Genomic DNA, 72089 nt, shown 5'->3' with positions numbered 1-72089 from the left:
ATAGGAAATGAAAGTGAAGGAAGGTGAATAGGGAAGGATAGTGAGGGTAAGGTAAAGGAAGAGAGGGAGGGGATACAGGGAAGGGAAAGGAATTACCATGTAGAAATAAGAAAGGTAGAGTGAAAAGAAGTGAGAGGGGGAAGGGAAAGTGGGAAAGAATAAAGATGGGAAAGGAAAGGAGGAAAAATGAAGGGTAACTGAAGTAGAGGAAACGACATGAGTGGAGAAAGGAGAATCATGTCAGCCTCATCAACCGAAGGACATGTATTTATGTTTTTTTATTTCTCTTTTCTTGCCTACAGACATGTTCATTGATTTTTTGAGATTTTTTTTTTGAATTGGGGGGGTGTTCGTTGATTTTTGGAGAGATTTTTTGAGGGTGTGTGCATTGATTTTTTTTAGATTTTTTTTTTTTTATTAACTCGAGGGTGTTCACTGATTTTTTTGGATATTTTATGAACTGGTGATGTTCATTGATTTTTTGAGATTCTTTGAACTGGTGATATTCATTGATTTTTTTTAGATATTTTTTTGAACTGGGGTGTTCACTGATTTTTTGAGATTTTTAGAACTGGAGTGTTCATTGATTTTTGAGATTTTTTGAACTGGGGTGTTCACTGATTTTTTTGAGATTTTTTGAACGAGGGGTGTCCATTCATTTTTTGAGATTTTTTGAGCTAGGGGGTGTTCATTGATTTTTGGAGAGATTTTTTGAACTGGTGGGGGGGGGGGCAACATAGCCTTCAGTTGACCTCCTCACTACTGTATATCCTTTACATTCGTCAGAAGGTAGCTAGAATAAACCGGAAAATACTTGGGTGTTATTGAGCTGAAGCGGTTAAAGGAAGAAGGAAGAGGGAAGGGTGAAAGAGAGAGGATGAAGAGGGAAAAAAATATACAGGATGAAGAGGGAAGGGTGAAATGAAGAAGGAGAGAGAGAGAGAGAGAGAGAGAGAGAGAGAGAGAGAGAGAGAGAGAGAGAGAGAGAGAGAGACGGTGATGATGATGAATAGGGTGAGACGGAATGGAGAGGAGAGATAAGAGGGAGGAGGGGAGGGAGGGATAGGGAAGGGATGGGGGGAGGAATAGGGGAAAGGGAGGGGATACCATGCTGTAGGGATGAAGGCTCGCTGATTCATCCCAGCCCATTAACAAGACTAAGCTCTGGCAGGGTGAATGGCAGGGCGTGTGTGGCAGGGGTGAGAGACAAGGGACAGAGTAAGGAAGTTGTGTGGCAAGGTGTGGGTACTAGTGTGTGTGTGGCAGGGTGTGAGTACCAGGGTGTGTGTAGCAGGGTATTGGTATGGCAGGGTATGTGGTGCCAGGGTAAGATGTGGTAGAGTGTGTATGTGACAAGGTGTATGAGACAGTGTGTATGTGTGGCAGAATATGTGAGGCAGTGTGTGTCCGGCAGGGTGTGTATGGCAGAGTGTGTGTGACAGGGTGAGTGAGTGTGGTAGGGTGAGGAGGGCAGAGTAAGGATCTCCTTCGGTATAGACCCTGCAGGGAGAAGTTATTTATTACCCTGTGTGAGTGAAACGGGTTATTAGTATGGGAGAGTGTGGGTACAGCAGGGTGTGGATGTGGCAGGGTGTGGGTGTGGCAGGGTGTGGGTGTGGCAGGGTGTGGTCGTGGCAGGGTGCAATGGTAGCAGCGTGTGTGTGTGTGTGTGTGTGTGTGTGTGTGTGTGTGAGAGAGAGAGAGAGAGAGAGAGAGAGAGAGAGAGAGAGAGAGAGAGAGAGAGAGAGAGAGAGAGAGAGAGAGAGAGAGACAGGGCCCGAATGTGGTTGGGTGTAGTGTGGCAAAGTCTGGGTATGGCAGGATATGGGTGTGGGTATGGCAGGGTAGGATGGGGAAGGAGAGGGCCCTGGACGAGTGTAGGTTTGCCAGGGTATGTGTTTGGCAGGGGTGGAGTGTGGCAAAGTGCAAGGGTTTAAGCGTGTGTAGGTTTGGCAGGGAATAGTTGTGACAGGGCGTGGGTGGGTAAGGGTGAGGGCTGTCAGGATAATGCTATATGTGGGGCATTTGACAGATCCCATTAAAAGAGAATAGTATAAAAGCCAAAACCACACATTCTAACTGTGCTCTGTCCTCATTTTACGGGGTCCCTCGCTACTAAAACGCAAGAATTAAATCCATTTGTAGATTTTATGATTAATGAGAACGGTACAGCTGTTTTTACCCTACTTGGACCCTCTTCAGGTGGAAATAATTCTTCCATCTCAAGAAGCCGCAAGGAGACGAATACCTCGACCAAGTTTAGGTGAAAGAACTATAGAAGCCAAAGAACTAATAATTTAATCACTGAACTCTTTCATGCCACGTAGGAAGGGCCAGTGGCGGTGAAGGAGTGAGAGCATATATCCAACTTCATTAAAAAAAAAAAAAATCTAAATGTGAAGAGGCAAAAGAAGAAAATGAAACAAATGAAATGAAAAATAAAGTAATAAGATCAAATAAAATGATGTCATCGTAGCAAATGGGTTGAAAAGCTCAATATAAAAGCTACCCTCACACAGTTCTTCACTAATTTCCTCACAATAAAAATTTTTCCATTAAAATATTGCATCTATTTATGGTTGGGAATATCATCTTTACTCCGAACATTGGCATTAGTTACCTTACACCTTATTTTGGCCTTATTTGTCTGACTGTAGGTATAAACTCCAGTAGTGCCCTATATGTGAAGCGGACCTTCGCATATCACCACATAAACTCTAGTACCCACCGTCTGTGCTGAATTCATAACAGGGCTTTCTCATTCAGGACTGGTGTGGCGGTATTGATTAACGGAGGTGTTCTTACGGTGTGTCGATGGGTCTAGAGGAAGATCAGTAAAGTCTGTGTCATGTAAACTAAAAAGTCAAACTGTTCCCCTGCCACAGACTCAAGATCGAGGTTACGTCTTTTGGGACAACATATTCCTAATCCAGTAACGTATTTGGATGTTTTAACCTAGGATGAAAGAGGAGTTGGTGGTAAGTTGAGGATTGGAAGACCGAGAACGTGGTAGAAACGAGGCAGAGAGATGAAGTGGAGTAACCGAGAGCGAGGCAGAGAGATGAAGTGGAGAAGTGACATGAGGGAGGGGGCTTGGAACGGCGGGAGGGAGAGGTGATGAGCCGTGATAGAGGCGAGAAGGCGTTTTTGTCTTGGCCACCCTGGATGAACTCTGGGATTAGGCGTCTGGCTGAAGCGATGACATTTGCCCCGGTGTGCCCATTCTGTGTATTTATTTATGCATTAGATGAAGGAAAGGGGCGCCTTCACGTGTTGGCATTGATATAACGAGTCGACCCCATTACCGGTTATATAAAGGTCCCTCAACTCCCTCCATGTCCACCAAGAGAAGGATGGTTGATTGCAGGAGGAGGGCAGTTTCAGCCTTCAGTTCACCGGGTTCACAATTCATTTGAACCTGGGGCTACAGCTACTACTGCTACTGCCTACAGACAATTATTTTTATTTTTAGTTTCAAGGAGACGTCTTGTAGTGGTAGGGTTAATAAATATAATAACTCCAGTAGTTTGGAAAGTTTCTAAAAATTTAATACAATCGTCTGGCCTAGTTATATTTGTGCCACCACCTGAAGACATCCCTCAACACCTGTAATTAGCAAGAAGATGGTAAATAAGATGGTCTCCGTAGAAGTGGTCAAAGACATGAATGATATGGGATTGAGATGATTCATTTATACTGTCACTTTGTCTCCCATGTTCGGTTTAACTCTAATATTTTACTCCAGAAAAAGTTATTTTCATGTGAGTGAGTATAGGAGCCTGAGTATTAATGACAGTTTTCCTAGTTGTTTTCCCCCTTTTCCTGGTTCTGAATCCAACCCACACAAGTGATGATAGTTGCAAGAGGAATTATGGTGATGATGATGATGATGATGGTGATGATGATAACGATGAAGCTCTTTATACAGTGCCTCTACTCTTTACTGCGTATTTACCTACTATTCTTGATTTTTCTATTTTTTGTACAGTTTCCACTTTCCAAACGGAGTACCAGTAATTTTTCACAGGGAGAGTCCTTCACTGGGTCTCAAAGTTGTGTGTGTGTGTGTGTGTGTGTGTGTGTGTGTGTGTGTGTGTGTGTGTGTGTGTGTGTGTGTTTAACAATAAAAATAATAATTATAATCATCATCATCATCATCATCATCATCATTATAATAATAATAATAATAATAATAATAATAATAGTAATAATAACAGCAATAAAAATTACTCCTATTCCATGAAACTACATAGATACATAAAGCGGTGTGTGCACATGAGCATCTGTGTGTGTGTGTGTGTGTGTGTGTGTGTGTGTGTGTGTGTGTGTGTGTGTGTGTGTGTGTGTGTGTGTGTGTGTGTGTGTATGTGTGTGCTAATGCCTGCCCATGCCTCCTCTACTACATAAGGCGAGGGTAGGGCTGTGCGGTCAGGCTTCACCTCATTAGACGTGACACAATTCAAAAAGAAATGCCTGAAACTCGTAGCCCAACCTCAGTGCATGAGAACCAGGCTTGAAAAATGAATGACTCGAGTTGCATAAGGTCAAATGTAGAGTAATTACACTAACTTCGATTATGTTTGTGTCCCTTAAACCCTCACACGGTCGGGACAACTCTGGTATTCTGTTCCAGCTAACACCAGACGATTTTATTCAGCTGAGAGTGAATCGTGGGAATAAGTGTTGAGATTGTGACCATTTTGCTCCCTTGTGGACGCGTCTTCCATGCCGTTTTTTAAGCTAACTTGGCCTAAAATTTGTCGTGTCTCGATCTTGAATGGTGAGTTGTAAGATTAGCACTGAAATTTGATGTTATATGATGCCAGATTAAAAGAACACGAAGGACGAGGAAAATTTGTTATTGTTCTGCCGTCGACAAATGGAACACGAAAAGGGGGAAGAAAGATAATTGATTGTTCGAGTAAAAGAACACGATAGATGAGGAAAATAATGAATGCTGTGGAGTAAAAAATAGAGCGTGGAAAAAGAGGAAGAAATTAATTGATCGCTTGAATAATGGAACATGGAAGAGGAGGAAAATTTATGAACGTTCTGCCGTCGAAAAATGGAACGAAGAGTCAGAGAACACAATAACCGATGAGTGAAGTAATGGAACAAAAAATCAGGAGAAAATAAAATATAATTCTTCTGCAGTCGAAAAAAAGAGCACACAAGTGGGGCAAGAGAGAGAGGGATTGTTCTAGGGTCAGTAAATTATTGGTCAAAAGAAAAAGAAAAAAAGGAACACAAATAAGAAAACAGGAAGATATTTTTTTGAATGATCGAGAGAGAGAGAGAGAGAGAGAGAGAGAGAGAGAGAGAGAGAGAGAACAAAGGATTGCCCTTCAAATAGACCAAGAAAGAGGAGAGGGAAAATGAATGCTTGCCCTGCCCCTCGAAAAAGAATATCGATAAAGGCAACGCGCATAAGGAAAAGAGACCGATGGAGTGGCTCGGGGTTCACGTAATGATGCGTAACTAAAGTAATTTGTTGCCTTAATTGCTCTGCCTGTCTACGCAAAATATTACACCACGTAGCATATATATATTTTTCGTTCCTGGAAGCCATTGGGGAAGTTCGTCTCTTCGCTACACTCACATCTAATATCTTTCTCTATTTTGCATTCTACCAGAGGACGATTTTATTCAGCTGAGGAGAGATTTTTCGAACTAGAGGTGGTGCAGACGGCCTTTATTAACCCCCTGAATACGAGATTTTTTTCCCCCCTAAACTCAGTAAAATCGTCTGAAAGTAAGAAAAGTAAAATAACGGGTCAGTGTTGTGAAGTGGTTAAGATGAAGCCTTTTCTTGGTGATTCATTCTTGCTGCCACCAGACGATTTTATTTATTTTTGGAGGCCAGAGGGATAGTAAAAAGGGTGTATTTAATTTCTCCATTTCGTCTAGTGTCTTCTCAGAGCTGAATAAAATCGCCTAGAGATGGCAAGAATAAAAGACAGCCAGAATACCTCGTGATTAATTCGTTTAATGGTGGATTTTTTTTTACATTATCAACACTACAACCAGACGATTTTATTCAGCCTGGGAGATTGCCCCTCTTGCCTTTGCAGAGTATTATTCTCTCTTAGTCCGTCTGTCTGTCTGTCTGTCTGTCTGTCTGTCTCGCTCTCTCTCTCTTTCTCCGTGAGAGAGAGAGAGAGAGAGAGAGAGAGAGAGAGAGAGAGAGAGAGAGAGAGAGAGAGAATCACTGCTAATTGAATCACACAATGGAAACGAAAAGAAAAGCACACACACACACACACACACACACACACACACACACACACACACACACACACACACACACACACACACACACACACACACACACACACACACACACACACACACACACACACTCACGCAATTCAGTAAGGTCTGAATCAAACTAAACGGAGGCTGGAGTGTTTGGCCAGAAGAACAAAGCAATTTAAAACAAACAATTAAAGACTAGTAGCATATATTAGCATGCTAAGCACCTCACCGGCAAGAAGTTAATTGAGAGAGGAGAGAGAGAGAGAGAGAGAGAGAGAGAGAGAGAGAGAGAGAGAGAGACGTACACAAAACACACACACACAGACACACACACACACACACACACACAAACACACGCACGCACGCACACACACACGCACGCACGCACGCACGCACGCACACACACACACACACAAACACTCCACAAACACACGCAACCCAAACCCACAAACTCATACACACAAAAAAACAACAACCCCACACTTGACCGAAACACGAGCCTAATAATTTCCCACCTCAACAATCTCCCAGTAAGAAGGTGTGAGCCTCTCTCAGGTTAGGTCACAAGATCAGTTCTATTAGGTGGAGGATAATTTACGTGGGTCATCAAATCAAATATCCTCTCCTAAAACCCGCAGCTAAAATCCCGGAGCCATAAACAAAAGATCCAAGGGGGCAGGAAAGAGAGAGAGGGAAAACTTAAAGCGAACTCGTAAATGCTAATCTTTGTGAAAATTTTGCCCACCAAGAATGAGGGAGGAAAATTGTCTGGGCTGATAGAGGTTGGGCCGACGCCAGGATGCTGCCCAGCCTCTCTGAATCACTGCTCGTCTGTCTGTCTGTGTGGTTAAGTCTCTGTCTAACTGGGTCTATGTATTTTTTTTTTCTGTTTGTTTGTGTATGTGTGTGTAAATTATGTACTATCGTGCTCAAAGCTCCATCCACCAGCAAACCACAGTGAGAAATCCAAATCGCCTATCCAAGAACAGCAAGTTAACGTTTCTGCAGATGCCTTATACACTGTAATCCATATGTGGCCAGATGTCGACAAATTATACTATACTCATTTCACTCCTACTTGGACTAAAACTGTCATCTCTTTGCTTTGAATGTCGAGGTGTGATAACAGATTAGCACAAGATTATGGTGCTGGTCATGAAGAAGTGCTGTGGAAACGATGTTGAGCCACAATAGTCTTCTTCTGCCACTGACCTACGTGAAATAAACTGCAAAAGGACAAAAAATCTTGGCCAGGTTAAGGTGAAGAGGATATAGTTATTTATTTATTGGTTGGTGGAAGGAACTTTGTCCGGGTTAGTAGTAGTTACGTATCGGTATTTTGTAAGTGAAAAAGAAAGATTCAGAAGCTGAGTCTGTAAAAAACGTCCCTTCCAAAGACAGCCGACAAAAAAATAACAAAATCAAGATCAGTCGTTAATTCCAAGATGCCTGACACATTGTGTTTAAGAGACAGAACAAAACGGTGAGTTGGAATTAAAGACTGAGGAGGACAGTTCCAAAGTTGACCTTTTTTGTACATGAAAGACAATGGACCGGTTGACAGGTGCATTAAAGAGTTCACCAGAAGAGGGATGAGACTGTGTGGGTAGGTGAATGCTGTGTGTCCACCGTAACGGGGAAGGAATGCAGCCAGAGTTCAGAATAGCAGTGATAATCTCAACAAGGACTGAAGAGAGATTGAACACCGAGGCGATGAGAGAGTAGGCTAGGGTGAGGAGAGGACTTTGTTATGATGAAATGTCTGCTTTTGTTTGTCTATACAGCTACATCTATTAGTCTGTCTGACCGCTTGACACGACACACACACACACACACACACACACACACACACACACACACACACACACACTCTCTCTCTCTCTCTCTCTCTCCCTCAGCATTAAGGCATGACAACGCATACCAGTCTTTACAGTTTCACTCTTACCACCCCAAATGATTTCTTTTTCTGCTTTAGTCACCTTTTTTAAGACTGTGAAAAATTTTACTGTTTTCCTCCTGCTACCTACAGACTACTATATTCGCTTTGGGAGTAGCTTGTATTTAAGGGAAAAATTTGGGAAACATACCATCACTGAAAGAAAAAAAACTACTGCTACTACTACTGCTACCACCACCTCCACCACCACCACCACCACCACTACCACCACCACTACCACCACCACCACCACCACTACCACTACCACCACCACCACCACCACCACCACCACCACCACCACTACTGCTACTACTACTGCTACTACTACTAGTATTACTACTACTACTACCTGTTTGTTAAACGTAAAATAACTGAGACAGGGAATTGATAGTGCTTTTCTCCCCAGATCCCAGTTTTCAAGTCTAGGTAACGAAGACACTGGGGTGACTGAGAAACCATCAAAGGAGGAATTTGCAGACTCACAGTTTTGCTTCAATCCCCCCCCCCAAAGAAAAAAAAAATGGGAAAAATATTAACCAGAGACTAACACTAAGATATTCCACTCACTTTAAGTCAACAGCATAAAAGGAAGAAATCATTAACTCACTAAAGATAATAGAAGTTTTAAGTCTTTTATTTCTGTAACTCCCTAGACGGTTTCATTCAGTTCTCCGGTTCGTCTAAGAGATAGAGGATGGTATTCTCTTATGCAGCTCCCTAACACCTCATCCTAAGCGATTTATTTTACATCTTACACCTTACTGTCCTCTTCTGTGCCATATAAATCCTTCTAATATCGCCGTACTCTACATGAATAACGTACAAAACGATACTAACCTGCCAAAACCGAAAATAAATCGCTAGTAAAGAGATGTTAAGGAGTTTCCTTGACCAATGAGAATACTGGCCAAGGAGTGCCGTGCTGTTAAATATTCCTGTTTTAATTTACGTCCTTGTTTTCCTATTACATTTGTTTAAACTTACGTCAAAGTGAAATCTTTTTCCTCCATCCGATCCCCGTCCATCTTTATTTTTTCCGCCCTGCCTCTGTTCACGTACGACCTTTCTCTTTGTCTGTTCAGTCTGATTATTTACAAACTTATCTTCTGGGCTTATCGGCTCTCCTCCCAGTCGGCCCCCATGGAGGCGAAGATGAAAAAGGAGCCGAACTCTCCCACCTTTGTTTGGGTCTGAATCGACGCATTTTCCTGCTTCCAAGAGTCACTAAAATAATCATGCTTCCTTTAGGTCTATTTGAGCGTTTCCTCCTCCTCTGCTTGTTCACTGTCTCACATATCTCGAGTGCGTGCGTGTGTGTGTGTGTGTGTGTGTGTGTGTGTGTGTGTGTGTGTGTGTGTGTGTGTGTGTGTGCGTGCTTAATTTACCCTCACTATTTTCTAAAGATTTTATTCACATTTAAAAGAATCAGTTGGAATATCCCTTTTACTCTAACTTGGTTTAAAACTCCCATATGCCCTTCCTGACTACTGAAATGTAACACTAGATTAACAAAAGAATATTATGCTAGTCATGAAGAAGTGGCATAGGAAGAATATAGAGTTATACAATTGCCTTTTCTGCCACTGAGCCACGTGAAATAAGCTACAAGAGGACGACAATCTGGGCCAAGTTAAGGTGAAAGGAGTGTAGTGAAAGAGTTGATGAAGGTTACATGTAGCCATCTCTAGTTTTAAAAGTTTCTCCTTGAATGAAAATATTTCGAAATAGCATAAATAAACTAAAAAATAAGATCCATCACTTTATTCAATGGGCCAACCTGCTTGAGTCATTAGGGCCTAGACAAGCAAACCCACTCAAGGGCAACTGGTCCTTATCACCGTGGACTGTGCAGGAGAGAGAGAGAGAGAGAGAGAGAGAGAGAGAGAGAGAGAGAGAGAGAGAGAGAGAGAGAGAGAGAGAGAGAGAGAGAGAGAGCATCCCCGCCACACGCCTCGTCACTGAGCATGAAGACAGTATTAGCCACTCAGTCAAAAGGCCCTGTTAAACATTCACTGATTTTTAGATTTCTTGTTAGAGGTAAGCTGGGTAGTGAAGTGTGCATTTTGGCAGAATAAGGACGGCTTCCAGAGTCCATTATATTCATTTTGCTCTAATTTGGCACCGAATTTCGCCATTTTGCAGCCTATTTCATGAAGCTCAGTGATAAATATAACACTACAGCTTAACATCATAGTACTTCTTCGTGACTAGCACCATATCCTAGTTTAAACCAATTGTTGAAACTCAGCACTGAACATGGAGGTGGCAATTTTAGGCCAAGTTAGCGTAAAGATGGCACAGTTTAGAGACAAAAATTGATAAACTTCACTGCTAGGAATAGAGGTCACTAAGGTTTCCATGGCAACCTTTCTAGTAATGTTTATGTTTATGGTTTGTTCTTTCGGCATTATCATCGTCTTATGTGTTTGAGGAAGCGGAAACAGAGGGGTAAAAAGTTTCATTTCTTGGCATCTTAGCAAAAACAGCGAATATGAAGTTGCATTAAATATTCCATTTTTGAGACGACGTTCAAAAAAAGTAGTGTTTTCGTCAGATAAAGCACACACACACACACACACACACACACACACACACACACACACACACACACACACACACACTGCCTCAATAATCTCAACACTCCCTTTTGTCTGCTTCACCTTTTTTACTCCATGTGCTTTATATGAGGGAGGGCGGCAGTGAATGGCATAGTCACACAGAGCCACGAGGATCTCCATGCAGGGCGAAAGGCAATAAGGCGGAACTGTGGGAAAGATAAGATAACGCGGAGATAAGTGGATGTTGGAGAAATGTGAATGTACCAAAATTATAATACAAAAAAATAGAGAGAAAGATGTACATAAAATTTTAAAATCAGAATGTGGCTGACTTCAGAGAAAATGTATGTGTAGGAAAGCGTAAAAAATAAGAAGGAAGGGAAAATTTAAGGTGGAAATAATTGAGAATAAATAAACCAGGAAAATAAAGTTAACAACATGGTAATTGAATAACCCTGGGGCAGTTGTAAAAATAAATAAACCAATAAATAATGAATAAATAAAAATGCGTAAAAACTAAGGACTATAAATGTTGCTACACTACCTTAACTGACACTAATAACTTGCATAAAAAGCTTGAAGAAATTAAATAACCAATCAAGTGCGGAAACTACACAGGTAATGCAGAGCCACACATTGTCTTTCGAAAGGATGGATAGAGGGGCGTTGAGCAGGGTAGGTAAAATTCCAGAGACACTGCAAATGGAATGAAAACAAAAGGAAAATTAATGCTGATAATAATAGCCTACAAAATCATTATTATTATCATCACCACCATCATCATCATCATCATCATCATCATTATAACTCTCTTTTTCCATTTAAAAAAGTGAGTAGAATCCAAAAAGGGAGAGGAAAATACTAATACAGATAAACCAATTAAGATGACACTACATTCACCTAGCGTCCTTCTCCTCTCTCTCTCTCTCTCTCTCTCTCTCGCTCGTCTGCCGAACCGGGAAAAAATTGTGTTAAAAAAATAATCTTACAACTGGGCGGGTGGATCTCAGTCAGGCTTTTATTCATTGAGTTTTTTTTTTCTTTTTCTTTCTTTTTTTTTCTTTTTTTTTTTTTAGATGAGAAAGGTCGTATACAAACAAATGGATGGAGGGAGAGGCGACACCGATTTTGCCAACCCCCGTGATAGGAGAGGCGGGGTTAATAACATTGAGAGAGAGAGAGAGAGAGAGAGAGAGAGAGAGAGAGAGAGAGAGAGAGAGAGTGATAAACAGACACACAGAAAGAGAGAAACAAGTGTATGGACAGAAAATAGTTTAAAAAGACAGTCAGAAGGATAGCTAAATAGATAAATTGATAGATAGGCAGATATATAGATAGAATGACAGATAGTCAAATGATCAAACAGACGGACAGACAGACAAACACATACATACCCTTATACAGTATACATAGGTTTACAGATCAGTATAAATCAGAGAAAGAATGAGAGAAGGACGGAGTTAAAAAAAAATGATAAGTAATGGACAGGTACAGGTAAATAGATAGGATAGATAGATGCATGGCTTGACAGGTGACACAGGGATAGATAAAGACACACACACACACACACACGCATCTCTCACTCGCTCTCCTCACACCCATCACTATTCTCACCCCTTTTCCCGTTTCTCTTTTCCTCCTCCCCTCACTCTTTCTTTTCTCTCCTCCCTCCATTCTCTCCTCTTCGCCTTTCTCCTCTCATTCTTTCATTTATTTCTCTTCCGTTTTTCCCTTGAACCTCTCTCTCTCTCTCTCCCCCTCCTCCTCTTCCCCCACCTTCCCCTCCCCTCTCACCTTCTCTAGGGGGGGAAGAAATGGTGTGAGACAATCGCATCCACTAATTACAGCAGGTGAGGACAAACAAGGCATTAAGCAGAGTGGAGATAGCAGGGGCCGGGCGGAGAGGCTGACTAGCTAGAATAATCAGACTCGGGTAATTCGATATTCGCTCCAAGATTCAGGAGGTGAGGGCGGGGGAGGTAGAGAGAGAGAGAGAGAGAGAGAGAGAGAGAGGGAGGGTGATGGAATGGAAAAGGGAGTGAAAGGAGATATGAACGAGAACAAATTTAAGGTGTTTTAGAGAGAGAGAGAGAGAGAGAGAGAGAGAGAGAGAGAGAGAGAGAGAGAGAGAGAGAGAGAGAGAGAGAGAGAGAGAGAGAGAGAGAGAGAGAGAGAGAGAAATTCATCACTGCAACTCATAGAGGAAATTTAATGCAGTACAGGAATTACCATGCAACACTCAGAACACCATTGCAACTTAACCCTCTCATGGTAGGAATAACTCAAGTATTTGTATTTCACCTAACGCTGGACGATTTTATTCACCTGCTAGTGACTGTTGGAGGGTGAAACTTGCTATGCTGTCATTATTAACCCCTTTACAGTAGGAGCAACTCTTATATTCCTGCTGATTTCAGGTGATTTCAGCATGTTAGGACTGAATGATGGAAGCTTTAGAGACACACAAGGACTGTCACATCAAGCCCTCACTATAAGAACTCAAACACATAGGAATACTACAGTGTGCCGCTTGAACTATACTATTAATCATCTAAGCATCTGAAGCTGTGACTGAAGCTCTACCCGCTCCCCCCTTTCGCCAGTCTCTCTAGTCAAAACTCTCAGAAAAATACGTGAAGAAAAACGTGATTGCTTTCACTGAGATATGGAGTGTGGGTATCTAGAGCACACCTTTCCAATTTCCTCATGGGGACGAGTCGGAAAAAATCTCACTTCCATAATCAGCATGCATTGTACGAGCTCTGAGGCTCTTGTTTATTGTTTTTTTGTTATTATTGTTTTGATGTTTTTGTTTTGTTTTTGTTGTTGTTATCCCACGCTCATCTGGAGGTAAACCTGTCGAATTGTAGGCTGGTACTGCTGTCTGTCATTAGTCCATCTTCATCCTTAGAGTTACGGACGTTTGTATAACCTGACAGCGGAGCCTCCCGGTTATATCAGTGCCACCACATGAAGGCGTCCCTCTTTCGCACCTCTGAGGCTGATATGCCCAGTAAATGGTGGAAAGGCCACGTCGTTTCATCCACAAACTTGTACAAGAATTAATAGTTTCTAGCCCACAGGTCCCACCCTTTCAGTCGCCTTTTATGTCATGCAGGGAAGACGTGGATTGAATTCTTTCTGTTCCATCTCAAGGTATAATGTCAGTGTATGAGCAGATTTCCTAACTGTAAATCATCTCAGAACTGGGCGCTAAGCTGTCTCTTCTCCAGATTCTCTTTCTTAGCATAATAAGTGATTATCTTAACTAGACCACCGTAAACTACATAACCCTAACGATGACACCAACCCAACGAGGCCTAGCGATCACATACTGACCTTACCTGACCCAGTCTAACCTAACCTAAAAGATCATCCAAACTTAGCCCAACCTAACGTACTAACCAGCTTATCAGACTAACTAAAAAAAAGACTAACCTAAACTGACCTAACCTAACCAAAGTCTTCCTAGAAAAGAACTGACATAATCCAAAACAGTTTGTAAATTTGGGTACGTGGCAGGACTCAGCATCGGTACCTTAAATGGCCAGCCTTACACCACATCACACCGGGTATGAAAGACAGAAAGCATTGCACGAGGAATATCATTGCTTTATAAAGGGAGGAAATACCAGGCAACACACACATCAACGCCAGTCAAGGAGGGTTAAAGGGATTAAATGCAAATATCGTATCTTCAGGTGAAAAGAAGGAATTTATCATACCTTCAGGAGAAAAGGAATAATGTATCGTATCTTCAGGTGAAAAGAAGGAATTTATCGTATCTTCAGGTGAAAAATAAAATATCGTATCTCAATGTAAATAATGTATCGCATCTTCAAGTGCAAGAAGTTAATGTATCGTATCTTCAGGTGAAAAGGAAAAAAATGTATCTTCAGGTGTAAAGAAATAGAATATATCTTCAGGTGAAAAAAAAATAAGTATCATATCTTCAGGTAAAGAAATAAAATATCATATCCTCAGGTAAAGTTCAGGAACAAAGGATAGGAAGGATGATAAAAAAAATCCATTTATTATTATAAAAAGCTTGATGTAATGCAAGTGGAGAGAAAATACAAGAAGAAGACAGTACAGACTGAGGCGACACCGAGAGAGATGGAACTTAAGCTACATCAGTCCAGACAAGGCAAAGAACACACACACACACACACACACACACACACACACACACACACACACACACACACACACACACACACACACACACACACACACACACACACACACACACACATCTTAACTGTACCAAGGTTTTGCACGGTGATTGCATCCTTATTAATCTGATTTTACAATTATTTTTTGCATTCTTTATGTGCATGAGATTTCTCCTTCTTCTTCGTCTTTTTCTTCTTGTTGTTATTGTTGCTATTATTATTATTATTATTATTATTATTATTATTATTATTATTAGAGGTATTCGAATTTGCCAGTTTAGAGAAGACCTAACGATGAAATTGAAAAAAATAAATTCCTTAAGCATCAGTAAAACCCACATAAAAATTGATATATTTAAATGACAAAATAGCGGGCCAGCAAACAAACAAATAAATAAATAAATAAATAAATGCATAGATAAACCCCAAGAGCCTTAAATAAACCCAAAGTATATTGCATAAAAATCTAAAAAAAAAATGACCACACTAAAAAAGCCAGAAAGGACGCAGAGCCGTAAAGAAAAAAGCCTCCTCCCTCCAAAAAAAAAAAATAATAATAAAAAAAAAAGAGATAAGGACAAGACTAAACATTATCCAGGAAAAATTCGGAAATCGTCAGTGTGTGTGTGTGTGTGTGTGTGTGTGTGTGTGTGTGTGTGTGTGTGTGTGTTTTGGTACGATAGGCCTATGAAAAATGTTCCTCAAGAAGAAAATGTAAGAAGTCATTGTGGTGAAAGGGTTCACTGTGATGATGATGATGGTGGTGGTGGTGATGATGATGATGATAATAATAATAATAATAATAATAATAATAATAATAATAATAAGCAACGTTGGGTCTGGTTAGTACTTGGATGGGTGACCGCCTGGGAACACCAGATGCTGTTGGCATCCCTACGTGTCAAGTGGGGTTGGTGGAGGATTAGTGCCCCTCCCTGTAAAACAATTAACTCTAAGCCCTTGACCACCCCGTTTGGGATACATGGCGTCTGGCAATGGATGGATGGATGGAATAATAAAATAATATTACCACCACCATCACCACCAACAGTGATAATAATAATAATAATAATAATAATAATAATAATAATAATAATAATAATAATAGTAATAAAACACATATCAACACAAAGAGAAAAACAGAAGACCCATCATCCAACTGAACTAAATGCAAGCGCGGAATCCTCACAGGCGACGCGGAGCTAGAGATCGTTCACCTCGCAGGCTCTTCTTTACCACCAGTCTAAGGTGTCGGGTTAAGATTATGCAAAGTGTGCTGAGACGATGCTGAGCTCAGATCTATAACCCTCATACCCAACACACATACACACACACACACACTCTCTCTCTCTCTCTCTCTCTCTCTCTCTCACACACACACACACACACACACACACACACACACACACACACACACATAATTTCATCCAGCTTAATCCCTCAAATTCTAAAGGGATAAATGCAAACCATATCTAATCCCTCCAAGTTACAAATAATCTCTCCTTGCCTTCTTAAAATCGTCTGCAGATGGCAAGAAAAAGATTAAGAAAAAGGTAACTGTAGGGAAGGACTTAGAGGAACCTGAACTAAATCCCTCTGGCTAAGAAAAAGATAGAAAAAGGATAGAAAAAGGATAGAGCAAAGATGCAGAAAAAATATAGATTGAAATGATAGAAGAAAGAGAGAAAAAGGATAGAAAAAGGGATTGGACAAGATAGTAAAGATAGAGAAAGACAAAAAATGAGTGGAAAAAAGAAAAAAAAACGATGGGAGAGAGAAGAAAGAGAAGAGAGAAAAAAAGTAGAAAAAGAAAAAAGAAAAAAGGATAGAAAAAATTGAGAAATATAGACGAAAGCTAGAAAAAAATAGGAAAAAGATAAAAAAGGCAGAGAAAATAGAAAAGCTAAAGAAGATAGATAGAAACTAAAAAAAAAAAAAAAAAAAAAAAGCATTACATGGAGTTCACCGGGTACAGTTATAGTCAAAAGTTACGTTTCACCGCGTCGAAAACTGTCAAAAAAATTCAAGATCTTGTTAAATTAACCCCAGTATTTCAGAGGGTTTGAAGGTTCGGAGTCTCGCTTCCCTTGTTCGAAGCCTCAGAGGTGTAAAGGTATTATTGACCGCGACTGTACGAGCACAAATTAATTACTTTGCACCAAGGCCATTTTTGTTACCTATTTGTTTTTTTGGTCCGGTTTTTTATCAGGCTAATTATGGCTATTTATAGGGTGGTCCAGAAATAGCGCTTCACTAGAAACTCACTTACTGGTATCATTTGTGCTGCTGGGATGGCTCAGTCTGATGGTATGGGCGTGAGTTGCAGTGGGGGGGTAGGAGATGAATAAATGCTTTAGTATTAGACGCCTATAACGCCGACTGAGCCGTGTCCGCAACACTCGAGGAGCTATATATAAGGACCATCCTAGGCATAACCCCTCCACTTCGAAAAATCCATCGTAAGATGAATAAAATCGTCTGAAAAGAAGAGGACAAACATAAAACACACTGTCGTATTGAAGGGGTTAACCATTAATATTAAATCCAGCTTACAGGCTCATAATCGTCCTTTAATTCGAAGCCCCAAATGTGTAAAGGGATTATTGACGACGACTGTACATCACCCAGCTTTCTCGCCTGGACGGGTCGACTTCGCGCGGTGTCCGGTTTTGAGCACATTTTTATCAGGGTGTCTCGAGGTGAGGCAAGGAAGATACGCCCATCTCGCGGTGTCCAGTTCTGATCCTTGGTTTTTTATTGTAACGATCAGTCATGTGGAACTCCAGGGCACACCTCCACGGGTCACACCAGGCCGTAAGTGTGCATTGACCCTGTTGAGTAATGCATGGCCTGTCAGAGGGGACATTCAAGGGCTAAGTATTCTCTGATGCTTCACCTGTGCTACTTCTCACTTTCCTCTGGTGGCTAATATTGCTAAGTTGAGGGAATCTTGATATGTTTTTCTGATCATGTTTATCTTTATTTTCTTTCTTTGTTTCATTTTCTTTTACTTTTTTAATGAGTCATGGAGGAAAGTGACTGACATAACTCGGAGTGTGAAGCAGACGCAGTGGAGTAGTAGATGATCCTATGTACGTAAATTAACACAGGGAGAAAACCACACCATAGCCCATCATTCAGGTCACTCTAGGTCAGCAAAAATGTATGCTGACCTTGCTTGAGTGACGCATCCCCTGCTAGAATGAACAAAGGGAATGAGAGCCACACCATAGCCCAGGTGGTGGAGTGGTGGAGGGGGACACCATCAAGAGGTGGCACTGAAATGGCTTGGAGGTGGAGCTGTCCGGTTATACAAACAATCAACTCCCTTCCTATCCCCCGAAAGGAGAATGGTGGACTGCAAAGGAGGACAGTTTCAACCTGTAGTCTATCGGGTTCACGCTTAGATGAGCCTGGAATTACTATCATAACACAGGTCGCCCACAGAAGCCTACGTTACCAGAATTGTTAATTATTTTTAGCCAGACTCTGAGAAATTTAGTCTAAGGAAAATAAATGCCCCACGTCGAAAATTCAGCTAAAGGCAAAAAAGGAACGCTGAAAACAAGCAGTGTCGTTTTCAGGTAATGCCAACACCAACTGCCATCCCAAGAGCCATTAATGTCAAGGAAAACAAGGAAAAGACTCAAAGGCAAGGGTTGTCGCTGGTTGAGAGACTCCCTGGCATCTCTTCCTTACTTGGTTTATCTCAACGAGTTAATTTTCTCTTGAGTGTTATTTTTTGTAAAGTATTTTGATATTAAAAGAGTATGGAAAATATTTAAGGGAATATAAAAATGCAACTATACAAAATGAATCACCCAGGATGAGGCGTCAGGAAATACAAAAAGATACTTAAGTGTAATGAGGGAAATAACTAGCTAAGCAAGATGCAGTGGAAAGCAGAAAAGATTTTGAAAGATAATGTGCAAAATGATCAAGTAAGGAAAATGTGTTAAGGAGTACAGATAAGAAGGTTAAAGTGCAATGTACAAAATAAGCAACGAAGAAAGAGGTGTCAGAAGGTGTAAAGTGCAATGTGCAAAATTAATGGTTGAGGAAGAAGTTTGAGAAAATGCAAGAGACTATCAAACTCCAATAATACACAATGAATAGCAAAGAGGGGTTAGCATGATCAAGAAATAGACAAAATAGACTGAAATAGACAAAAATGATAGCCGAGAAAGAGTCCTAGAAATCCTACTAAGCTCACGACAATCCCAGTCAAGGAAAACAAGGACAAGAACCAAGTCAAGTGGGGCCAACAACAAAACACAGGACTCAAGCCGCGCCAGCATCATGTACAAATAAGCTCCATTCATTCGCCATGTGGGTAGTGGTGGTGGGCGAGGCAGCCGCAGGGGGGAGGAGGGGGAGGGGGGTCACGGGAGGCCAGGCGGGGAATGGGCGAGGTCAGGGCTTAAGCACCGGGTCAAGTAGCGGTCATGGAAGGTCACTAATTGGGTGTCGTGAAGGGGTGAGGGTCAGACGTAAGACGGGGGCGATATATAGCTCTGGAAACCTAGTATAAAATGTCATGAGGTTAAGTTGGGCATACCTTTGTTTGTTTATGCCTTCCTCCTAACTCGATAAAACTAACAGACACTTCAAAACGAAAAAAAAAAAAAGATAACAGGGGAAAATATGTCAAAGCCAAATTATTTCTGACGATAAATCACTGATATGGATGAGTGTTTGCCATAAGAACTGGTTAAGATCTTTTTATAGACATGGGCTTTTTTCTTTTCTTTTTCTTTTTCTTTCTTTACTTTCTTTCTTTTCCTTTTTTTTTTTTTTTTTTTTTTGCTACTGTCTGTCGTAGAAGTACAAAGTCATACCTCCTTTATCCATAGGCTTCAGCATGCGCCTAAGTAATTCTGTTTGGTGACATTTTTTATACTATTGTTCTGATTTTACTGAGACAGATCTCTAGCAATGAAAATCAGGGAAAGCTGTGTCTACTCCCACCAGTTCAAAACGTCTCCTTTAAGCTGAATCGAATCGTCTAAAGTTATCGGTTATCTGGGGTTAAATGCAAGTTCTGAGATTTTTAGGAGTAGGAGTAGTAGTAGTAGTAGTAGCAGTAGTAGTAGTAGTAGTAGTAGTAGTAGTAGTAGTAGTAGTAGTAGTAGTAGCAGTAGCAGCAGCAGCAGCAACAGTTGTTATTGTTGTTGTTGTAGCTCCAGGTTGATCTAAAACATGAACCCGGTGGCCTGGAAACTAAAGTTATCCTCCTCCTGCAGTCCATCATCCTTGTTTTGGAGGACAGGGCTGGGAGCTGAGGGACGTTTGTATAACCAGGCAGCGGAGCTGCCCGGTTAAATCGGTGCCACTACAGGGAGGCGTCCCTCTCCACCCTCTCCAAACTTTCTATAGATCACTAACAGACGTAGAGTGGGAGTGAGGGATGCCGCTAAGCCTGGAGTGGTTTTTTCTATGACGTCTAGTCATTCTCTCCTAAAGGCTGCAACGAATGGCAGGCGGCAGATATAAATATTACCTTATCAAATCCTAGGCGCTGAGTCTGCCGGGGTAAGCATTATACAAAAAAATCGACCAGCGCCTTTTACCATTTATTCTTCACCAGTCCATGCGTTGGTGTTTGATCCTGAAGAAGAGACCTGAGTTTTTTCTTACACAAGAGACGATCACATTGCCAACACCATCTTGTGAGAGATTTGAGGAGCAAGTTTCTCTCTCTCTCTTACCCCCTTCACACACACACACACACACACACACACACACACACACACACACACACACACACACACACACACACACACACACACACACACACACACACACACACACACACACACACACACACACACACACACACACACACACACACACACACACACACACACACACACACACACATTCACCTACCCTTCTCGGCACACAGACAATAGGGCAGGTTCCACGGCTGATGTTATTCCTTCCTTCTGCTCTCCACTCACCTTTGGGCTTCTCAGTGGCAGGTATAAGTGTTCCGGTGGCTGGTATTAGTACTGACCCTTGCTAAAACCAGATCTCCTCGCAAGTTTGGCCTCCAGTCGGTCTCCACGCCGCTGTTGTCTATCATGTGACCAGAACAAGCTTGGAGACCTCACAATCCAACCAAATGACGGTGGTTGAATTATTGATCACTTTGGACTGGTTTACTGGAGATTAATGCGGTTTCGTCATGTTTAGGCGTACTGTAAAACAAACTCAGAAATTTCCAAAGCCACCATATCTTTGCTAGTCATTTTAGAATTATTCCCTTCCTCACATATCACCTGTCACTCTTTTAATATAGCATGACGCCTAACAACATTCTATGACACCTGACAGATCATTCTTTTTATCTACTGTAGTATGACAAAAGCCGGCAGATCGTTCTTCTTATCTAGTATGACACCTGGCAGATCATTCTTTTTATCTAGTGTGACACCTGGCAGATCATTCTTTTTATTTAGTATGACACCTGGCAGATCATTCTATTTATCTAGTATGACACCTGACATCATTCTCTTTATCTAGTATGACACCTGACAGATAATTCTTTTTATCTAGTATGACACCTGGCAGATCACTCTTTTATCTAGTATGACAATTGGCAGATCACTCTTTTTATCTAGTATGACACCTAAGAGATCACTTTTTATCTAGTATGACACCTGGCAGATCACTTTTTTTTATCTAGTATGACACCTGGCAGATAACTCTTTTTTTGCCCAGAGTCGGACACGTAAAAAAAAAAAAAATCTAGTATGACACCTGGCAGATCATTCTTTTCATCTAGTATGACACCTGACACCATTCTATTTATCTAGTATGACACCTTGCACAACACTCTTTTTATCCAGTATGACACCTGGCACGTTAGGGAAAGCATTCATAGGCAACTTCAATCCATTTTTTCCGATAAGCAAGTCTCCTTATCAGTTAAATCCCCCTTCCAGCAGAGGATTTTTTTCTTATCATAATCCTATTGCAACCAGACGATTTTAATCTGATTAGGAAAACACCCTGATAGTGAAGAGGGAGAGAATAGATAAATTAAAACTATATCTATCCCTTCCAGCCTCCAAAGCCTATCCCAAGCTGAATAAAATCGTCTGGGGATAGAAAGAAGGAAATGAAAATAATACTTGCAGTGACTGAATTATTTTTTCATGAATATTTTTTTTAACAGTCCTACTTCTCAGTCTGATATTAACTTTGGTTTGGATAATAAGTGTTTGCTGGCTATATGGATTGTTTTTGTGGTTATTATTATTATTATTATTATTATTATTATTATTATTACTTCTGCTACTACTACTACTACTACTACTACGACTACTTCTACTGCTACTACTTTTATTATTATTGTTGTTATTACTTTATTACTACTACTACTACTAGTACTACTACTATTCTTCTTCTTCTTCTTCTTATTATTATTATTATTATTAACAGAAACACTTATAATTTCCCACGTATATCTTAAAAGCAAAAAAATAAAAAATAAAAAAATGAAATAAAAATAAATAAATAAATAAATAAATAAATAAATAAATAAATAAATATATATATATATATATATATATATATATATATATATATATATATATATATATATATATATATATATATATATGAATAAGATACCAGACCAAGAACGAGATCAGTTCCCTTATCCCTCGTATAATTCTTTCGAAAGTTTAATATTCTGCTGGGTTTCTCTGCCGCCTTAGACATCTTAAATGCATTTCCTCAGTAATTTCAGGCACCTTGATATGAACTGGACTCATATATTGTACAAATCTATCCGTTTGACTTGCCTGCTCTGAGTTACCGCCAGGAGCAAAAGTTTCCCTATTGTTCCACTGCGTCTGCTTCACACTTAGGGCATCTCTGTCACTTTCCTCCCTGACGCATCATATCAACATAGTCTACAGTAGGAGGAAAGAAACATAAGCCATTCTCAGCTTAGGAATATTAACCAGGAGAGGAAAATGAGACGTAAGGGAGGTGAGACAGACGAAATTTTGTGTCTGACTGTGAGTATTCGATTCAGAACCCAAGAAATTTTTACCCTCAAGAAAATAGAGAGGCGTATTAAACCTTCCCTTCAATTTATGTCCCAGTAAGATTATGATACAAATTGAGTGAACCGTTTCAATTACAGGTCTGACTGAATTATATTACCCATGAAAATATGATATCAGGTCCACTTATCCCCAAGAATGTGGCAAAAGGAAGAGTACAGTTATATACTCTCTGTCTCTGTTTCTGTCTGTCTCTCTGTTTCTGTCTCTATTTGTCTGTCTGTCTGTCTGTCTGTCTGTCTCTCTCTCTCTCTGTCGACATCCACACATACCAACACCGAAATTTTGTATCACTATCTCATTTCTCGTCCCTGAACACAGCAACACTTGAAAATAATAATAAAAATAAAAACTGAATGGCATAGTAGTAGAAAAATGGAGGCCAGTTTTACCTACACACACTGAGTTAGTAGGAAAAAAAAAAAAACTTTGCGGTAACGATGATGTCTGCTTTAATTATATTTTTGCTTAGACCAGACGACATTATCCAGGTAATCGGAAACACCTTTAACTGGAGGTGTTGGGTATACCTGTAATTAACCCACTCATTATCATACTCCTTTCACCCTAACTTGGCCCAGATTCTTGTCTCTTTGCATCTTAGTTCACGTAACTCAGGGGTTGGAGAAGACAATACTAAAGCTCTACATCTTCCCACAGCACTTCTTCATGACTAGCATCATATTTTAGTGCTAATCTGCTGCTATAACTCAGTATTCAAGTTGAAGAGGTGGCAATTTGAGACAAAGTTAGAGCAAAAAGAGTGTAGACTGACTCTCTTAAGATGGATATAATTTTCTCAGAGTAGTGAAAATGAACTACAGAAGAAGCACCAAGATAATGAACTTCTAATGAAGCGACGGTGATTTTTGTACAACTCTGATCGCATCGTTACTCACTCCTCTTTGTTACTAAATTTGTTGATGACTAAAGCTCGTATTGTCAGTGATTAAGGACGGTCCCTAACACTTCTTCCTTACCGATTTATTTTTGGATACGGCTGGCTAATATGGCTTTGTACTTTACTTATGCAGAGTTGGCGATATTAGTATGGATCATGTAACACAGAAGATGACAGTAAAGTGCAATAAACAAAATAAATCGCTTAGGACGAGGCGTTAGGGAGTTTTCTCAACCGAAGGGAATACAGACCTGAGTATATCGGTGGAAAAATATGTTAAGAAATCCACCGGTTTTTTTTTTTATATTTCTTCAACACTATTAACGTAAAATCAGAGACCAGAATTTGTCTAATATTTCACACGTACTGTTTTTCAATTTCCTCTACTGGCTAATAATCCCAAGGTATGAGGGGCTTGGTATATTTTTGCTTCCTGAAGGAGAGTGACAGATATGCTCTAAGTATGACATAGACGCAGTGGAATACTAGATGAACTTTTAACTGATGGTACAAAAAAAAAATCGGTAGAGAGGCGGCTTGCAGTCCTGATGGACCCAGGTTCGAATCCTGGCTGGGGCAGGGGACAGTTTAAGGATTTGAATTTCCTAAAAGCAGACTTTCCTGATCTACCAGATGACCCGCCGACATGTTGTAAAAATACCCCCGCTAATACCAATACACCAGTCCTGTATGAGACAGCCCTAGCATGTATTCAATATGGACGGTGGGTGTTAGTGCCGAAGTGGTGACATGTGGAGGTGCAGGAGGACTACTGGGCCTTGGGATAGGCTACTGCCCCCAAGATATAGGCCCTGAAGCCTTTGCCCAGAGTCGGACACATAAAAAAAAAAAAAAAAAAAAAATCTCGGAAAAGGAGTCAGATCTTCATTTTATTTACTCTGAGCAAGATAGGAAATGTCACTATACTTCATTCACTTAACCTGACTCAAATTTACATACTTTTTGAAGTCAATTTCACTTAGTTCAATGGCCGAAAAAGACAATACTGTGGCTCTACATATTCTAGTATCAATCCATTGTTACATCTCAGCATTCAAGATGGAGGGATAACAATTTTTAGCCAAGGTGAAGTGACTAGAACATAGCAGGAGGTGTGTGGAATCCAGGAAAGATTAGTTCTACACATGTGTGGAAGGGCCAAGGGGAATTTTGCGACCTCCATCGTTTGTGACATTAAAATTGTTACAAAATATCCACCGATTTTGTTTTGACTGCGTGTATAATATGGAAATTACTACATTCTCGAGGTCTGAACACATCAAGGAGAAATCGAATCATCCACGACACGCATTGGTCCAGCTCAGTCTTTGGTCAGGTGTCACTGGCTTTGAATAGTCTCCGAACAGAATTGGGAAAATAATTGATTCCCTGCTTCTTATGCTCAGCTGCTTACATATTCTCCCAAGCCGGTCGTGATAAATTGACTGTCCTCCCTTACCAATTTCCCCCGCTGTCCTGACTTCTCATATAACCGCGACAGATGAGGACAGCTGATCAAAGTCGAGATAAAAGAGACGGGGTTGAGGTGGGTTGAGGAACACAAGTCTTCATAAGCTTATTTATTTATTTGTTTATTTATTTATGTATGTATGTATTTTTAATGATGCCTTTTTATTCTTGCTATCTCCGTGTTTTGTCTTCAGCTGAGGGGTATTTTCCTATACTGAAGGGATAAATTATGGAGCTTTCAAAAACCCCCTCTTCACCTGGCCTCTTTAGGTTAGATAATATTCTCTGACAGCAGTAAGAATGAACTGAGTGACGTCCTCGGGCAGAAGGTGTTAAAGCAGAAATGGCAAAAGAGATGACAGGCCACATATTTTTCAGGGTGATTGATGGAACGCTTCTGGTAATCAAATCTGACCAGCGTTCATCCCACCTTGCCATCTGAGAGAGACCACAGAGTTTCAACTTTTGTGGTCTGATGATGGCGATAATTTTTAACCCCTTCAGCCCGTGGACGTCATTATTTCCTTCTGCTCTTGCTGCCACCAGACAATTTTTCCAGCTTATAAAAAAAATCAAAGCAGAAGGGTTATCCACAGTCGCCATTAACTTATTCACGACAACACCTTCTTTAGCTTGGAATAAAATCGTCTGGTGAGAGCAAGAGCACGTGAAGAGTTGACATCCTCATGAAGGGGTTAGGAAAGAGATAGCACTATTCCTAAGCATATATCTCACCTGGATCCTGTAAATAACTAAGCATTAACCACCTTTTCCTTTCTTTTCCTCAGGTAAGAACAAGGTGCCAAAGAGGTGTAGAAGAGGTAAGAGACCAGACACACCTCAGTAAAGCAGAACAGACGTGATAAAGGTGAGGTACAGAGAGGCAGGCTGATGAGAGAAAGGAAAAATCTTATCTACATGTCCTCATATTCATTATTATAATCGCTGTGGTTTTGACGGTCATTGTAGTTATTATTATTACTAATATTATTATCATTATTATTATTATTATTATTATTATTATTATTATTATTGTTATTATTAGTATTATTGTTATAATCATTATTATTATCAATATCACCATCACCGTCCTCGTCCTCGTCGAGATCAATATCGGATCAGAGTCGATCCAACATACAGTACACAGTCTCTGAGAACCAAATCTTGCAAAAGAAGTACTGTGGTCTTTTTACGACAGACCTTGAGAAAAAGACACGCCAAGGATATTAAGAAGTGAGGGACGGAACTGCATGTTGTAGGAAAATAAGGTATAATCTTGTATTCTTCCTCTTCTATTCTCTTCCTTTTCTAACATAGCATCACCCTACCCGTGTCCCCCCTCCTTCCCTCGTTCCTGCCGCCTTCATGCTTCTGAGGGGAATCGCTGAGAAACAAGCTGATAATAAGAAGTGTTAATTGTTGGGATGGAGATGTGTAGAATGATAATCTCTGGGGCTGTGTGTGTGTGTGTGTGTGTGTGTGTGTGTGTGTGTGTGTGTGTGTGTGTGTGTGTGTGTGTGTGTGAGTGTAAGCGAGTTTTGGATTAAGAGGAAAGTGTATTTTTGTGTCAGTCTGCGTTTCTTGACATTAAAGATCTAAAGTGCTGGTGTGTGTGTGTGTGTGTGTGTGTGTGTGTGTGTGTGTGTGTGTGTGTTTGGGCGTGAGTGTATTGGCTGGGGGAAGTGTTTGCGTGTAAGTATGAGCCAAAGTGAGAGTCTAATGTGCACTAAAGGAACTGAGTGAGTGTGTGGGTTTTAGTGTGTATGTTGGGTGTGAATATGAGAGTGCAAGTGTGAGAAAAGTATCAGTAGATCTGGGATGTGTATAGGTGTGCATTACTGCTTTGGGATCTGTAAGTGTATGCAGTATGATTGGATAATTAAACTTGGGAAGAGGTCTTGTTAGTATGTGTGTGTGTGTGTGTGTGTGTGTGTGAAGTATGCGTCGGGCAAATGTGAGAGTGTGTTAAGATGTGTATGTAAAAGAGTACAGATAAATATTAGCTGCGTAGGTATGATGCAAGTGTGTGTGTGTGTGTGTGTGTGTGTGTGTGTGTGTGTGGGGCGGGTGAGAGGCGTGGTGTGTGGGCCCGATAAAGATGATGTAGTGAGGGTGCGTTGAGTGCAGGCCCTAGTCAATATATCCTGACCCCTCTGCATCTATGAAACTTAATACTCACGCGCCCAGTTATTGTTGCTTGTTTTAGTGCCCTCGTCCTGTGTCCTCCATTAAAAAAGAGAGGAAAAACAGATGGGAGAAAGAAAAGGAAAACGAAAGAAAAAGAACCGAAGAAAATATAGAGTAGAACGGAGAAAAAAATAATGAAAAAATATATGCATCTTCTGGTTTACCTTCTTCAGACGGGTGGCGCCCAAAAGCAAGAAAAAACAACCCCATTCATTCACGTTCAGTCTGTCACCTGTCGAATGTAATGATCTACTCCATGGCAATTTTAAAGCATCCCAAATCAAGCCTCCCTTATCACTGCGGTTTACCCCTATCGCGTCACTAAGTCTTCCTTCTTGTCATTTCTCATAAGCCACTCCGTTCCAATTTGACTCTATTCTGTACACGTCTATCTCGCTACTGGATACTCGGACCTGCTTTGATTTAAATTCTCTTCCACATCATCCCTCCACCTAATCATTGGCCCCCATCCCACCTATTACTCCTAATTCTGAATCGAATATCGTTGTCATTAATTTCTCATCACCCATCACCCATGTTCTCCATCAGGCCATACAACTTACAACACTCTGGCCTGTCCTTTTCATTAACTAGGTGTGCTTCGCTCTTCTCTCTCTAGCCCTGTTACTTCTCACCAAACTATCCTACCCAACATACACCTATACAGACTTAAAAGGACTTTATCTCCTGCGTTTCCACCTTTTTCCAGTCCCTGGCATTTAGAGTCCACGTCTTGCATCCGTCCAGTCCAATCCGTACCACTTTGCCTTCATATTTACCTGACTTCGCACGGACACTGATTTCACCTCTAACACCTATCTCAATAAGCTTAATACTCTCACCGCTTCACCTGCACTGTGGTTTTCTTCTGGTTCTTGAGTTCCATTTGCTACTGAGTTCCCTTTGCAGTATGTGAGGCGGTCCTTCCATATCTTCCTTATCTTTGCTTAATCTTACATCCCTCATCACCTTGTCTTTCTCACTGCAGCAAAAGGGCTTAGAAGCTAAATCGACTACGCTGTGATAGAGAATTAGCCACTTCAGTTCGATGAGGCTTTCACGTACATTATTCTTGCTTCTGCAAAACGATTTTAGTTAGGTAAGAGGAGTTCCCACCAACGAAAGGGGTAATGACGGCTCTATCTAATACCTAAAGTTCAGTAAATTTCCCTTCAGCTGAATGAAATCGTCTGAATAATACAACAGTGAAGAAATAAACACATCCATAGCTTAAAAAAAAATCCAGTTAAAATATAGAAACGACTGCGGGGAAAAAAAAAAAATCCAGTTATAACCAAGCGATCATCCTCAAGGTTAAACTGCCACTATCGCTTCCCGGGTGCGGGTTAAGGCGCGTCTCTGAGGGTCTCTTTCTCGCTCCCCCACCTCTAATGATACCCCAATCGACGCTCTTAATAAGGTGGTGTGAGGTGGTGGTGGGTGAAGGGGGGAGTGTTGGAGGGGGAGGGGGTGGCAGATACCAGGCCAGCGGTAAGGCACGGCTGAGAGGGAAGTGTGGGCTGCATGGGTTGGGGTGGGGGAGATGAGATAATGTGGTGTGAGGTGGGTGGGGGGTGGAGTAGGGGAGGCTAGATAATATGGAGGTGTGAGGTGGGTGCAGGTGAGGTGAAGGAGACTAGATAATATGGTGGAGGTGTGTTGGGTGAGGAGGAGAAGGAAAGGATGGGAGGAGAAAGAAAAAAAGAAAGCGGAGGCATTTTGGTGGAAGAGTATGGAGTGAAGGTGAGAGAGAGGAGGTGGAAGTGTGGAGAATGGGAGTGGACATTTTGGTGGAGGGGTGTGGGGTGGGGGTACGTTGCAGTGTGGAGGGGGACGCTGACGGTGCTCCTTCATGCTGGGAAAGGTGTGAGGGACGGGAGGGGTGGGCAGGAGGGGATAATGTAGCCTTACCTATAGAGGAGATGTAATGGTGAAAAATGTGGGGTGAGGGAGGCAGGAGGGGGGAAGATAATGAGGACAGGAGGTATTATGGGGGACGGGTGAGGAGGGGAAAGAGGAGTATAGACTGTCAAGGAGGGGAAGAGATAACGTGGAGGGAGTGTGGAGAAGGGGAAGCAGGATTATGGAGAGAAAAGGAAGATAGTTTTGTGGAGGAGCTGTAGAGTGAAGGGAAGAGTGGAAATTTGATTATGGAGAGAAGGAGATATTTTGATGAAAGGGTGTGTGGTGTGAGAATGGGAGAGGAGTGAAGGTGAGATAACTGAGAGACGAGGCATAATAGGGAAAGAAATGTATGAACTGGGGAGGGAGAAGAGAGTGGAAGAGGCGAGGAGGTGATGTGATAAAAAATGAAGGGGAGGAGAAGCAGGAAGGGAGAAAGATTGATGGAGAAAGAAGAGGAGATATTATGATGCAAAGAGGTGATGTAGGAGGGGGAGAGGAGGAAGGATGGTGTTAAGAGAGGAACAGCGTGAATGTTTTGATGGGTGGGTGTGAAGTGGAGAGGGAGGGAGATGGAAGGAAGCAGCGACATTCCTAAAGGTATTTCATCGCTATTACACTCCTCTCACCCTGCACCTCATGCCTCTTGCACACACACACGCACGCGCACACACACACACACACACACACACACACACACACACACACACACACACACACACACACACACACACACACACACACACACACACACACACACACACACACACACACACACACACACAACTAGAAGCCATCATTAGCACAGTGTTCAGTAAAATGTGTGGCATATTCACCAACCAGTCATACCTTGGCTTCATCCCACAGGCTCTGCGACATCCATAATTAAGTCGCTTCCTAAACACCCATGGGACAGCGCCATTGACCATACCTTATCAGCCCTTTGAAATTATTATTAGAGTATCTGTGTTATCGGTGGAAGGAGACCTATTGAAGTAAAAAAAAAATTATTGGAGACATTTTCAGTTCCGTCCATTATGCCCAGTCTCGCCTAACCTGAAAAGTAACGTTTGGAGACAGAAAGAATACAAAAAAAAGGAAGAAAAAAAGGATGAAATCGTAGCTACGTGGCAAAAATGAGGTTACAACTTTCCCGTATACCTCTCCTCGCAATATCAGTATAATTATGGATGCAGAGAGTTAGACAGGCCGGGTTATGAGGGATGTGTACTTAAATATTACAACTTTCTCCATACACTGGTACACTAATTTGGGCGACACTGGCAAAGTATCCTTAAAAGTAGCAATGATACGCTGATGGACAAGTTTTCTGTCATCAGTTTTGTGCTGAAAAGAAAGAAAGAAAAAAAAATGGACAAGGTTCTGAAATGAAATCTGGGCAACAACAAACAAGCAAAAAAATGCAAATTATATCGAGGACATACATATTATTGGATCTTTTACTAGGGAAAAAATAAAGTTTCGAGGATTTTTATATCATTAAATCTTTTACTTTCTTGTTTCCACAGCTCGTTCACTCACACATTCACTCACCAGACCTCACGCCAACTTCCCGACCCACCACACACACGACTCCATAATTTTTCATATTTTTCTACTCACAAGCACCATTTTCACCACCTCCCTCATATCCATATCAGTGTCTCGCATTTATATGATAATGTGGGTCCTCTTGCCGCCTAGGTACTCTTGTTTAATTTTTTTTTTTTTTTTTTTTTTTAGCATTAGGACTCACATACAGACACTCTCTTTTATGCCTCATTTTTTTATTCTTTTCATTCTTGCTACAGCCTGACGATTATACTAGGCTTAGGAGAGTTTTTTTATTTTTTTATTTTTGCAGTGGAGAGGTTTTATGTTATGCCTTTTTCATTTATTCACTTAATACAAGAGGCATTTCCCAAGCAGAATAGAATAATGTAGAGGTAATCAGAATTAAAACAAAGTCGGAGTGAAGGAGTTACTGTAGTTCCTTCAGTACGATGATATATTTTTGCCGCACCAACAAGGGCGGCCACAGTAAGGTCTCTAAGTGTGTCACTCATTCACTCACACACTTTTCACTCACTCGCTCACTTACTCACTAACTCACTCACTTACCCACTCGCACTTACTCAATGAATCACTGTATCGTTTTGAAGGATGGGATTCACTCCTTTTCAAGGGTGCGCTGAGCTGTGGGAGGTATACATATTTACATACCTACACACACACACACACACACACACACACACACACACACACACACACACACACACACACACACACACACACACACACACACACACACACACACACACACACACACACACACACACGCAAATGCACAGTACTCGACAGTGTACCTGCGCCGTGCCGGAACAGTAGTAAATATGATAGAAAGGCACGGCAAAGCAATGGGCAGTTAGCTTTCGTGGGTGTCATTTAAGTGTTTAAGAGTAAATAATAATAATTCCATTCCCATGACAATATTACAGGGGTGAGGACGGCTATTAGTGGTGTCCTTTGTCTTTTTATGTTTAAGTTCTGCTGCCAACAAGCGATTTTATTCCAGGGAATATTTCGTAATGAAGAGATCGAGAGAGTCCCCATTAAATCCAAGGGGGTCTTCTAAGATAAAATCGCTTAATGGTAGCAAGAATAATGTCTAAAATCCATCATCGTACTGTATGGGTTGTCACTCTATCTTCAGCCTTCACCAATACCCTGCCCACTACGATAAAAATAATATTACCCCTTTATCATTTTTGTATCTCTAAAAAAAAATGGGTGGATATGAGGAAAGACTAATACGAGTCGAGAGTAGAACCGAATTTTACTATGCAAATCCCCAATCAGGTTAGATTTTTTACAATCATTAGTCGTTTTAGCGAATAACATCAATTTTAGATCAATTCTCAGCGCAAAGAAAAATCCAGGGTTGGAGTGATTTACAAGACAGCCAAATGATACGCTCTAAATATCCAGAATGTTAGCTGAAGAAATATGAACACCCACACAAGCCGTATAAATATTTTAAGTAGGTGTTCAACTCACCTGGGTCGTAAACCTGGTCGAGAGGTTTATCAAAAGGGAGAAATATGATGGAGGAATTCCCTAGTATGTGACACAAGCGCAGGCACACACACACACACACACACACACACACACACACACACACACACACACACACACACACACACACACACACACTGCACAACCTCCCATCCTTCCTTCTATAATTTTTTTGTATTATAGAGGAGAATGAATTATTGGGTGGACTCTCCTATATATCATTCCTTTCCCATCCTTCCTTATCAACTATCCCAGGTTTGCTCGTATTTTTTTCGTCGTGCTGAGATTAGGAGGTGTGGTGTTGGCCATTTTTGTGTGATTTTCTTTCCTCATCCTCGTAGTTTGGTCTGAAGTGTGTGTGTGTGTGTTTCAATGAAGAAAATCGTGAGAGAAAAGAACATTTCGTGTGTGTGTGTGTGTGTGTGTGTGTGTGTGTGTGTGTGTTTTAATGAAGAAAGTCGAGAAAAAAAGAATACTGAGAAATATGTCCATCACAAAGTGATGTAAGCAAAACAACACAAAACAAAACAAAACAAAACAAAATTCAAGATCTGTTCATTTTTGCGATACCTGGGCACATTACGATTAAAAACTTTTAAATAAAAGTTTGGAGGTCGTTGACAGAGGGAAAGACAGTTGTGAAGATTGTTTTGGAGCTGACAGGCTGTGTACAGGAAGGAGTGAGAGTGCCAGTTAGCGTTTACATGAAGAAAATCGGAGAGAATAGGGGTGAGAATGTGTTGGCAAATGAATACTGTTTGTTTGACGTAATGGAGGAAGAGTGAAGACAGAGTTAAGTGTTTAGTGACATGGGGATGAGAGAGAGAGAGAGAGAGAGAGAGAGAGAGAGAGAGAGAGAGAGAGAGAGAGAGAGAGAGGAGTAAACTAGAGGTAATACCTTTGACCTACCCTACACAGAAGAGCTGCATGTGATGACCCCCCAGTAAATGAGAGCTGCACTTCACAGATGGGGTTTGGGTGCTGTACAATCCTCTCTGAATCATTTATATTAGAGATGTACTCTTGTGTACTAGGTGAATCAGTCAGTGGAGAGGACAGTCAAAGTTGGGGATGGATGATACAAATTTCTTGTTAAAAGTTATATGAGAAAGAAGTAGAAATATCGAGTTCCACACTAGCAGTAGTAAGGGAATTTTGAGTACTAGTAAGAGGCAACCAACACACACACACACACACACACACACACACACACACACACACACACACACACACACACACACACACACACACACACACACACACTATCTGTCTGTCTGTCTGTCTGTCTGTCTGTCTCTCTCTCTCTCTCTCTCTCTCTCCACCAGACACCCACACTTACTTCGCATTAAACTTGTCAAAAATTTTCTCTCGTTTTCAAGTTAGTAAAAATATGCCAGCAAAGAATTTATGGCAGATGATTATGCCTTATGGATTGCATCAGGTGCCGGGACTGTATTGTTAAGAAGTTCAAGCTTTAGTAATGCAATAATGTAATCCTGATAAATAATTCTCTGCTTTCTGGGTGGGGAGCGGCGATGAATTTCTGTGGTGGTGCTTTTCTGTGGTGTTGCTTTTCTGTGGTGGTGCATCTCTGTGGTGATGCATTATGTGATGGTGCATTTCTGGAGAGGTCCAATTCTGTGGTGGTGGTGCATTTCTGTGGTGGTGCATTTCTGTGGTGGTGCATGTCTGTGGTGGTGCATTTCTGGGGAGGTGCATGTCTGTGGTGGTGCATTTCTGTGGTGGTGCATTTCTGTGGTGGTGCATTTCTGTGGTGGTGCATTTCTGTGGTGGTGCATTTCTGTGGTGGTGCATTTCTGTGGTGGTGCATTTCTGTGGTGGTGCATTTCTGTGGTGGTGCGTTTCTGTGGTGGTGCGTTTCTGTGGTGGTGCGTTTCTGTGGTGGTGCATATCTGTGGTGGTGCATTTCTGGGGAGGTGCATGTCTGTGGTGGTGCATTTCTGTGGTGGTGCATTTCTGTTGTGATGCATTTCTGTGGTGGTGCATTTCTGTGGTGGTGCATTTCTGTGGTGGTGCATTTCTGTGGTGGTGCATTTCTGTGGTGGTGCATTTCTGTGGTGGTGCGTTTCTGTGGTGGTGCATATCTGTGGTGGTGCATTTCTGGGGAGGTGCATGTCTGTGGTGGTGCATTTCTTTGGTGGTGCATTTCAGTCGTGGTGCATTTTGTGAAGGTGTATTTCTGTGGAGGTACATCTTTGTGGTGGTGCATTTCTGTGGTGGTGTGTTCTGTGGTAGTGCATTCTGTGGTAGTGCATTCTGTGGTAGTGCATTTCTGTGGTGATGCACTTCTGTGGTGATGCATTTCTGTGGTGGTGCATTTCTGTGGTGGTGCATTTCTGGGGAGGTGCATGTCTGTGGTGGTGCATTTCTGTGGTGGTGCATTTCTGTGGTGGTGCATTTCTGTGGTGGTGCATTTCTGTGGTGGTGCATTTCTGTGGTGGTGCATTTCTGTGGTGGTGCATTTCTGTGGTGGTGCATTTCTGTGGTGGTGCATTTCTGTGGTGGTGCGTTTCTGTGGTGGTGCGTTTCTGTGGTGGTGCGTTTCTGTGGTGGTGCATATCTGTGGTGGTGCATTTCTGGGGAGGTGCATGTCTGTGGTGGTGCATTTCTGTGGTGGTGCATTTCTGTTGTGATGCATTTCTGTGGTGGTGCATTTCTGTGGTGGTGCATTTCTGTGGTGGTGCATTTCTGTGGTGGTGCGTTTCTGTGGTGGTGCATATCTGTGGTGGTGCATTTCTGGGGAGGTGCATGTCTGTGGTGGTGCATTTCTTTGGTGGTGCATTTCAGTCGTGGTGCATTTTGTGGAGGTGTATTTCTGTGGAGGTACATCTCTGTGGTGGTGCATTTCTGTGGTGGTGTGTTCTGTGGTAGTGCATTCTGTGGTAGTGCATTCTGTGGTAGTGCATTTCTGTGGTGATGCACTTCTGTGGTGATGCATTTCTGTGGTGGTGCATTTCTGTGGTGGTGCATTTCTGGGGAGGTGCATCTCTGTGGTAGTGCATTTCTGTGGTGATGCATTTCTGTGGTGATGCATTTCCGTGGTGGTGCATATCTGTGGCGGTGCATTTCTGTTGTGATGCATTTCTGTGGTGGTGCATTTCTGTGGTGGTGCATTTCTGTGGTGGTGCATTTCTGTGGTGGTGCGTTTCTGTGGTGGTGCATCTCTGTGGTGGTGCATATCTGTGGTGGTGCATTTCTGGGGGAAGCCGGTCGTGTATTGGTTAGTACATCCAACATGCAAGTGGAAGAACTGGAGGCCGATTCTTGGACCAGTCATACGGTTGAGGAAAGTATGTATATTTCTCCTTATCCCTGTTCACTCAGCGGTATAATTAGGGACCTGGATGTAATTTTGACTGTTTTCAAGGTTGTATCAAGGGAAAAGTACGGGCAGGAAACAATTTAATATCTTGATGACCCTCGTGCTGTTGACAGGTATTACCCAAACCTTCTGCCTTTTTTATGCGTTGTTCTTTAACCCTTCCAGTACTGTGATGTCTTCATGTATTTTGATTTTGATATTTGCAGGGGATTTCAATTAGCCCAGGAAAGCCAAGTATTAGTAAAGGGGTTAATGAAGACTGTATCTTGTCCCTTCAGCTCGAAAAGCCTCTCCTGTGCTGACTAAAATCGTCTGAAAGTAACAAGAATGAACAAAAAAATCAGTAATAATGTAATAATGAAATTCTAATAAATATTTCTTCTTTGCTTTCTTGACTCATGTTCCTATATTCCCTTGAACCCGAAAAACCTCTCCTGAGATGAAGAATGTCGCCTCAAGATAGGAAGGATAAAAAATTACAAAAATAAATGTGACAGTAAAATAATAATGAAACTTTCAACATTTTCTCTTTCCCTTCTTCACTATTTTCCTTCAGTTCCCTCAGCATGACGTCTTTTTTTTTTTTTTTTTTTTTTTTTGCTCCCTCCAGTCATTCTTATTTCTTCTTCTTACGAAATCATTCTGGCCGATCGAGAAGTGTGCTCTAAGCTGAAGAAAATCGTCTGGAAATAGCAAGAATAAAGCATGAGAGACCATTATACTAGGGAAATTAACTCCTTTAGTCCCAGAAGGTGATTTGTGTTGTATTTAGGTTAACTGAAGGTGATTGGGCTTAGGAGAGAGACTCGTGGTGAAGAGGCTAAAAAGGAGTAGGAGGATTGGTCTTTATTTTTCCATTCCTCCCCCCCCTCTCTCTCTCTCTCTTTCTCTCTCTCTCTCTCTCTCTCTCTCTCTCTCTCTCTCTCTCTCTCTCTCTCCAACTATTCAATCTTGACTTTCCCATGTGTAAAATGTTACCCTATCACTCTTTTACAATTGTCATATATGAGACATTGATTTATTTTTTATTTTCCCTTTTTTTTACACATTAGTTCCGCCCTGCTTTACATCTTTATTTTCTGGTGTCTGGGCCGCCTTTCTTATCAGATTCTTTGGTCGATATTTCCTTAGCTGATCAGAATGTCAGATAAAGTTTGTTGGATAAAGTTTGTTAGATGGAGTTACATTAGGCTTGTTTTTTCTCCTTGTCCCTCTTCACTTAGTAAAAATTGGGGACCTGGTTGGAATGTTGACTGTTGTAGGTCGTATTCTAGGGGAAGGCTGGAACTTAGCAACACATTGTTTGACTCCGTGACCCTCTTGCAATCAGAAGGATATTGACTTAAACCTTTTTTCCTCTTCTGTATTTTATCTCTGCTACTTATCCTTTCCCTGTGCTCCATCTTTATCTTCAAGTTTTTTTCTTTGATTTTATCCTTCTCACTTGTGTTTTATTGCATTTAACTCCCGAACTATCTTCTATCTCTCTGTTTCCCCTCATTCTAACCTTACTATCCTTCTTTCGTTCCGTCTTCATCTCTTGCATCCCTTCCTCGTTTGCTCATCATCCCCCCCGCCTCTCTCTCTCTCTCTCTCTAGATTATCCCCTTCCTTCACTTCCTTCCGGCCTATTTCTTTCTCATGGCTGTCTCCATCACTTCCTGTTTTCTTTTCTGTCCTTCATTTTCCTTCATCTCCTTCACTTTCCTTTCTGTCCCTCTTCTTCAGCTCTCATCCTTTTTCTCCTTCAGTTTCCCTCCCTCCCTCTCCTTTGCCTTCAATCTCTTCACTCCAAGTTCATCTTCTCTCCCTCTCTCACCCCTCATATCTTTCACCCTTCTCTTCCACCTTCCCTCCATCCTTCTCCATCTCTTCCTCCCTCTTTCTCCTTCCCTCCCTCCCTTACTCACACATCTTCCACCCCTCTCTGTAACCATCCTTCTCCACCATTTCTCCCTTTTTCTCCTTCCCATTCCCTCTCTTTCTTCTTCTCATTCCCCCTCTCTTTCCCCTTCCCAGTCCCTCCTTCTTTCTTCCCGTTCCCTCCCTCTCTCTTCTTATTCCCTCCCTCTTTCTTCCTCCCATTTCCTCCCTCTTTCTTCATCCCATTCCCTCCCTCTTTCTTCTTCCTCTCTCTTCCCTCCTTCACCACACTAACAGGGAGCCACCTCTATTCATCACCCTCTCATAGACTCATCACTCAGGTCACATGAGTCTCTCCAAGCATATCTCTCCTCCACATCACTCGCTAAATCATCCCAAACATCATCATCAACGAGATTATTCATATTCACGTCTGGCTCCTGTCCTTTTCCCTCAGGTCTTTATGCCCTCCTATTTATCACCTCTAATAATTTGCCCATTTGAAGTTATATATTTATTTCTGTATATTTTTTCTAATTTGTGGTCGTCTTATTGTCGGGATATTTATGCGTGCAAGCTAGAATTTATGGCGACCTTAAGTTTTCTCCCGCCATTTTCCCCCACCTACTCGCCAGCTCCCCCGCCATTGCACCGGCCTTCAAAATGCTGAGTTATTATTGCCGTGTGTCTTCCGCTTTATGATGCAATTTCTGGGGCGCCTCATGTACTGTCTCAGGTGCTGGTTGGAGGCGCCTGAGCTGGGGCGGGGGTGTGGACTGTTCCCATTGTTGATTGTGATTTGAGGGACGCAAAGGACCTGGACGTGGGAGTTTAGCACGCAGTTCTAAGTCGTCAAGCACTGCGATGTAAAATTAAACGTAAGGACCCGGAACATGAGATTATAATGCTTTGGTGAGCTAAAATGTAAGGTGATAATACGAAAGCCACTGAAACATGGGATAATAATACGAAAGGAAGTGATATATGCGATGATATGTAAGGAACTGAGGCATGACGTGAAAATATTATAACTTTCGCGGTTCTGAGCATAAAATTTTAATTGACATCATTTTTATTTTTTTTATGACAGGTATCTCTCAGGTAAATAAAAGAGTCTGATATTAATAATTAAAAAAAAAAAAGAAGGATTTTGTAAAGCATTTTTCATTTTATCCTTGGCCAGACGATTTTATTCACCTCAGGAGAGACCTTTCGAACAGGAGCGTTTTCAGCCAACTCCCTGTAAACCCCTTCCCTATGAGGAGGGGTTTTCCTAAGCTGCAGAAAGTAGCCAGGAATAACTAGAATAAACGTAAAATTCATCATCGTAATGGAGAAATAAAGAGAAATAAAGAGGAATAAAGAGATAGAACTGAGGCGTAATATGCTTGAAGTGTCTCTCCTCTCACAGCAGTCTTTAATCTTTAACCTCTTACTTAATATATGAAAATAAATGGGCACGTAACTTCACCCTCTACTGGAGCGTAAGTCGTGTTTATGAATGTCTGGAAATGAGTGAATGAGGGAGGGAGTGAGTGAGTAAGGGCTTGAATGACTGGGTGGGGGAGGGAGGAAGTGAGTGAGTTAGTGTGTGTCTGAGAGTGAATGTTTGAATAGGTGAATGAATGAGTTAATGAGTAAATGAGTGGGTGACTGAGTGAAAGAGTGTGAGTCAGTAGTCAGTGATGTTTGAATAAGTGAATGAGTGAGTGAATGAGTGGGTGACTGAGTGAATGAATGAATGAGTGAATGAGTGAGTGAGTAAGTAAGTTAGTGACTGAGTGAGTGAGTGAGTGAGTTAGAGAGTGAGTGAGTAACTGGATGCCTGAGTCAAAAGTAAGGTCTGTCCTGAATTAATAATATATATGATGGGCTCCGTTATGCAGTGAATGGAGGGATGAATAAAATGAAGTGGTTGACATAGAAAAAAAAAAAAACAAGTAAATGAATGAGTAAATATCAGATGAGTTAGAGGTGAAGCTTGTGATGAACGAATGATGAGTATAGAGGACATAGTTATGCAGTGAATGAGTTATGCAATGAATAATGTAGTGAATGAATAAGTATGACTGAAACAGGAGGTAGAAATTGAATGAGTAACCGAGTGCATGACTCAGTGATATAGCCGGTGATGAATGAAGACTCAGTTAAGCAGTGAATGAAGGAATGAGCAGACAAGAACCACTGAGGTAAGAGAAAAGGAGAGAAGGTGAATGAGTGTGCAACCGGTTTGATAAACTGGCCTGCGATGAATGAATGAATGAATGATGAGCATCCCGATGAAGACCCGACACAAGTTATGCAGTGAATGGAGTGAATAAACCAGGGCGCAATGAGAGGTCGGCCCCAACACTTGATTATATGCATGAGGGGTCGGTGTCTTGATGTAGTGGCGGTACTGCATAATGAAGTAGCATAGTCAGCCCTGCCACAAAGAAAATAGGAGCTGGGTGGAGGAAAACGAAAGCATTGTCAAGAGTTACCATTAATTATTATCTCTAAGCACTTTTTCTTTACCATTAACATCCATTACGGAATAAATTTCAACACGCTTCGAGGAAAAATTGGGCTCTGGACACACGCTGGTGCCCGTTTATGCGCTCCATCGGCCCCGCAACTCGCCATGGGAAAAAAGATTCATATTCCCACTCGTCACCTATAGGGCTCCGACACCCACCATCCATACCGTGATATGTTAAGGATATATCATACAGGACTGCTGTGCTATACTTCTTTCACGTTGACATGGCCCAGTTTTTTTGTTCTTTAGAAGTAATTTCACGTAGCTCAGTGGCAGAATAAGACAATACCACCCCTACACATTCTTTCCAATGCACTTTTTCATGACAAGACTCATATTTAAGCGTTAATCTATTGCTACAAGTCAGTATTCAAGATGGAGAAATGGGAAATTTAGACCAAGTTCGAGTGAAAAGGGTATACTGTTATTGAGTAGTTTTTTTTAGGCCTATGAGTTTGTCCTAAGCTGATTAAAACTGTCTAGTCGATGGGACGTGGAGAAGGGCACACCATCTACTGACTCACTGTTGTCCCATCTACAGGTGACTCTGCACTAAGTGACAAACCAAATGATTTCCTGTGATTCAGAAAACCATTTACTACGTTGGGTGGTAACCATATAACTAACAAATGAACGTCTGGCTGTGCAATGTTTTAAGGTGCTGAGTCCGAGTTGTTTCCTGTTCACATGATGCTGCTCAGGGTTGTGCGGCTGATCACTCTTCCCTAAAACGTTTAGAATGAGTGACCCAGCTCCAGATAATTTCGCTCCAGATGAACCATAAAGGATTGGATGGCATATACTACACATGTAAATAACCTAAATGATAAAAAGTCAGGCTGTGTAGGTGTGTGTCTCTGTGCGTATATTCGTTTCTTTCACGAGAATGGCAGTAGATATAGACCCAATTCTTTGTGCATTAGGTCAAGGTAAGTCCAGTGAGTGTCAGAGAGAGAGAGAGAAAAAAAAAAAAAACAGCGATCGCATGCGAGACTAAGGCGAGAAATTGTCGGAAATCTCAACAAGCGAAATATGCGATAATAATTTCTTCGTTTCTTTCACGAAAATAGTAATAGATAACAACAGAATTATTTTTGCATTAGGTCGGAGTAAGTCCAGGGCGTGTCAGAGTAATGCCCCCCCACACTCACACAAATTTTTCGCGATCGCACGCGACGCGACCACACGAAATTGTCGGAATTCGTGACAAGCGCAAATACAGGTATACGAAAATAATTTTTTTTTTCCACTTTTTGGTCATAAATGGTCGTTGTTGACTCAATAAAGGTATGAAAACAAAGATAATGGTATTTGCAAACATTTTGTGATGGAAAGGCTATTACTTAGTCTAGTAAATTTTTGCGGGCAAGCAATAGCATAATTTGTTAATAACAGTATAGTATAGGAAGTCTAACGTTAACGCACAGGACACACACAGACACACACACACACACACACACACACACACACACACACACACACACACACACACACACACACACACACACACACACACACAGGAAAGGCTCATTTATTCATACACATGAAGATATCTACACAGGCACATAAATCTTCCATTACAAATACAGACGCACATACAAACACGCACACATATATTCACTAGGGTGCGCTATGTGTACACGCAAAGACAAAACAGCCAGTATATCATCCCCTAGCACACTAACAATGCAATATATTACGCACACACACTTCAACATATCACACACACACACACACACACACACACACACACACACACACACACACACACACACACACACACACACACACACACACACACACACACACACACACTGACAATATATCATCGGCACGCTAACTGCATTTTAGATACGCACACACACACACACACACACACACACACACACACACACACACACACACACACAGAGGAGGTGCTTGATATGTAAGGCTATGTTTACTGGGGTGGTGGTTCTTTGGAGGGAGGAGGGAGAGGAGAGGGAGGGAGGAGGAGAAAAGAGAGGTGGAAGAAAGAGAAGAGGAAAGAGATAGAGGAGAGACTGAAGAGAGAAAGAAAAAGTCAAGGGAAGAGATAGGAGGAAGGAAAGGTGCTTGAAGGAAGAAGTGGAGGAGAGGTAGGAGGACGAAGTTGGAGGAAAGGAGAGATTTGGAACAAGAAATAAGAGTGGAGGAAGAAAAGAGAGGAAGAAAGAAAGGTGCAAGAAGAGAGAGGGGGAGAGAGAGAAACGTAAGAAGAGAGAGCAGTAAAGGGGGCGCAAAAGGAGGGAAGAGGAGATGAGAGGAGAAAGAGGAAGCAGGAAAAGAGGAAGAGGTGGAGGAGACGAAGCGTAGAAGAGGGAAGAGGACAGTTTGAGAGGAGGAAGGAGAAGTGGAAGAAGAGAGAGGTGGAAGAAGGATGAGAAAGGAAGGGGAAGGAGAAAGTGGATAGATGAAAGAAGGAGGAAGATGTGGAAGGAATGAGAGGAGGATGGAAATTTGGGTGAGGAGCGAGAAAGGATATGTGCACGAAAAGAGAGGAGGGGGAGGAAAATAAAGGGGGTAGGAGGAAGATGGAGAAGCGGTTGAGGAAAGGAAGGAAGGAAGGAGGGCAGGGGAGAGAGAGAGAGAGAGAGAGAGAGGGGGGGAAGGATGTGTGAAAGGAAAAAATAGAGGTACCGTAAATGTAAGGCATAGGGGAGTGTTTGTCATGAAAACATTAGGAAAATATAATTGGGGAAAAGGAAAAAAGAATAAATTAGGTGCTTCTTGAGGAGGGGAGAAGAGTGCTTTGAGAGATGTACATAAAAGAGTGATCAAAATGGGAAGAATGGGGTGGGAAATGGGAGAAACGATGTACTTAGAGAGCGAACGGGGATGAGGAGGGAGAAAATTTTTAATGGCAAAAATGGAAAAGGTATAGAAATTAGGAGATAATGCATTTTGTGGGAAGGAAGTTGTATATGATGAGAAGAGGGAAATGGGTTGTGGAAGATGGAAACGTAAAGGGGAGAGAAGAAAAGGGGAAGAAAGAGGGAAAAAGAAAAAGAGAAATTGTGAACTTGGTGGGATGAAAGTTGCACAGAGAGGGAAGGGGGGATGTACGATGTGTTGAGTGTAGGTGTTTCGGGGAAAGAAGTAAGGGGAAAAGGCGAGAAGACGAGGGGAAATTTGTGAAAGAATATGAGGTATTAATTTCGTGGTATTTAACTCCGAGAAAGAATGGTTTCGACTGCTGTAGACATGATGCACTATTGAGGAACTTTTACAAACGCTAACAATCTCCTCTAACGTAATAGGTTTTTCGCCTTCGACATGCAAAGCAGTTAGTTTAGTGAAGAAGGAAAATGTGTTATGTTGAGGATGGAGGTGCTGGGGAAGAAAAAGGGGTGAGGAAGAAAAGGGGGAGAAGAACGAGAGAAGTAAAATGAAAAGGGAGATATATAGAGAGGAACGGGGAATGAATTTTGTGGAGGGTGGAGGTGTTTAAGGGAGAGATGGGGAAGGTGGTTAAGGGAGGAAGTGATGGAGGAGTCGAGGAATGCGTTTAAGGGGGTATAAGGGGTAGGGTAAGGGGGTATAAGTGGGTATAAGGGATAGGGGGTAAAGGGGGAGGTGGGTGGTACATAATAAACTAGCTGCGGGTTTACATGAGGGTGAGATACGAGGTGATAAGACATATACATCACGCCCCACTCACTTATCACCTTATTGGTAGTGTGCTCTCCCTCCTTCCCTCCATCCTTTCCTCCAGCCTTCCCTCCCCACCTGCTTGTCTGCCTGCCCCTCTTCTTCCCTTCGTCCCTCAATGCCTGCCTCCTTCCTTCCTTCTCTGCATTTGCTGTTTTCCTTCCTCTTTCCCTCATTCCCTGCCAGTTTGCCTGCCTTTTTCACTCCCTCGCTTCCTCTCTGCATCCCTTCTTCTCTCATTCTGTCTTCTTCCTTTCCTACCTGTCTCTCTCGTTCTTTCACTACCTCCCCTATCTCTGCCTGCCTCCATACTTCCCTCCTGCTCTCCTTCACCCCTTTCTTGCTTGTCTGTCTGCCTATCTCCCTCTCTCTCTGTCTAATTATTGGGGTGTCTGTCTCCGTGTTTGCTGCCTTCCCATTCTTCCTTCCATCCTTACAACTTATCTGCTCTCCTCCCAGACTGTTTCCTTCTCATCTTACCTACATGTCTGCTTGCCTATCTCTCGCCCTCCTTCCCTGCCTGCCTGTTTGTTGGGGATGTCTGCTTCTCTGTCTGCTGTTTTGCTCCACTGCCTCCCATTCCCACAGCATACCCACTTCCCTGCTTTTCAGCCTCACATTCTCACTACTTACTTACCTTCCACCCTGACTGCTTGCCACCCTGCTTGTCTGCCATCTCCTCTGCTTTCCTGCTTGGTACGGTGGCGGTCTCCATGTCTGCTGTTTTAATACGCTCTCTCTCTCTCTCTCTCTCTCTTCCTCCTTGTCTCCCTCCCTCCTTCCTTCCATGCATCTCTCTCTACTTTCCTGTTTGCTGTTTTCATTCCCTACTCTCCCCCCCCCCCCACCTTCCTTCTCTCTACTTTCCTCCCTTCCTATCCTCTTCATCCTCCCTCCCTCCTTCCGTTCTCCCATTTCCCCCTCCCCCCCCTCTCTCTCTCTCTCTCTCTTCCCTACCCTCTCAACCTGCCCTTGTAATCAGTATGCCCCCCTGTCAACCATCCGCCAAACCCTCCTTCTCTGCATCCTGTCAATCTGGCTGTCTGTCCGTCTCTGCCTCTCCCTCTGCCTGCTTCTTTGCCTGTCTGTCACCTTTCATTCACTCTTGTTTTCACTCTAATTCTCCTGCAGAGTAAGTTTGTCCTCATGTTTGTTTTCTACGTTCTTATTTTCACGTCTATTTTATTCATTATTTTCTTATATGCCATCTTGTGTCATGATTTTTTTTTTTTTAATTATTATTTCTCGCGGGTCTGGCTTTGGGTAAAGATTAAGCAGTCTGTTCCCTGAGGCGCGGTAGTCCTTCCACGTGCCGCAGACCTTCATATATCACCACACTGGCGCTAACACCCACCATCTTTACCGAATACACACCATTTTTTTTTTTTTTTTAGCGAAATTCAAATCCTCAAACTGTTCCCCGGATCGATCTCGCGTCTTCTCGATCAGCTGTCTACTACTCCATTTTGACAGCCACCTTCACCTGTTTTCTTACTCCTTTCTTTTTTTATTTACTCATCGCTATTATTTTCCTTCCTATAACAATGTCCGATTTCATACTCTCCATTTTCCTTTATTTGATCGTGTTTTGCTTCTTTCATATCTTTAATGTAACAGTTTCTGGCTCACCCTGCTATACGGCGCTCTGAATCCAGGGGTGTTTCTGCGCTACAGCCCACCTGGTGTTGATGCTTTGTGTGTTCATTTGTGCGTTGTTGAAGTGGCCTGTCGTGCGGAAACACTCCATGGATTTAACTCACATCTTTACCATCACTCTACCATTGTTTATTTTATTTCTATTTTCTTCGTCATCATCCCCAGTTGATTTTATTCCCATGCTTCCTGATTTTTTGTTTATACCGTCCTGTCATATTTCCTTACCTTTTTTTCTTAATATTCCAACGATCTTGCCTCTCCTCCTTACTCTTCTTTTCCACAACCTTTTCAGTACGGCCACGTCTTGTTTTACTTCACTCATCCTAACTCCAGATGATTTTCTTAAACTTATGAATTATCTCAGACGACGAAGAGTTAATGAAGACTGTATCTAATCATAAAATCATCATCAGTTAGAAGGGATGAAATTTTTTAGACTGTATTTCCTTTCCTCTTTCTCTTCCTTCTTCCACACCGTCTCCACTCCATACCCTGAATAGCGTTTCTCTGTCTACCCATCTGCCTTCTTACCTACTTGTCTACCTGCTCATCTACCTATCTACCGACTTTTACCTGTTTACTGTACTTATCCACCTGCCCTCCTTCCTACCTACCTACCTGCTTGCTTCCCTACTTTCCAACTTACTTCCCTCCCTACCTGCTAGTTTCCTTCATACCTAACTTCCTACCAACCTACCCGCTTCTCTTTCTCATATACCTGTTTCTCTGTCTACCATCACGCCTCCGTACTAACCTACCAGCCTACGTACCTACTTCCTACCTACATATCTATCTTCCTGCCTACTTTCCTACATGTCTGCCTCTCTGTGTACCCACCTTCTACCCTACCTGCTCTCTGTCTGCCTATTTGTCTTTGTATCTGCATATCGTCTTTCTCTCTCTCTCCTTTTCAGTATCTACTTCTCTCCCTTCCTACCTATTCGCCTCTCCGCCTCCGTTCCGCCCCCCCTCCCCAACCCATGACTCACTCCCTTACGCCTGAAGGAGAAGTGAGGCGGGTCTGGAAGGGAAGGAAAGGGAAGGGAGGAGAAGGGAAGGGAAGGGAAGGGAAGGAAAGGGAAGGGAGGAGAAGGGAAGGGAAGGGAAATGGAGGAAATGGAGGGAAAGGAAGGAAAGGGAAGGGAAGGGAAAGAAAGATAAAGGAAGAACGGGAACGTAAAGGAAAATCAGTGACGGGAAGAGACAGAAAGGGAAAAGGAGGAATGACAAGGAGGGAAAGGGATGACGTGGGAAGAGAAGGGAAGGGAAGGGAAGGGAAGGAAGGGAAAAATAGGGAATGGAAGGGAAAGGAGATAAATGGAAGAGGAGGGAAAAATGAGATATGAAGGAGAGGAAGGGAAGGGACAGGAAGGGAAGGGAAAGGAAGGGAAAGGAAGGGGAGGGAAGGGAAGGGAAGGGAAGGGAAGGGAAGGACAGCGAGATAGAGTGCTTCTTTGGGCTTCTGGAGTGGTCCTTCCTTCCTCACCATTTCTCGTGTGTGTGTGTGTGTGTGTGTGTGTGTGTGTGTGTGTGTTGTATTGTATCGTCCGCAATTCGTTATTTTGGCTGTGTACATGTTTGTGTGTAAATGTTGTGTCTTGTGTGTATGTGTATGTGTGCTAAGTGTGTAAATCTGTGTACGTGTATGTATGTAATTTTATGAATATATACTGTGTGTGTGTGTCTGAATATATGCATGTGCGAGTGTGTAAAAGTGTGAATGTATGCATGTTTTTATGTGAGAAAATATGTTCACAGGTATACATGTGTGTGTGTGTGTGTGTGTGTTTTTTTTTAATGCATACAGCTCCGGACACGGAAAACAAAGCCTGTTTCCTAGGTCCATAAGTACACACACACACACACACACACACACACACACACACACACACACACACACACATACACAGCTTTTATCTTCCTTGTTTGAGTGCGTAAATCGTTGCGCGCAATTTGCAATGCTTGGCTCCTCATTCCATAAGCGGCTGAGTTGAGTGAGAGGGGAGGCCATTTCTGTGTTAGTTTTGAGTATTGCGTTTCTGTGTATGTGTGTGTGTGTGTGTGTGTGTGTGTGTGTGTTTGTGTGTGTGTGTGTGTGTGTGTGTGTATGTGTGTGTGTGTGTGTGTGTATGTGAATAAAGGAAGTATACATGCGTGTGTATTCATGTGAGCTGATTGTGTGAGGAGTGTGTGTGTGTGTGTGTGTGTGTGTGTGTGTGTGTGTGTGTGTGTGTGTGTGTGTGTGTGTGTGTGTGTGTGTGGATAAAGGAAATATACATGCGTGTGTATTCATGTGAGCTGATTGTGTGAAGAGTGTGTGTGTGTGTGCGTGCGTGTGTGTGTGTGTGTGTGTGTGTGTGTGTGTGTGTGTGTGTGTGTGTGTGTGTGTGTGTGTGTGTGTGTGTGTGAATAAAGAAAGTATATATTTGTGGGTGTTCATGAGAGCTGTTCGTGTGAAGTGTGTGTGTGTGTGTGTGTGTGTGTGTGTGTGTGTGTGTGTGTGTGTGTGTGTGTGTGTGTGTGTGTGTGTGTGCATCATAGTTTCGTGTTCTCGTATTGCACCTTCTCGCACCCAGTTCATATCTGCATTTTGTGTAGTGGTAGTCTCATGCAAGGTATATTGTTATGGTAGCTATCGCTGTTGCAATGATACTAGCAAAATTAGCCCGTCTCCTGCCATGTCCTCAGTAAAGCTACACGTCCACATACCCACCCTGAAAGTCAACTCACACACCCACCCAACCACTCACTTCACGTTCCTCACTCGTCCACCCACCCACCCATAAAGTCAACTCACCCATCTATCCCACTCCCCACCCACCCACCCACCTTACTCACTTTGCCCACCCAGCTAACCCACTCACACACCTTACTCACCCTGCCAAGCCAGCTAACCGACCCATCCACCAGCCAACCGTGCCCACCCAACTCACCTCCCCCCCATACAGGTGTGAGACTCTGGTACGGCATGAGAGGACAAATTTGAGACCAAGAACAGTGGAAATGGAATTATTGAGGAATGTGTAGAATGGACAGTATAAGAAATAGTGTGTGATTTTTGAGGTATGTTGTTTGTGGTTGTATGGAGAGAACAGATGTAGACGGGTTGGTGAAAGAGGTATATGTCACTGAGTTTGAAGGTGAGAGATGTGACTGACAAAGAAGATGATGGATGGATGTGGTGAGTGAATTTGTAAGAAAGCGAGATATAGAAGTTGATGATGATGGGAAATTACAAAGGATCGAGTCAGTTGAGTGAAAGGTATACGGAGGAGCGCATGACTAGGCTTTGACACCCTCGTTTAACTTGACATCCGACGGATTGACTCTATCTGGTAGGTGATTCTGAAATTCATCTACAAAAGAAAAAATATGCAGATGGTTAGGCCTGGGAAGCGGAGCCAGGATTCCGGTGGCTCAAATGATGTGTGAATGTGTATTTTGCCCATTTCAAAAGCATGCTGTTGGTAGCTCTCTCTCTCTATCATGCTCTGTCTTTCTTTGTTTTCTGGATCCTGCCTTACTCCAACCCTACCTGTGAAAGAAGGTCAGGATGATGATGATGATGATGATGATGATGATGATGTTGATGATGATGATGATGAACAAATATAAGTTATACATCATCGTACTGAAAAGGTTAATGGAGACTGCTTGTAACCCTTTCTTTATTAAAATGGCTGGTGAAGGGAAGAGCAGAATACAACACACTGCACTGAGGGGTCTGATAAACATGCTGTGTCAATAGAACTTCTGTGTACTGATAATGGGAGAGGCTCAGTATTCAGTGTGTGTGTGTGTGTGTGTGTGTGTGTGTGTGTGTGTGTGTGTGTGTGTGTGTGTGTGTGTGTGTGTGTGTGTGTGTGCGTGCGTGCGGAGGGAGAATGTGTTAACAAGTGTATTTATAGGAGTGTATGTGTGTATGCATGAAACCACTTAGTGTTTGGGGTCCTTTTAAAGTAACGACGTATCAAAAGGTAATAAAGAGGGAAACTCCAGGATTTGGACCTATGGACGTTGCGACAGTGTGCCGATAAGCAGAGGGCAGTACGCTAGACACCTTTCCAGCAAAATTCCCCACACAGGAAGCTTGACACTAATTGGTTAAGTGGTATGTGTGCGTGTGTTGGTGTGTTTGCTACCCCACTAAATCACAATCAGGCCCTTTAAATGCAACCCATTCCTCACTCAGCTCACGGCACTACAGAACATTAGTCACCTTCAGCCTTGCAAAGATATATATACACAAACACACACACACACACACACACACACACACACACACACACACACACACACACACACACACACACACACACACACACACACACACACACACACAGCATTCCTCCCATGACTCACTCCCCTCGGGTCTAGTCGAACACACCTGACGCAGCTTCCAGTGGCTAGTACGCCCCACCCCCACCTCCACTCCCCTATCAACCCCTCCTCCCCTTCTCCCCACTCTTTTAGCATATCCCCTCCCCCATCTTCCAATCCTCCAACTCCTACTCCCTTATACCCACTCCTTTATCATTTCTCCACCCCTTAACACCTTACCCCCTTCCTCCCCTTCTTCCTACTCTTCCAACATTTCCCTTCTCCCACCCCATACCTCACTCCCCTTCTCCCCAATTCCCATTCTCCTGTCATTTCTCCACTCTAGTCTTACACACCTCTGCTCCCCCTCTCCCTTGTTCCCCACGTCTCTAGCACTTCTCCTCCCTCCCCCGTCATCCCCTCACATCCCCCTCACTTTCCCCACTAGCTCAACACCTTTCTATCTCCCCTACCTTCACCCCTTCCCCTTCTTCTTATTCGTCACTCCCCAACGCCTCCTTATTCCTCCCCACACCCCACCCTCACCCCTGGACTCCTTCCCTTACCATTTATCCCATCACCCTCATCTGGTACCCTCCTCTCCATTAACCCCCATCACCCATCCCCCTCCTCACTCTCCCCCTCCTCTCTCACCTATTTCTCCCCATTCACACTCCTCCAAGGATCAACATTTCTCGTCAAACCTAAGATCTCAAAATTTCTCTAGATATCCACTAAATGTGCGTGTGTGTGTGTGTGTGTGTGTGTGTGTGTGTGTGTGTGTGTGAGAGAGAGAGAGAGAGAGAGAGAGAGAGAGAGAGAGAGAGAGAGATACAAATATACGCCAAATTCCCCGTCTACTGTACTAGTGCATATGCAGACATCCAGCCCCCCTATCCCCAGGTCGAGTTGCCACGCAGAGATGAAGACATTTTTACATAATTAAAGCGTGTTTGTTTACCTTTCATTCCCGTCTAATCTAAAAATAACGGATTATTTTTCAAGATTAACTCACAAGAATACATAGATCATTGTAAGTATTTTTATTATTATTTTTATTGATTTTGTGACCTAGTAATTTTTGAAGGCTGGATTTTTAATGGAACTGAGATGGATTGTTGTGCGTGTTTAGCTGAGAAACGAACGCTACGCCATCTTGACTGGTTCCGGCTAAAGAGGTCATCTCGGCCCCCTCTCTTCTTCTCCCCTACCTCTCTCTCTCTCTCTCTCTCTCTACCTACCTACCTACTGTACTTCACAAGACAACCGTGTCTTTCAGGCTTTCTTGCCCTTGATCTCTCTTCCTCCTCTTCCATCTACTTTACCTAGTGATTCCAGTTATTTTTATTCCCTGTTCCTCAGTTACTTTTCTGGTATCTGGCTGATGCATATACATCTATACACTCAGACACACACACACAAGCACATACAGTATACAGTATATATATATATATATATATATATATATATATATATATTCAATATATGAGAGTGAGAGAGAGAGAGAGTGAATTATGCAGGATTCTATATGCTTTATCAAGTACAAAATATTTATTGAAACAAAATTTAAGTTACACGATTACTAAGCAAGTCCTCGAGGGAAAAAATCTGACAGTGATGTGAGGGGCAGGTACTTTAATTCACCTAGACGATACCTTTATTATATGCAAGACAACGATACAATCTTTAATGAGGCCTGGGTATCTAGCAGCATCGCTCTAAGCTGGGGGTTGCTAGCCATATTCTCAGGGGTAATTCCTCCTTCTTGATCGCCTTGAAGATGGTCCAGGTTTGCTACGCTGACCTGTTTGTGTGAGGCTCATAATGGAAGAAGAACAGACGGAAATTATGGATAAAACTGGTGGGAGGGAAAAACACAGGAAAATACCCAAGTTTTCTCTCTTTATTTTCCTAATGTTTCAGACTACACAGAGCCATTCTTCAGAGAGACAGTGCATAAAAAGAAGAGCAGCCTTTGAGCATTGTGTAGACAGGGATGTTTAAGAAATTAACTAATCGCCTCCTTCATTACGGTGCTGTATTTCTGTCGTGTATTTTTGCTGCTAACCAAACAATTATACTTAACCTAAATTTGTAAAGCCTCCAGGTAATGAATTAATGAATGACGGATGTATATAGCCACCTCTAGTTTAAAAATAATATCTTAAATAGATATCATCGTTTAGAGGTAGCGAGAGTAAGTAAAAGAGAGAGAGAGAGAGAGAGAGAGAGAGAGAGAGAGAGAGAGAGAGAGAGAGAGAGAGAGAGAGAGAGAGAGAGAGAGAGAGAGAGAGAGAGAGAGAGAGAGAGAGAGAGAGTACCGAAAGTTTAAGTTCCATCCTGTGTTTTCCATCACACCAATTTTATCAGTGGTGTGGATGGGAGATGTGGATGGAGGGGTAGTCTGGATGGGTGTGGAGGGGTGTGGACACCTGGAGAAGTAGGGGGAACTATATTTACTCTAACCTGACCAAAAGTGCCATCCCTCCATCTTGAATACCGAGTTGTAACAAGAAATTAACGATAGAAATATAATGCTAGTCACGAGTAAGTGGTGTTTAAGGGATGCAGAGCCATGGCATTGTCTCCCCCTGGCACTGAGCTACGGGAAATTAACTGAAAAAGGACGAAAATCTAGGCCAAATTAAAATAAAAAGGGTGTATCGTCGAGGGTTGTGAAAAGAGAGGGAAGAAGTGTGGGGATGTGCAGGGGTGTGGAGGGAGCATGCCATACTGCTGTTGACTTCACTTTGATGATACGATACTCTGTTCACTTTAACCTGGCCTAAAATTGCCATCCCCCTACCTGAAATGCTGAGCTGCAACAAGAGCTAAGAGTCAGAATCTGGTGCCAGTCACGAGGAAGTGCTATGGAAAGGATGTAGAGCCGTAGCATTGCCCTTTTCTGCCATTGAACTAAGTTAAATAAGCTGCAAAAGGACAAAAATTTGGGCCAAGTTAAAGTGAATGAATTATAGACGTGGGTGGAAATATTCATCTGTTTCTCAAATGATGAAAGTAATCCTTGGTAGTGGCCAAAAAATAAGCATCATTGTAGTGAACGGAATTAAAAGTTTGTTTTCATAGGCTTAGCTAAGGGGACAGGTGTCAGTGATGGCTTGAAAACACTGATAATCACATCAACATCATCATCATTATCATCATCACCATAATATCCACAAAAATAAGAGATGGATGTAAATACTTCCACCACCACCACCACCACCATCATCATCATCATCATCATCATTATCATCATCATCATCATAGCCCTAATTCTCACTAAGAGGAAGGATGGGTATTGACACATTGTAACAGCAACATTCAACTTCACATTAAGAAAAAATCACAGGATATCAGAAACTATAACCACATTTTCGTGACTCGAATAATATTTACAGATTTTCAAAACGCAATTATCATCATAAGAGTATAATCACATATTCCAGTGCAGAATTATTTACACCGATTTTCCACCATAACTTCCTGCATAAAAGAATGACTCTAATCACCAAATCAGATCTAGTCATATGTAATCTAGATAATTGAAATCGTAATTATATAACACTGGAAATAAAAGTACAATTAACTAGATAGGAAAAGTTTGGATGGTGAACTAAGTGAATTTTTCTCTTTGAAAGTTGGTTTGAAACAGGGATGTGTCATGTCTCCATGGTTGTTCAATCTGTACATGGATGGGGTAATAAAAGAGGTACAAGGTAGGGTAGTGGATGTTGGAGTGGCCCTGGTGAGAGAGGATAGTGTTTGGAAATTCTCTGTACTGTTGTTTGCAGATGATACTGTGTTGTTGAGTGAAGACGAAGGGGAGCTGCAAGGCTTGGTGGATGAGTTTGAGAGAGTGTGTAAGAAACGGAACCTAAAGGTGAATGTAGGGAAGAGTAAAGTGATGGTCTTTGAGAGAGGTGAAGTCAGTGAATGTACAGCGAGGTTGGATGGTGAGGAATTGGAAAATGTGAGTACGTTTAAGTATTTGGGTAGTGTGATGAGTAAGGATGGAGGTTTGGAGGGTGAAGTGCTTGAAAGGGTACAGCAGGGAAGAAAGGTTGCTGGTTCCTTGAAAGCAGTGATAAGAAACAGGGAAGTGAGCATGGAAGTAAAAAAGTTACTACATGACAGTATTGTGATCCCAACTCTAACGTACGGAAGTGAAGCTTGGACATTGTTGGAAGGACACAAGTCAAGAGTGATAGCAGTGGAAATGAGTTATTTAAGAGGAGCCTGTGGAGTCACGTGGAGAGACAGGCTGACGAATGAGGATATAAAGGAGCGTTGTGGTGTTGATGTGGATGTGATAGGAAGCGTTGTGAGGAACACACTGAGGTGGTTTGGCCATGTGGAGAGGATGGAGGGTGAAAGACTGACGAAGAGAGTGTATGTGAGTGAGGTGGAGGGTGGAAGAGGGAGGGGGAGACCGAGGATGAGATGGAGGGATGGGGTGGAGAGGTATATGAGAGAGGGGGGGGTGAGTTGGGAGCAGGGCAGTGAAATGGTGGGGGACAGGGCGACTTGGAGACGATTTGTTTGTGGCCACCCCAAACGGGATTGAGGCGTCTGACAATAGATAGATAGATAGATAGAAAAGTAATCGGATCATTAGGCAATTGATTATTTAATAGGGTTTAAATGCACAAATACCTGCATTAGGGAAAAACAATTAATCGATTTCCAGATTGTTTTAGTCACAATCACCACAATTTGCATTTCTTACAAACTAATTTGCCTGCCTTAGAAAAAAATATAATCACATAAACCAGTCCAAGATTACTGTACCAACAATCACAATCATTTGCATTAATCGTTCCCAAGTTGGATGCCATGGTGTATGTGTTGATGGCCATGGTGTATGTGTTGATGGCCATGGTGTATGTGTTGGATGCCATGGTGTATGTGTTGATGGCCATGGTGTATGTGTTGATGGCCATGGTGTATGTGTTGGTGGCCATGGTGTATGTGTTGGTGGCCATGGTGTATGTGTTGGATGCCATGGTGTATGTGTTGGTGGCCATGGTGTATGTGTTGGATGCCATGGTGTATGTGTTGGATGCCATGGTGTATGTGTTGATGGCCATGGTGTATGTGTTGGATGCCATGGTGTATGTGTTGGATGCCATGGTGTATGTGTTGATGGCCATGGTGTATGTGTTGATGGCCATGGTGTATGTGTTGATGGCCATGGTGTATGTGTTGGTGGCCATGGTGTATGTGTTGATGGCCATGGTGTATGTGTTGATGGCCATGGTGTATGTGTTGGTGGCCATGGTGTATGTGTTGATGGCCATGGTGCATTTCTCAGTGTCTGGAGCCATTGGAGGTAGAAATTCATGTTTATTTTTTTAGGCCACAATTTGCATGGAATTCTTCTTCCGTTAACCATTTCGTGCAAAACATACATAAAGACAACGTAAGATGAGCCATTGGAACATCAAAGCGACTCATTTGCCCCCCAAATAAAATTCTTCGGGGGGAGGATTGTGATGAAGCTTTCGGTTGGGAATGAGTGGCCACCTTATTGCCAGCAAAGTTGCTTGTGAAAGACTGTACAATATGATCACCCAGTCAAGCTCTTGAATATTTTGCTCACCATCAAAACTTCTTGCAACTGATTCAGTACTAAAGTTATATATAATCCCATTAGACTGTTTTATCCCCCACATCAATAATATATAAAGGTTCAAGAGTAAAAATACGTTTATAAGAGTCAAAGAGAATCAGCAGCACAAGTCCAGGATTATTTCAACTCCAAACACAAGAATCCGCCGCCACCAGATCCGTCTTTCCGTTCCCCCGTGGTCTGGTCATCAACATACCACCCCCTCTACCGCCACCTTGTACCACCTGCTTCTATCACCCCCGTCTATCATCCCTCGTATCAGCCACCACCCTGGATTACCACCACTCTGCCACCATTACCACCACTCAGCACCCTAATCCCACCATCCTGCCATCAGCCTTCACCACCTTTATCACCCGGACTCATTTCCCTCCATCCTATTATTTACATCAACACTATCATCTCTTCTCCACGCTCTCTCTCTCTCTCTCTCTCTCTCTCTCTCTCTCTCTCTCTCTCATCTACGAACTATCTCCACCATTACCTTCATCACTATTTCCTCCATCTTCGCTCCTTCCCATCACCACCACCACCACCACCACCACCACCACCACCACCACCACCACCACCACCACCACCACCACCACCACCACCACCACCACAGCTACTTCTACAACAACCTCCAATGCTACCACCACCAGCAGCAGTACCACAAAAGATGTTTAAATACAGCCTGCCTTACCACCATGCCCACCACCACCATCATCACCATCACCATAAACACAACCACCACCCAAGCACCACCACGACCACCAGAACCACAGACACTATCACCACCACCACCACCACCACCGTCACCATCACCTCCATCATCACCAGCACCACAACTACCCTGACTACCACCACCACCACCACCACGACTGCCACCGCTCTTTCCACTCCTGTTATCTCCACTGCATGGTCAGAGTGTAAACAGGCAACCAGACACTAATTCTCATCTAGTGGCAAATTACCTTTACTACTGTGGGTAATGCGATGTGTGCAGCCGGGGAAAAAAAGGTCTAATTGTACACCTCTTCTCATTCTCCTTTACTAGCTAATATTTCCAAGCTGAGAGGGGCTCGGTATGTTCCTCTGCCCATAGATGAGTCTCTATGTTACGATGCGGCAGGGAGGAAGGGGACGGATATACCTTAAGTGTGAAGTAGACGCAACGAGATAGTATGAGAACTTTTGTACCTGACTGTCCACGGCGCACGAAAGGTAGCTGCTTGGAATCTAGCCTTCATATACAGGATGTCTTAAAAAGTGTGTGCCCAAATACAGGTTATTATTAGGCCAGTTTAGAGTGATAAATTCTATATCAACATATATCAAATTTTGAGGGACACCATTTCCTCCCATCAGGTCATCAATAATCGTAGCTCTGTAATGATTCAGAATTAGAACATCATTTATAGAGAAACTATGACGCAGGATTAGAAGATTATTTATGGAGCAATTATGATTCAGAATAGGAGCAATATATATAGAACATTACTTATAGAGCAATGACGAAGAAACAAAACAGGTATACTCTCCTGCCCATAATCTTCTTTGGACACTGTATACAACTTACCACATGTTAAGTAGCTACCCCCACCGCCTCTAACACTTCACCACCTTCACTTTCATCACCATCTCTACCACTACCTCTACTACCACCACCACAACTACCTCTACTACCACCATCACCACTACTTCCCCTACAACCAACATCACCGCAACGACTGATATGTTTCGAGATCCACGACAGGAACGGATCACCTTCTCGGAGGAAGGTAAATAGAATTAAGCCATCCCCGTGTTGAGTGTCTAGTAGAGAGGGATGCATGGGAAAATCTGTGTTGTAAGGGCTGTGTGTGTGTGTGTGTGTGTGTGTGTGTGTGTGTGTGTGTGTGTGTGTGTGTGTCAAAGTCTACATATGTCAGGAGTATGAATCGATGGGGTGCGAAATTTCGCAAGCACATGAGAAGACATACTACCGTGCCCCACTATAAATGTCCTCCAAGGCTTGGGATTCAGACCTAAGACTCGTTGTATAAGCAGACTGGAAAACAAACACGCTACCACCGGACCACCGAGGCTCCCTATCACCACCACCAATACCATTACTACTACTATTACTACTACTGCTACTGCTACTACTACTACAACTACTACTAATACTACTAATACTACCACCACCACCATCACTACGCCATTAAACTCAGTAGCTATAAACTCCCACTCCCTCACAGCTCCACCTCTCTGCCATTAAGAATTCTGAGCATCAGGCGTATGAAGGAGTGGTAGGGGAGTGGGGGAGAATGGAGGAGGGGTGGGGGAGGGATTGGGAGAGAGGAAGGAGTGGAGGAGAAATCGGGAGAGAGAGCGGTGAAGATGGAGTGGACGAGAAAAAGAGTAGGGGAGAATGATGGGGATATGAGTGGTACATGTGGATGGACTGAAGGTGAGGGAGAGAGAGAGAGAGAGAGAGAGAGAGAGAGAGAGACTGCATGTGTGTGTGTGTGTGTGTGTGTGTGTGTGTGTGTGTGTGTGTGTATTCCTTCTCCACCAGTTAACCACATCAAGTACCACTAAAACTGAAGTATTCGCGCATTGCTGATGAGACCAGGTAGACGGAGGACACGTATAAAATTTAGTTTATGATCACACTGTCAGGGGAAAAGAAAATGTAAAGAAAACTGTGTCAGAAATAAAGCGAGTTATATCCACATTTTAGATTTGTTAATGGTTTCGAGAAGATAATCAGAAAGAATATGTAAAAAATTAAAGTGAAAAAGTATTGTTTATTCACTTGAACTTGGTGGAGATTTTTCGTCCTTTTGCAGTTTGTTTCACGTAGCTCAATGGCAGAATAGGATAATACTACGACTCTCCATTCTTTCCATAGCACTTCTCCGTGACTAACACCATAGTATAATGAATAATCTCTTGTTATAGCAGCCGAGTCAAGATGGGGAGATGTCAGATTAATGCAAATTAAAGTGAACGAAGTGTAGCTTAGTTAATGAATAAACAAACTAATAAATAGATAAATATCTAGAGAAAGTAATAAATAAACTAATAAATAAATAAATAAAATGTTGATGAACGAAAGGACTTTGGGTTTGAAACTGAATGCTGACCACTGACATTCACTGATCCTAGAAAATGATAAAAAAAGCATAGGAAATCCAGCTCCACTCCTTAGATTAGTTTGTTTCTTTGTTCTTGTTGCTTTTAGACAATTCGGTTCAGTTTACAGACAACACCCTATACCCATTTCACTCTGACTTGGCTTAAATTTGCCACCTCTCCGTCTAGATTGCTCAGTTGTAACAAGAGACTAACCCCAGAATACGGTGCCAGTCACGAAGAAGTGCTGTGTATAGGACGTAGAGCCGTACTGTTGTCTTTTTCTACCACTGAGCTACGTGAAACAAGTTGCAAAAGGATGAAAATCTGGGCCATGTTAGAGTAAAAAAGAACGTAGTAATGAATGCGTTTAGTGAAGGCCTTAAACTCACACAATTTCAGGTCTCTATGGATTTCGTAATGAGCACAAAGTCTTCTGTCATCTCGAAATGGTTGGTATGCCAGGTTGTCAGATTCAGTTTGTCTTTTCACAGTGATGGCACGTTTTTATATTACAGTTTTACCATCCCCAGGCGATTTTATTTGGACCGAGAGATACTTTGAATGAAGAGGTTACGTATGCCACATCAACCCTCCCAGGAAGACAGAATTTTCATATCTTTAATTTGATCATATGGAGTGGCAGGAAGAAAAAAAAAAAAACGTCGTCTGGTTCAACGCGTCGCTTTCTATAAGTATATGTATATATGTAGCAACCTTACCCCATCTTTAAATGTGACTACGACTACTACTACTACTACTACTACTACTACTACTACCATACTACTGCTGCTACTACTACTACTACTACTACTACTACCACAACTGCTGCTACAACTACCATTATTATTATTACTTGAGATAGAATGTATATACTTTCAGACTACTAACTCAGGTAAACAAATTTCATCACCTTACCTTGCCAAGTCGGCGGGCACAAAGAGCTTATCTAGAGGCTGTCAAGAATTTTGCATACAATACCTACTTCAGCCCACAGCTACAAAAATATATCAGGCTATTGACGTGCTGGGAAGGCAAACAAAAGCTAAATCCAAAGCTAAATCCGACTCTAAATCCAAGGTATGATGCAGGGATTATTTTCCTACATTATAACATTGAAATCTCACTTAAAGACATATGGCGATTGTCTCCTTTCGATTCTGAGCACACCAATTTGCCTTCCCCCTGTGGTTCCTTCTTTCTTTTCCTTCTTTTTCCCTTCTTTTCTTCATTTTCTTTAGCTAACTTATAGTAACGTATCGTACGGTCTTCGGCAGAGGCTTGTGTTTCTTAGCTGTGTGTGTGTTTTTTTTTTAATGGCTATATACTCCTACACTCCGTAATTGTCCCCTTTTTGTTCTTTCCTGTTTCTGTTTTTGGATTCGTCCCAACCCCATGCACTAACCTGACACAAAACTGGGATGATAATAATGATGATGATGATGAGGGTAGGATAAAGAGTTGGGGTAATGATGATGATGATGATGATGGTAGGATATAGAGCTGGGATGATAACGATAACGCTGATGATAAGGATACTGACTTTCCCCTCTTCTTCCTTACTCCTGTTCTCTTTTCTGGCTTCTTATTTAATTACGTCAATTGTGACCGTAGAGTTTATATCCACGTACTGAAGGGTATACACTGTAAGGCTAGAACAGTTTCGGCCCCACTTGGACCTTCACCAGCGAGCAGAACATATTTCATCTATCTGAACAAATATCGACACTAGTATGGGCAGGAGGAAAAGACAAGAAAGACCTTGATTTTTATTTATTTATTCATTTATCTTTTTCGGACGGACTGAGATAATCACACTAGGAGGGTTAATGGAGACTGTTTTTAACCCCTGTGTTACTCGCAAGCTGAATAAAATCGTCTGGCAGTAGCAGGAGTAAAATAAAAAAATACTTCATCGTCCCGAGAGGCATATTTATTCCTTGTCTAAAATTACTTCTTTTTATTGTATTCTTGCACCCTGCCATGCACCCTGCCAAACAATTTCATTTGTCTCAAGAAGGGTCTCTCGTAGTGAAAGGGTTGACTGAGACTGTTCCTAACCCCTTCACTACCGGAGGCCTCACCAAAGATGAATGAAATCGTTTGGCAGTAGTAAATATGAAAGATGACTTGACCGTATTGAAAAGGTGCGATCGGAAGCCTTTAATTTTGTGTGTGTGTGTGTGTGTGTGTGTGTGTGTGTGTGTGTGTGTGTGTAAACGTACTGAAAATAATCTCTTGAAGGTAGCAAGAATAAAATATACAAAAGAAGCCATGGCAGTGAAGTCGTAGATATATTCATTTTTCCCGGCCATAAAAAATGTTTATATACACATTAATGAATATTCTCTTGCTGTTTTACGAGAGGGGGTGAGGCCTATTAACCCTCTCTGTACGATGACACCCTCTACTCTTATCATCTTATTCTTGCGATCTCCACTTGATTTACTAAGATTATGAGTGAATTTCAAGATGGAAGATTTAGGTATAACTTTCAACACCTTCCATATTAGATGTCCTTCCTAAGCTCAAAGAAGCTGAATACAAGAGGTCTTTCCTAAACTGAATGAAATGGCCTGAAAGCAGTAAAAATAAAGTAAAATAAGGTACCATTTTATTGAAGGAGGTAATATTGGTTTTACTTGACTGATTAGACAGTGGATTATATGGTCCCTTTTCGCTAGAGGGCAGTATGATGTTAGTTTTCATATTTTTACGTTTTTCTTCTTCTTAATTTCGATTATAATAAATCTCACAAAATTCTCTCCTCCAAGTATTCCATTTTTTTTTTTTTTTTTTTTTTTTTGCATATTCATTTCTCTTCTTTCCCCGTCTTCCAGGCTTCCCCTCCATTTCTTTCGCCTTCTCTTTCCTCTCCCTCCTGTCTGCCTTACCGCTCACTGTTTCTCCCCCTTTTCCATCCCTTCTTTCTTTTCTTCCAGGTTGTTCCTCCTCTTTCACCCTCCACTCCCTGTACCTGTTGTGGTATAATGTACAAGCATACTATGGCATTTTATATCAGTATACTTGCCATCGTCCTGTATACTCTTTTCTTCCAGCATGCATTCTCTTCCCTCACTATATTTCTCTGCGTCAAATCTTAATGTCCACTTTTCCTTTCTCTCTTATTCTCTACAATTTCAAATATTCCTCCCTGCTCCTTTGACCTTTCTCCCATTCCTCTTCTCCTCCTTCCACGTCTTCTCACGACTTTCTTCCTCACCTTCTTCCTTCCCCTTCCTCAACCTCCCCTCCCTCCTCCCGGCATCCCTTCCTATTCCCTGCCTCACTATCAACAATTCATCCCTTCGCCAATTACTTACGTTCTGACCTATTTATCGCCCAGTTTATCCGTACGTCCATCCCAGGCCAGGGTCGTACTTCAGCGTCCGCATTGTGCCGCCACTCCACACCACAACCTCCAATTAATAGGCTGAGGGTAGGAGGGGTCTAGGTGCTGGGGGCTGGATCTCTCTCTCTCTCTCTCTCTCTGTCCATCATTCCATCACACACACACACACACACACACACACACACACACACACACACACACACACACACACACACAACCCAGCTTAGCATACCCATATCCCCATCTACTGTACATAATTCCCCAACCCATTCATTTGCCTTCCCATCCCTCCTCTCCCTCCATCACTCCTTCCATCCTGCCTTCCTACCCACCCATTGACTTACCACTTATCTGCCTACCTACTTACCTACTTACCTACCTACCTACTGTACTTGGATGCTGCATATAACCAAGCCTTTGATTTGCATACGGGAGTGTAGTGTATGAAGAGTGAGTCGTTTTTGCCGCGCCCCCCTCTTGCCATCCATCTCTCTCTCTCTCTCTCTCTCTTCCTTTCCTTCTCGCATTCTTTCTCATTTTTTTCCTACCGCTTTGTCCTGTCTTTCTTTTTATTGCTCGTCATCTGTTTTTCTGTCTGTTTTCTCTGCATTTCTCTCTGCTGTCCTTTCTAATTCTGTTTCATTTCTCTCTCTCTCTCTCTCTCTCTCTCTCTCTCTCACTTAATATCCTCTGGTGTCATGGAGAAGGAAGGAAATTTCAGTGTCTCACCCACTGAATGGATTAACCCTTTCAGTACGGGGACATCTTGTTAGTTCTAATGACCCATTTTTATATATTACTTTTTTCACCACCAAACGATTGTATTGAACTTAAGACGGACCTTTATAAGTGAAAAAAATCGTCTGGTAGTAACAATATCAGAAATCAACCCACTTCATCAGTCTTAAGTGGGTAATTATGACTACTAAGAAGATATTATGCAACTTAGTAGGAATGGCTTGAGGTAAAGGAGGTGCTGAAGACTGTATTTACCCTCCCCACTGCCATTTATTTTCTTTCTTCAGCTGAATAAAATCGCCTGGAGAAGGAAAGAATATAATAAACAAGACGTCATGGTTACCTACTCACAGATTCAGCTTCCCTTACTCCTCATTCGTCCCTAAGCCCACCACTCCCTTGCCTAACTACCTACAAATCCTTTTAACTGCCTTGCTGCCTCCCTGCCTACCTACCCACACCCCACTCTCACCCTATAAACTCCGCAACGTAGCTACTTAACCACCTACTTACTCATGGAACATTCTACCTGTCTTCCCACGTGCCTCTCTCTTCGAAATTTAACTTCCCATATACCTTCCCACTCACACACCCATCACCCTCCCTACCCATCCAAATATAAACCCATCCGACTCATTTCTTTTTTTAAATTTCCGACCAGATAGTCCGTTCCCTGAGTCCCATCATTCTTTCTGCTTGCATACACCTTCACATGTCGCATGTTATGTTCCATGAGCTCCGGTGTGATGTTAAAGGCATGGGTGTTTTTATAATATGTTGGAGGATCATGGACAACGGTAAAGACTGGAAGAGCTATACTCGTAGCTGAGGCTTGTGTAATACTGTATATATATATATATATATATATATATATATATATATATATATATATATATATATATATATATATATATATATATATATATATATATATATATATATATATATATATTCGGGGGAGGGGGGCACCTTGTATCCATTCTCTTCCTCTTCACTCAACAGTATGCACGGGAACCTGGACGTAATATCAGTTATTGTGAGAAAGAGTGGAACTTTGCAAAAATTAAATATTTTTTCTATGCACGAGGAAGTAACAAATGCCAGGAGCCTGCAAATTGTTCCCTCCAAGAAAAAAACAAAAACAAGATAACAGAGAGCCAAATTCAAGATCTGTTCATTTCGAGATGCCTGGACACACTGCGTCTGAAAGACTGGAGATCATAGGAAGTAGGAAATACAGACAGAGACAGTTCCAGTGTTGACCTGTTGCATACATGAAGTACTGGGAGTAACGGTTAACTCTTGCATCAGAGAGTTGGACAGAAAAGGGATGAGAGTTTGTTGTTAGATGCATGCTAAGAGCCCTCCGTAGTGGTGGAGGGATGCAAGCAGACAGTTCAGAGGAGCAGTGACCATTGAAGTAGCGATAGAAAAGAGATAAAGATGCAACAGTGCAGCGAAGAGACAGAGGTTGAAGAGAGCCAGTGAGAGGAGGAGAGTTAATGAGATGAAAAGCCTTTGACTTCATCCTGTTGAGAAGAGTTGTATATGGGGAGCCTTCCCACACGTAAGAGTTGTACTCCACACAGGGGTGAATTAAGCCCGTGTATAAAGTCAACAACTGTGCAAGGGTAAAGAAAGCACGGAGTCGGCTTAGCACGCCCAATCTCTTGGAAGCAGATTTTACAAGAGAGGTAATATGTTCTCTCCAAGATATATCCCGAGAGAATGAAACCCCAAGTATGTTTAAAGATGTTGCAAGATTGAGCTGGATATTGTTAAAAAGTAGAGGTACTCCTGTGGAAGATTTTGTCGGGTTGATAGACGTAAGAACTGAGTTTCTGATGCATTAAAAACAACAGGAGTATTTTTACCCCAATCAGAGACATGAGCCAAGTAAGACATTAGGTGTGCCATAGCCTTAGCCCTTGTTTGTTGATGTAACTGCTGAGATGGACGCTGCGGGAAACGAATAGAGAGATGAATTGTGGAGTCATCAGCATACGAGTGGATAGGGTTAGAAGGACAGCTTTGAAGGTCATTGATGAATAAAAGGAAGAGAGTTGGTGATAAGACAGAGCCGTGAGGAACACTACTATTGATAGCTCTAGGAGAAGAACGGTGGCAGTCTATAACAGCAGCTAGAGAAGGACCGAAAAGGAAGCTGTAGATGAAGACACAGATAGAAGGACAGAAACCATTAGACGGCAGTTTGGAAATTAAAGATTTATCCCAGACTCGATCGAAAGCCTTTGAGATGTCAAATGCAATAGCGAAGCTTTCGCCAAAGTCACGAGAAGAGGATGACCAGGAGTCTGAAAGGCAGGAGAGAAGATCGCCAGTGGAGTGTCCCTGACGGAACCCATACTGACGTACAGAAAGAAGGTTGTTATAGGAAATATGCTTTATTTATCCTTTTTTTTTTTTTTTTTTGTAATGAATAGACTCGAGAACATGTGAAACACAGGATGTTAAAGCAATTGGACGATATTTGAAGGGATGGGAATGGTCACCCTTCTTTGGGACAGGCTGATTGAGAACAAACTTCCAGCAAGAAGTACAGGTGCAAGTTGACAGACAAATGGGAAAGAATTTACCTGGGCAGGGTGTAAGCACAGAAGCACAGTTATTGAGGAGAACAGGAGGGAATCCATCAGGCCCATATGCCTTGTTAGTACTGAGACCAGTGATGGCAGAAAATATGTCAGTTGAGGAAATTTTAATGTCAGCCATAAGGAAGTCAGAGAGAGGAAGTGATGGAGGAACAGCACCGGACTCGTTTAAGGTGGAATTGGAGGAGAGAATCTGAGCGAAGAGTTCTGCTTTATCAGTAGAAGATATAGCTACAGAACTATCAGAGTGGAAAAGAAGAGGGAAGGATGATGAAGTAAAGTGGTTAGAAAGATTTTTGTCGAGGTGCCAGAATGACCGGGAAGAATTCGAGTTGGAGAGTTCAGAGCATTTGGTACGAATGAAATATTTTGAGCAGAGCAAAGAACAGACTTAACACGGTTCCAGGCAGAAACATATACGAGATGAGATTCAAGAGTTGGTTGGCTTAGTGACCCTCGTGCTGGCAATAGGCTTTGGTCGAAGCGTTTTTTTTAATTTTTTTATTGAAGGAGAAAGAGAGGTCAAACATAGAGTCATAGACGAAGACTGGTGAGGGCTGCAATACCTCAAATCTGGTCTATGCAGATCACGCTGTGCCTCGTGCTAACAGTGAGCGGGATCTTTGCAGACTGGTTCTGAGTTTTGTTGATGTCTGGGAGCGGCGGGATCTGAAATGTAAATGTAGATAAGAGCAAAATTATGGATGTTGAGGGAGGGAGTAATTCAGACTGTGATGTGCTGGTGAATGGAAGGATCTGGATTAGTGGAAGGTTTCACGTCTCAGGTCTTGTGATTGAAAATATATCAGACATGAAGTTAGATCGCCTCCTGTCAGTCCTTGCCACCACTTAGGTACAAAGTAACTTAAACAAACTGCATGTAAAAGTAACCCATGCCACTCCAGCAACAGGTTAGGCCAAGATATATTAGTAACTGGTATTTTATTTTTAGGTACGGGATTATTATTATATTTTATTTATACATTATTAGTATTATCTCTTGCTGTTGTCGTTGACTTCAGCATTTTCCTTTACTGGTGTTTGGATTCACGGATGTTACCTGTAATTACCGGCCACATATTTAGGCAGGTGTGAAAGGTAATATATGTCATTAGAATACCCTTATATACTCGGATGAATGGTAAAAAAAAAAAGTGTTCAAACCATGTATCTCTCTCTTTCTCTCTCTCTCTCTCTCTCTCTCTCTCTCTCAGGTCCTTATCACTGCCACACCTTTCCCCTTCCTTCGCCTCCCTCTGTCCTTGTATCTACCGCCGCACCCTCTCTACTCCCTCCCTCCCTCCCTCCCTCTGTTCTCTCTCTCTCTCTCTCTCTCTCTCTTTCTCTCTTTCTCTCTTTCTCCCTTCCTCCCCTATTCTTCCCACTTCTTTCTCCCTGCTTTCCTGATTTCCTTCCCCCACAATTACTTTTCCTTCCCCCGTTCCTTCCTTTTCTCTATCCTCTCTAGCTTTGTTTTTTCTTGTTATTTTTCTCTCTTTCTTTCCTCTTCCTTTTCCTTCTCACTTCTTTCTTGATCTGTCTTTCCTCTTTTTTTGTATCCAGTTTTGTCTCTTAGTCTTTTTATTTCTTTCTCACTCTTTTTCTCCTCTTGTCTCTCTTCTCTTCCATTTTCTTCTCCCTTTTCTTTCATATTCTCTTATTTATTCCACTTTCCTTCCATTTCTTTTAATCCTCTTCTCTTAATTACTTTCTTATTTCATTTTATTTACTCTCTCTCTCTCCTTCCCTCCCTCCTTCCCCCTTCTCTTTCTCTTTCTGTCTGCCTGTCTGTATGTCTGATTCTGTGTCTGTCTTTGTCAGACAGATCTTTCTTCCTCTCTTTCACTCTGTCTCTGACACTGTGTGTGTGTGTGTGTGTGTGTGTGTGTGTGTGTGTGTGTGTGTGTGTGTGTGTGTGTGTGTGTCTGTCTGTCTGTCTGTCTGTCTGTCTCTCTCTCTCTCTCTCTCGGTCTTTTTGTCTGTCTTTCTCTCTGTCTCTCTCTCTCATTCTACCTCCCACACCTTGTCACTTGCTCTGGTCCTTACCCACTTTCTCCCAGTCTCTCTCACATACACACTCTGCTCCACCCTCCCTGCCTCCCACACTCTTGCTTTCCTCAGCTAACCTATTCCTCTCTCTCCTCCTCCTCCTTGCCTTTCTCTATCTGCCTCTTTCCTTACCTCTCTGCCTCTCCCTCTATGTTTTGTCTCTCCTTCTTTCTTATCCTGCCTCACCCTCTCTACCTCATCGACCCTGCCTCAGTCACCCTGCCTCACCCATCCTTCTTCTCCTACCCTGCCTCCCTCACCCTGCCTCACGGATACCTGCCTCACCCACCTTGCCTCTCTCAGCCTGCCTCTGCTCCTGCCAAACTCCCCACTCAGTCTTCCTGTCGCCTTCAACCTACTCCCTCTCTATCTTCCTGCCTCTCTCTCTCTCTCTCTCTCTCTCTCTCTCTCAATCGAACTGCCAATTCGTATCCTTTAGAGTTCCTCCTTCGACAACCTTGTCTTCAAGTTCTCCTTCACCTTCCTCTTCTCCTCCCCCTCTCCTCAATACTACTTCGTCCTCTACTCCCTCTTCTCTTCCACCCTGCTTCACCCTCTCTATCTCCCTCTCAACTCCACCTCTCCTCCACCCTGCCTCACCTTCTGTGCCTTCCCCTCCACCTTCTTTCTTCACCCTACCTCACCCTTTGCTGCCTCTTTTAGCCTACTGTCTGCCTGCCTTCCTCACTCTGCATTCCTCACCCTATCTGTTTATCTATCCCTCTCTTTGCCCCTCTTTGTCTCCCTCTCTCTTCCATTCTTTCTTTCTTACTCTGTCTTCCACTCTCTATTTTCTTATCTTTTTCCTCCTCCTCCTAGTCTTCTCTACCTCTCACCCCTCACCTTCCCTACTTCACCCTGCCTCACCCTCTTGCATTCCTCACATCTTCCCTTTCTTCCTCTTTTGTCCGCTCTGCCTCTCCCACCCTGCCTGACCCTCTCTGTCTCTTCCTTTATCACCCTCTTTCCCCCCTCAGTGTGCTTCCCCCACCCTGCCTGATCCTCGTAACTGCCTCCCTGCCTACCCCCCCAACACACACACACACACACACACACACACACACACACACACACACACACACACACACACACACACACAGGGGTCAGACAAAGGCTAAACATTTCATTCATACGTCGCCAGCCTTACTCCACTCCCTCCCTCCCCCCCTACACTCACTGCTGTGTGTGTGTGTGTGTGTGTGTGTGTGTGTGTGTGTGTGTGTGTGTGTGTGTGTGTGTGTGTGTGTGTGTGTGTGTGTGTATGTGCTTGGTTGCTTCCTTGCTTGCTTGCGTGCTACCACAACTGCCACTACCACCACCACAACATTCACAACCAATATCATCACCACAATCATCACCACAACAATAACCACTACCACTGAACAACATCCCAGTCATCACCATAACAACCACAACCGCTACAACCACTGGGCAGCAGTATACACAGCCATCACCATCACAACCACCATTACCACAGCCACACCACAATCATCATCATCACAACATCATTCTTTAGACATGACAGTCACTACACAAGATCACAGTCACCATCATCATCACAGCACAATCATCACAACCGCACTACAACTCCCATCTCTAAATTATTCACAGTCATTACCATCACAACCACAGTCACCACTACCACCACAGTCACGATCATCACTACCACCACAACAGCAGCCAAAACAAAAGCAGTATTCCCGGTCAACATAATCGCACCTACCACAACGGGAACAACCACAACCTCAACCACCACAACAACAACCACAATCTCTACCACAACCACCGCCACATCATTATCATCCCACGCCACATCCTGAAGTCAGCAAGGTGGGTGTCTGAGATAATGAAGGGTATATGTATGCAAATGAGTCCTAATTATAGCCCATAACTGTAAAAAAGAAACAGCTTACGAACAACCCCTAAGACAAAAAAAAAGTAAAAAAAAAGAAAAAAAGAAGACCCAGAATCCCAGTTAAATGGACGACGAAAAAACTCTTAACGACGAAAGGGTGATTATCTACGGCTTCCTCACTCTCTGCCTGGTAATTAATTTGGGGCTTTTAGAGGTGGTCCAGGCCTCACGCTGATTGGCTGTCGAGTCCCACGTGACCAGGTGATTCACGCTCATTGGTGGAGACTTTCCCAGGCACGGATTTTTTTTGGGGGGGGATACCTCCCTCCCTCCCCGTCCCATTTTCGAAAGACCAGGGATTACCCATGAAATGAAAATTACCTCATCGGATTAAAGGGATTAAAGAGGGTTCTGCCTTGAGTCAGATGGTCATTGGTTGATACAATTTTTATTTATTTACTTATTTATTTATTTATTTATTCATTTTCTAAGGAGTTATGGAAGATGAGTGGATAGTTGTATGGCATATTTTACTGGGCACTCTGATAATTCAATCCTCTTTCTATTCCCTTGGTTAGAAAAGCCGTCAGCTGTCTGAAAGAACACTAGTTAGATCCCAGGGTGGCGAGGGGAACACCAGAATTAACCTGTGTGATTCTTCATAACAAACTTTAATGACCTTCCGCAACACCCGACTAACACCGATACACCCGTCCTAAGTGAAACGTCCCCGGCGTGTGTTCTGTATAGAGGCAGATGTTAATGCCAAAATGGTAGCATGAGAACGTGTGTGGCATTGAGGAGGACTGCTGAGCCTCAAGGAACAGACTGTCATTGCTATGCCCAGAGTCTGACACATAATTAAGAAGATATATTAGTGAGAATGATGATGATAATAATGATGATGAAGATTCTGGTGTTTCTGTTACATTAAGGAGAATTGCTTGCTTAGTTCAACTTCCAGAATGAACAGAACACGAGAAGATATTATTCCTTTCACATGCAGTCACCTCCAACAGCAACATTGATCTATATTTCTGAACTCTATCCTTGCAGGTATTTTCTTATTGGTTCTTTATTGTTAAGAGCATGATCTATTTTGCTTAACAATCACATCTTTATCTATGGAAACGTTCTTTACATCTTCTCATTTATTGATTGTTTTCCAAGACTTCTTGTATTGTTAAAAAAGGCTATTTCTTACCTGGAGGGTAGTCTTTGGTTTTTAGTCTGATGATATACGTTCAGGTAACGTCAGATGATTATATTTACCTGCGAGGGGAGTCATTTAAGCCTTAGAGTTTTAATAAAGCCATTAAGGGATAGTCTATATCTCTGTTGTCTAACTGAATACATGAGTCACAGTGGCGCATTTTTTTCCTCTCTCTCTCTGTTATCGAATGGGACCAGGTATACACGGAGCTCCTCTTACTGAGAGCACTTGTAGCTGGCCGTGGCGTCAAAGCGATAAGAAAATAAAGTAATAGATACATCAATAGATAGATAGATAGATAGATAGATAGATAGATAGATAGGTAAAAAAAGTATTGCCAGATAGACGGACATTGAGATACATAGATTCATTCACTTACTGTATTATTAGGCAGATAGATACATAAACAGAAAGATAGATAGCTAGGCAGGTATGTGGGAAGAACGTATGTAAAAATGCAGGAAGAAGAAAGCTGGTGCCAAAAGCATTTCTTGCTGAACGCCAGTGGTTGGTGGAATCCAGGCAGAAGTTTCACCATTCACAAGAAAGAGCACACACACACACACACACACACACACACACACACACACACACACACACACACACACAGATGTTACGAGGACGGAACATCATAAACCTGAATGACTCCTCTCTCTCTCTCTCTCTCTCTCTCTCTCTCTCTCTCTCTCTCTCTCTCTCTCTCTCTCATCTAAGACCCTTGTATCCCTGTAAGCAAAATTTTATGAATGAAGGAGGACTAGAGTAGGAGTGAGTGAGTGAGGGGGATGATGAATGCAGTAAGATGAGTCACTAGCCTGTCCACACATAAAGATCTGCAAGTCCTCAGTAATCTTGTGTAAAAGAAGATGAAGAAGAAGCTGAAGAAGAAGAAGGAGAGGAGGAGATGGAGGAGGAGGAGGAGGAGGTAGGGCACACAGTAAACATTTTAACCTTCAGGGTATGATATGTGAGACTTTGGGTTTACTCTTGTCATGAATCTTTGCTTATGTGTTTCTTCTTAGTCGTTGTTTTTGTCTACTGTTTACCATATTATTTACCCAGTGTCTTCATCTCTTGTTAATCGATCCTCTTTAACGTCGCCTTTTTTCTTTTTCATTTTATTTCTGTCTTCTGTGCCTCTCACCATAATAGTTGTCCATTCTTTACCGTTTCCCTTTTTTCATTTGTATTTTCCCTCTTTATCAGTTTTCAATCTCCTTACTAGAATATTTGTGTAGCTCTTACTGAGTCTCTCTCCCTTATTTGCATCTTTCGTCTTTATAATCTTCAGTTTCCCATCTCCTTTATTGAATATTATTGCTTATAGTCCCACCTTGTAGCTTTTATTTTTTTTATTTTTTTTTTGCCTGTCATATATTTTGCTTACTCATTCTCTCATCTCGTTTTCTGTTTATGTACGTTGCCAGAGCCTCTTCGCTTGGTTTTGTTCTCTCTCTCTCTCTCTCTCTCTCTCTCTCTCGTCTTCCACTCTTTTTCTCTTCATCATGTGACTCATCCCTTCTCCATATTCTCCTCTTCCTCACGTCCTCCTCTTCTTCACGTCCTCCTCTTCTTCACGTCCTCCTCTTCTTCCTCCTCGTCCTCGTCCATCTCTCCTCTCCTTCCTCTA

Source organism: Coenobita brevimanus, chromosome 43 (genome assembly GCF_032717465.1).
Source record: "Coenobita brevimanus isolate Jiangsu-jjx chromosome 43, ASM3271746v2, whole genome shotgun sequence".
Taxonomy (NCBI): domain Eukaryota; kingdom Metazoa; phylum Arthropoda; class Malacostraca; order Decapoda; family Coenobitidae; genus Coenobita; species Coenobita brevimanus.
The sequence above is the reverse complement of the archived record's forward strand: the minus strand, read 5'-3'. Positions refer to the sequence as shown.